At 42.7% G+C, this 72089-nt stretch overlaps 1 protein-coding gene across 5 annotated transcripts; it reads right to left on the reverse strand.

Moving 5' to 3' along the window:
* Window positions 1–4692: 4692 nt before the first annotated feature.
* On the reverse strand, window positions 4693–52878 carry CFH (complement factor H). 5 transcript variants are annotated; one of them, XM_079981166.1, is made up of 23 exons: window positions 52695–52877; window positions 41626–41817; window positions 40450–40555; window positions 39946–40022; window positions 37425–37619; window positions 34012–34182; window positions 32515–32688; window positions 30833–31033; window positions 29221–29403; window positions 28528–28704; window positions 26661–26837; window positions 25464–25637; window positions 24322–24504; window positions 23487–23666; window positions 21941–22105; window positions 20828–20998; window positions 18196–18372; window positions 16282–16458; window positions 13630–13806; window positions 11631–11807; window positions 9522–9704; window positions 6470–6666; window positions 4693–5190 (listed from the first exon to the last, which is right to left on the reverse strand). In XM_079981166.1, exons 1-23 carry the CDS (start codon window positions 52756–52758, stop codon window positions 5188–5190), a joined length of 3681 nt encoding a protein of 1226 aa, XP_079837292.1. In that variant the 5' UTR covers window positions 52759–52877; the 3' UTR covers window positions 4693–5187. The 5 variants fall into 5 exon arrangements, with proteins under 5 accessions (XP_079837292.1, XP_079837295.1, XP_079837294.1 ...); XM_079981169.1 differs by lacking the exon at window positions 11631–11807 and having other exon boundaries at window positions 52695–52878; XM_079981168.1 differs by lacking the exon at window positions 28528–28704.
* Between the last annotated feature and the right edge of the window lie 19211 nt (window positions 52879–72089).

A 72089-nucleotide genomic window follows, 5' to 3' on the forward strand; every position in this document is an offset into this window, starting at 1 on the left:
CGAGATTCTGGAAGGAAGAATTTGGAACCACAGATGTCGAAGGGGACTTTGTGGGTTTTCCTGCCTCCGAAGAGGAGGGAGGGGAGGTGTCAGAGGGAGAAGAATCAGACTGGGAGGTCCACCCTGCGGGAAGAGATCTGAGTGGGTGGGAAGACGGTCTTGAATCCTCAGAGGATGGTGACAGCTCCTTCAGGGGATTCCCCGCATCGTCGGGCGAGGGAAGAGACGAGGTTGAATCAGAAAATCGCGCCGGGGGTGGAGGGGGTCCTGGGGAGGAGGTGGATGTCAGGGAACTGCCATCGGAGCCAGAGGGAGAGGGAGGGCTCCAGAGGGATTTCAGAGAGCGTACCGGGAGGGAGAGAAGCAGCCCATCTTCTGGGGAAGGAAATCAGCGTAACACTAGCGGAGAAGGGGGGCAGATGGGGAGGTGGCTCCATGACTCCTCACCGGAGACCAGCGGGGAGAGCACGGGTCCTCCGCTGCCCACACCCTCCCTGCGCAGAAGGCTTCTGCGCACGGAGAGTAGGTGGAGACTAGGCATCAAAGAGCTTCATTGCTGGAAGAAGTTCAAGAAACGCCCACTGACGGATTTTGCCAGCGATTTAGACAGCCACGGGTGAGTGGCTGTCCGGACAGAAAGGGTTCACCCCGGTAACTCAGCCAAGCGTGGCACCGATTTACGCACGAGCAACCCCTAGAACCATTACACGCAAGTTCAGTCGTCGAGGGCTAACTATTTTTCCGATGATAAAACGCCTTCTGTTTCCCCCGAAAAACCTTTCAGGGGAGCATTCACAACAGCTGGGCACCATTTTTGAGTGAATTGCAGAACGTCAGATTTTTGCTGAAATTGTGACTTAGGGATTTTTTCAAAAAAAAAGTTTTTCCGCAGGTTCAGTCGTCGAGGGCTAATTCTTTTTCTGATGATAAAAACCCTTCTGTTTCCACCGAAAAACCTTTCAGGGGAGCATTTGCAACATCTGGGCACCATTTTTTAGTGAATTGCAGAACGTCAGATTTTTGATGAAATTGTCACTTAGGGTTAGGGACTTCTTCAAAAAAAAGTTTTTCCGCAAGTTCAGTCGTCGTGGCTAATTCTTTTTCCATGATAAAACCAAATCTGTTTCCACTGAAATAGCTTTCACGGGAGCATTTGCAACAGCTGGGCCCCATTTTTTTTAGTGAATTGCAGAATATCAGATTTTTGTTGAAATTGTGACTCCGGGGCTTAGGGATTTTTTCAAAAAAATCTTTTTCCGAAGCTTAAGTTGTGGAGGGTTGATTTCTTGTCCTGTCAGTAAAAGTCTTCTGTTTCCGCCGCCTAACCTTTCAGGGGAGTATTTGCAACCATTTGGCACCATTTGTGAGTGAATTGGAGAAATCCAGATTTTTGCTGAAATTGTGACCCCGGGTGTCAGAATTTCACAAAAAAATTGACCTTATGCAATTCACTCAAAATTGTGCCAAACTGTTGCAAACGCTCCCCTGAAAGGTTTGGCAGTTAAAACAGAAGGGTTTTTATCCTAGGTTAAGAAATCAGGCCTCAACTCCGGATGCTGCTGAAAATCTTTTTTTAAAAAAATCCTTAGCCCGTGGGGTCAGAATTTCACCAAAATTACTGACGCCATCAAAATAACTCAAAAATTGTGCCAAACTGTTGAAACTGCTCCCCTGAAAGGTTTGGCGGGGGAAACTGAACGGTTTTTATGCTAGGCTAATTAATCAAGCATCGACTACTTAACCTGCACAAAATCTTTTTTTGGAAAAATCCCTAACCTGCGGGGTCAGAATTGCACTAAAATTCTGACATCATCCCATTTACTCAAAAATGGTGCCAAACTGTTGAAAATGCTTCCCTGAAAGGTTTGGTGGGGGAAAGAGGAAGTTTTTTATTCTAGGCTTAGAAATCAGGCCTTGATGCCTTATGCTGCGAATTATTTTTTTTTTTTTTAAAAATCCCAAACAATTTCCGCAAGAACCTGACGTTACCCTATTCAGTCAAAAATGGTGCCAAACAGTTTTAAATTCTCCCCTGAGAGGTGTGGCAGTGGAAACAGAAGGGTTTTTATCATAGGCCATGAAATATGCCCTCGACACTTTCACATTCGGAAAAACATTTTTTTGAAAAAAACCCTAACCCGCTGGGGTCACAATTTCAAAAATCTGACATTATCAAATTCACTCAAATATGGTGCCAAACTGTTGCAAATGCTCCCCTGAATGGTTTGGTGATGCAAAAAGCACGTTTTATTATATACCAAAAAAATCAGCCCTCAGTACTTTAACCTGTGGGGAAATGTCAGTATTTTGGCGAAGACCGTGACCCCTCGTTTTGGGCACTGAGGGCTCATTTTTCAGCTTACCTGGAAACGCGGCGTTTGCACCAAAAAGCCTTGCAGGGGGCAATTTGCAGGTTTTTGGCATTTTTGAGAGAATCACACACTTTTGGGATTTTGGCGAAATCTGTGACCTGCGGGCATTGTTTCACTGATGGTTTTACTGTTTTACTGATGGTTTGTTAATTATTTTATTTGTTTTATGTTGTGATGTTGCATTCTGTTATTGTTATTTATTGTTTGTAAGATGCTTTGTGACTTGTGTGAGTGAAAAGTGGCTTTGGAATGTATGAAATGAGCTGTAGTCATTCTTCTGTCTATGGGTGCTTAACATTCCTCTGCCAAACTGATAGGAACAGGGTCACCAAGTTCATTATTAGGAAAAAGGAGACTTGAAATACACTGGCAAATTTTGGATGCAAAATGGTTTGTTTAGCATGAACAGTTTTTTTCATTTTCAAAAAATGTGAAATGGTGTGGACAAGGACTGATATCCTATACTAGTGGTGGCAAACCTATGGCATGAGTCATTGTGCCAGCAGTACTGTTGTTTGGGGTATTCAAATTGGGCAGCCACTTCCCCCCACATTTCCTCGTGCGTAAACTGATCCCTCAAGTGCGCGGCTTCCACAGCAGCTTAGAGACAGTTTATTGGCCGCCAAGCAGGTGTTTTCCTGCCTCCCCCCCCCAAGCGATTGGTGGGATTTTTTGCAGCAAGCAGGAGATAGTCAGCGGCTGTAGTTCGTGTGATTGGTTGCTGCCTGCGATTGTTGAGACTATGTGTTGTGTCTGCTCCGTGTGCCACAGGAAGTATTTATAATGCATGTGAGTGTTCCACCCCCAAAAAACAACATTGATACAAGCCCCCCCCCCAAGTTCTGCAAGTCTTGGCACTCCCCCCCAAAAAATTCTGGGCAATGCCCCCCAAAAGCTCAACAACTCAGGGCAGCCCCCCCACAAAAGCTCGTTTTTTAACAGTATATTAATTATTGTTGTTGTTTAGTCGTTTAGTTGTGTCCGACTCTTCGTGACCCCATGGACCAGAGCACGCCAGGCACTCCTGTCTTCCACTGCCTCTCGCAGTTTGGTCAGACTCATGTTGCTAGCTTCGAGAACACTGTCCAACCATCTCATCCTCTGCCGTCCCCTTCTCCTTGTGCCCTCAATCTTTCCCAACTTCAGGGTCATTTTCAGGGAGTCTTCTCTTCTCATGAGGTGGCCAAAGTATTGGAGCCTCAGTTTCAGGATCCGTCCTTCCAGTGAGCACCCAGGGCTGATTTCTTTCAAAATGGAAGGTTTGATCTTCTTGCAGTCCATGGGACTCTCAAGAGTCTCCTCCAGCACTATAATTCAAAAGCACCAATTCTTCAGCAATCAGCCTTCTTTGTGGTCCAGCTCTCACTTCCATACATCACTACTGGGAAAACCATAGCTTTAACTATACGGACCTTTGTCGGCAAGCTGATGTCTCTGCTTTTTAAGATGCTGTCTAGGTTTGTCATGTTAAATTGCCGTGTTGGCACTTTGCGATAAATTAGTGGGTTTTGGGTTGTAGTTTGGGCACTCTGTCTCCAAAAGGTTCGCTACCACTGTCCTATACCCTTTTAAAATGTGGGGGGTTTTTTTTGGGGGGGGGGGTGTTATTGGGTTGTTGTTTTCATTTTGATTATTATTTATTATTCATTTATAAAACAGCAAAATATATAAAGGGAGCAAGAGAACTTAAGATTGGGAAACAGAGAAGCAAAAGAAACAAAATCTATCCCTAGTTAGGGAACATGCACAAGATAATGTTTTTGCATTATGGGAGTGCCAGAGTGCTTACTGTGGAAAACAGGACTAGAAAGGCTGATCTGACAAATACTTTCATGGTTTGTTAATACTGGGATTTAAGGACATAAGAAACAGATCGTTACTTCCAAATTCCAGTAGCCACCAATGCAGCCACATATCTCGATCTGTGCGGCTGTTAATATGCCAAAGGGTCAATACGCTTGTCTGAGCATATTCACAAGCAATAGTAATAGTCAGGGACATAATTTGGTCTTTCAGATTTCAGCAGTGTCCTATGTGGGGCCCAAATTCAGCAACCCCCCCTTCTGTTCTGTTCAATTCACCATGTCATCGTTGCGATGCCCTGTGATTCCCCAGGCTCAGTGTCCAGTGCAGCAGAACCAGTCACACTGATCTAAATCCGCCTCTGTAATACTACAATCCTATAAACGTTAACCCAGAAGCAAGTTTCAATGTACTCAATGGGGTTTCCTCCCACAGCTATGTAAGTTTGCTACTAGTACATTAAAAAACAATAATTTGTATGCTATGCGTTTTTATTATATACTAACAAAGGACACAATTTTTTTAAAACAAGTGCTTTTATTTTTATTTTTTAATGAACATAATAGCCCTACAAGCTTACAAAAATTCACTGCAGTTTTACACAACTAGTGTATTATTTACAGCTGCTAGCCCTCACTGAGAATTCAAAAGTCCAGAGCTGGAAATGTTTATACAAAACTCTCGGGTTATTGTCTCCTGGTGTATTTCTTTCCTTCCTATAACACTTTCCACGATGCTTTCAAGTAGAATTTATTGTAAGTGAACCAGGCCTACATCTATACTCATTGTATCAATCCTTTAAAGTTACAAGTGTGTCTTCCAGGAAGTAGGCTTCCAATTTTAGGTCCATGATCCTTTGTGAGCAGCTGCATATAATCCATGGGAAAATCTATTGGTGTTTGTGAAGAAGTAGCTTGATTTGATAATATTAAAAATAAATCATCAATGAATTTTGAAGATCAGGTGCTGGTTAAAAATGTCTTCTGTATGCTTCTTCCAATTACTTCTGTTGTCACTGTTAAATAGAAAGAAAGCAATGAAAATGTAAGGTTACATACATACATACATACATACATACATAATTCTTTGTGTAGATACCTACTAAGAGTCTTCAGTTACTTTATTATATTAAACTGGTTCCATATGCAAGCAACACTATGTAATAATTATAAGATGGTTTCAATTTTTTTTGTCTAGAGTCACTCGACAGACACTGATAACCCCATTGCACAATCATTGATGCCATTATTACTTTCCCAATTATCTGTGTTACAATAAAAGGTCAAACATCATTTTCCGTGAGTGATGGCATTAAAAATCACATTCCACATGTACAAAATATGCCTTGTTAGGCAAACATTTCTGATATTGATAGGTAAACTTTAACACCAATTTAAAGGGTTGGACTCAACCCAAGTTAAAAAAAAAAGGTAAAGGACCCCTGACAGTTAAGTCCAGTCATGGATGATTCTGGGGTTGCAGTGCTCATCTTGTTCTATAGGCCGAGGGAGCTGGCGTTTGTCTGCAGACAGTTTTTCTGGGTCATGTGGCCAGCATGACTAAGCCACTTCTGGCGAACCAGAGCAGCGCATGGGAACGTTGTTTACCTTCCCGCTGGAGCGGTACCTATTTATCTACTTGCACTTTGACGTGCTTTCGAACTGCTAGATTGGCAGGAGCAGGGACCGAGAAATGGGAGCTCACCCCATCGCGGGGACTTGAAAAACCAGTCAGAAATCAGGTGCTAATACAGACTCAGTCTTGCACCGCAAAGAAGAAGAAGAAGAAGAAGAAGAAGAAGAAGAAGAGGAGGAGGAGGAGGAGGAGGAGGAGGAGGAGGAGGAGGAGGAGGAGAAGTTTGGATTTGATATCTCACTTTATCACTACCTGAAGGAGTCTCAAAGTGGCTAACATTCTCCTTTCCCTTCCTCCCCCACAACAAACACTCTGTGAGGTGAGTGAGGCTGAGAGACTTCAGAGAAGTGTGACTAGCCCAAGGTCACCCAACAGCTGCATGTGGAGGAGCAGAGACACAAACCCGGTTCACCAGATTATGAGTCTACTGCTCTTAACTACTACACCACACTGCTGCTGTATTTATGATACCAGCTGAGATTACTCTGGGAGATGAGAAAAACGGGTATAGATGGGGGGGAAATCGAAAATCTGCTGTAGACCAAGAAAATTTCAAAGACATTTATTTTGTAATGCACATTGCTTTCTATAGCTTAACAAAAATCACAGCTATGTGTGTTGAATTTTCTGTTATTATGCTTTAACTGCAATGTACCTACAGGTATACATCTTGGGTAGTCCAACTTGCCCTCTCTACACTGGGCTCTGAAGGGAGGCGAGGATGGATCTGGCCAAAAGCCCCTTTTGCAGGCAAACTCTGTCACGTCTCCAGATGTGGAATAGATTTTATTAGCGTATTTCCACTTCAGCTGTATATTGTTTTGATTCATATCTTCTTCAGTTGCTGTACAAGGAGCTGTAGAAAGGCACAAATCATGTCATCTAAGAGATTAATGTGACAACGAGGAATTCACTTGACCAAAACAAAAAAACAACAACTCTTTGGATTGTGTCCAAAGTTAGTCATACTCAGTCAAACCCACTGAAATAAATTGAGATTGATAATGTGGTCCCATCAGTGGGTCTCCTCTGAGGAATAATAAGTAAAGCTTGGGGCCTACTATACCTAAAAGTTCATTGACTTCTGTCAAATGAATAAATAAATAGCAATTTGAATATTTCCCCCATTAAATCCAATTGGGAGTCACAAGCCTTGGATTTTCTGAGTTGAGAATCAGCCAACATGAAGAAAGCATCAGTAGCAGTCCACATTTAATTGGGTGCTTTCTGAATTGGGGTCTAATACCAATATTATTATACATTATATAGCAGTATGTGGTTTACCAAGTTATTCAAGAAGACCTCAACACTTTTTATTCCAACATGACCTTTTTGGTGGGATGACAGAAAGGGCACTTGGTAGTGATTTTATTGACAGTCCTTCCATTGTCCCATCATTCCATAGGGAAGCTAGGGGCTTCACAGCATTGGTAGGGAAATCCCCCAGAGCAAAGGGAATCTCTCATGTTCTATAGGTTTCCATGGGCAGACCATCCCAATGATCCCCTACTCCCCCCTGCAGGGAAAACCTGCTACCACAAAGTCAACTTCACCAGGACATAATCCACCTGTGACAACCGCTCCCACCAATGGGACATTCACAATCTGCTTTACGACAAAGGTCAAATTGAAGGTATGACATAACTTGGGCCCACATTGTACTGATAGACCCCTGCTGTTGTCATGGTAGCTATGAGGTCCTTGAGTCAGTCTAGACTATGCAGCCTCAGCATGTAAATGAAGTCTCCAAGCACAAATATCGCAAGGGCTGTCACATGGGAGAGGGAACAAGCTTGTTTTTTCCTGCTCTGGCTCAAACCAATGGCTTCAAGTTACAAGAAAGGAGATTCTGACTAAACACCAGAAAAAGCTTTCTGACAGTAAGAGCTGTTCCACCTCCCTTGGGAGGTTGTGGACTCTGCTTCCTTGATGTTTTTAAGCAGAGGTTGGATAGCCATCTGCCATGGATGCTGAGATTCCTGCATTGCAGGGGCTTAAACTAGATGACCCTTGGGGTCTCTTTCAACTCTATGATTCTATGAAGTGCTTGGGGATTCTCCAGTCCAACTCCCCAGATCATCTCCACTAGCTTAAACAGAGAGGCTAGTGAACATCAGATCGAAAAGTACACCAACAGGACCCCTGTTTTGTGTCTCTGGCCCAACAGCAGGAACAACTCAAACCTGGCTCCCAGGTGGACTGGCTTCCTGGTGAGGAAGATAGCAGTTCAGCCCCCTCATCCCTGATCAAGTCATGGAGGAATGTTTTATTGTGGCCTATCAGGGCATTCAGTAACAGCAGAACAAGATGTGAGGGTTGCCAGTAATTATTAAGTAGTGGGTTGACAAAGCAGACGATACAAAGATTTCTCCAAGTGGTTCTTTATAGTAAGCTGGAACTGAACTGAACTGAAAAGCTCAGCCGGCCTACTTTTATAGGAAGCCGGCCGTCAACATTGTAACAACAACACCCCAGGGTTTCCCGTCTAAATTAACTGACATGGACCTGAGTGAAAACTATATACACAATACCCCTGGTGGCCAGAGTGAGCACTTCAATACATAACAGTAATGGCAGCCCAAATTTTGTCAGAAGAGGCAACAACCTTAAGATATCTCCTGTCCCTTCTCCTTATCTAGGGTAAAGAACAATATGGTATTCACAAGTGGTTATTGTTAATGTTCTTAAACTATTGATTTTTGTCCAAAACATTACAGTGGTACCTTGGGTTACATACGCTTCAGGTTACAGACTCCGCTAACTCAGAAATAGTACCTCGGGTTAAGAACTTTCCTTCAGGATGAGAACAGAAATCGTGTGGCGACAGCGGGAGGCCCCATTAGCTAAAGTGGTACCTCAGGTTAAGAACAGTTTCAGGTTTAGAACGGACCTCCAGAACGAATTAAGTTCTTAACCTGAGGTACCACTGTACTACAGAAGTTTATAAGTACTCAGTTCCAATCACACACTCTTGCAGGAGATACTTTCCTGCAGACCACATGGGTATACAGTGGTACCTCAGGTTACAGACGCTTCAGGTTACAGACGCTTCAGGTTACAGACTCTGCTAACCCAGAAATAGTACCTCGGGTTAAGAACTTTGCTTCAGGATGAGAACAGAAATCGCGCTGTGGCGGCGCAGCAGCAGCGGGAGACCCCATTAGCTAAAGTGGTGCTTCAGGTTAAGAACAGTTTCAGGTTAAGAATGAACCTCCAGAACGAATTAAGTACGTAACCAGAGGTACCACTGTACAACGTGAAGTTTGAAGGCTTGTTATAGATATGATTAACCTTTGAGGCCCATCTAATAGTTTGTTGATGTCCTAGCTGTTTGCCGGGAGAGGCATTGAGGGAAATTTGAATTCACGGCTGCGAGGAAAGTGGAAAGTCAGTGTCTGAGAGGAAAACCTTGCAAAGGGAAAGAGCTTGTGCATTCTGGGGGACTGTTAGACCACATGGCTGCCTATTATTATTAGTAAAGGCATCCAGAGTTTGGTGGGTGGCTCAATTTGCTTCATGAGAGAACTACCTGTAGTTCGTGGGAGGAGCTGGGATGGAGGGTAACTAAAAGTGTGTAGTAAAGCAAAAACACATATAGAACAATGCCAACTGCTGGCACCACACTGGTGCCACTAGGTCACAGGTTTTTGAATTTATTGAATATCCTTCAATAGAACAGAAAAAGCAAATATTTAGAGAAATTTCCTGTACCTATGCATGTTGGTGTATCTGTCCAATGCCCATTGACACATCGTACATATTGATTTCCTTGCATATTGTGGTAAGCTTGGCACTTATACTGTACTTGCGCCCCTGGCATATATTCCGAAGTTGCCGTGCCCAGAAAATCTCCATTTTCAATAGGAGGTGGAGGACCACATTTTCCCGCAGCATCTGTGATGATGCATTGAAACAGAAAAAGGAATCTATTAGATGGCACTTACTAGGATTACACATATGGCTGCGCACACAAGCATTTCTATAATTCAGCTTCTACATCAGGAAAAAAGAAAAGTATCACGCAAAGATTTAATCCAAAAAGGAAGAAAAGTTTTAATATACATTTTATTGAGCTATGTATATCTGCTGGGTGAAATAATCAGTGAACAAATTGTCTTTCTAATGTCTCTTCAAGTGTGGCTGACATTCCATCAGCACCTCCTTAGCTGGTCAAATAGACCAATCATTAAAACAACTAGAACCTATTTTGACATGGATGGGGGGGGGGGAGCCAGCTGTCCTCTGAATTTTGCTCAGCTCTTCACTATCAAAATTTATCATATTCTGCTGTTTTTGAAAATCTCTTTCAGTATCTTGCAAGTGTCTATTTGTAAAAATTGATTCCGCAGAAGCACAGAAGTTTATAAAATGCTGGTTCCTGAAGGTCTTGTGTTTTCATAAACACCTCTGTTAGTTTCCTCCTTTCTGCCTGCAATGTCTGGAATTCCTGCCCCAAACATGCAACTTGGGGGTAGCCAGTGTGATGCTATCTAGATGTTGCTGGATTACAACTCCAATCAGTCCCAGAATGGTGAATGGTCAGGGGAGTTACAGTCCATCAACATCTTGAAGCACTAAGTTTGTTGCAGTTGAATGGGGGTAATTCCACTGGTTCTAAAACCGCCTTTCCCATGAAGCATTTGGCTTTCTGCTTAGAAATGTCTGAAGTGGGATGGGATGAGGCAGGGTGCACCCCATCATTTTGGGCAGACATATTGAATATGACCTATTCACCTCTCTCTCTTTCTTGCCTTGTCCCCGTCCAGATTTTGTCCTCCATGTGGGTTTTCCAAAGCCATCCTGTTAGGTACTGTGCAAAGCACAGTAGATGAACCTTTAGTCTCATCCAGTATTTATGTTCCTACCTCTCCAATCTACTAAAGTTCAGTTTGTAAGCTCTTTCAGGAACGGACCTGTTCTTATTTTTCTGCATGGTCTCCCCTCCACCCCCACTCTTATGCTTTAAAGCACCTTATGCATTGATGGTGTAAAAAACCATAATATTATTCTTACTTATGAGGTTATAAGGGTTAGCCAAATGGTGGAACGAATGTCTAAATGATCCACAGCACATATAACAACACAACTCTCACCACCTCAAATGGCATACTTCAAGGTACACAAGTAGCTCCCAGTCATCTAGAGCTGAGTAATCCAGCTGAACAATTGACTCAACAATTTCCTAGAGAACAAGAGGGCACGTGTGTGTCTTGAGAATGCATCAAGTACTATAAATTCTACTTGAATTTATTATAGAAAGGTTGAGATATCTCAGTTCTTCTGTACTTATTACAGCTCAAGAGACACTGGCTACTAGTGCTGGAAGAGACAAAAATACTTCTAGTCTATCCTTTGCTATGGCTCACAGTCATCTGGGAGGGAGACAGGAAACAGATCGGCATAGACAGTCTAGATCAACATGTGCCACAAACAGATGATTACATTGCAAATAGCTCAAATTGATTTAAATAAGTATCCCAAGCCACCTTGTGCTGTGGAAGACCAATTTGGTCTGCATGGATTTCTTCCCAACTGAGTGATCCCATAGGATCCCAACTACTGAGTGATCCCATAGGAATCTCCATCAGGCGCATTCTAGATGAAGATTGTTGGTTTTCCCATAGTATACACTTCAGTCTTGACTTCCTCTGGTATATTCCTCATAGCCCAGAGATTAGTAGAAGGTAAATAATAAATGACAGTCCAAGACTATGCAAGAATCCGCACAGTGAAAAATTTAACATACAACTTTATTTTTTTAAAAGGAAGAATGTTATATTCCTCTCTTTTAGACTATTTAAAAAACTGGACATCAAATACCTATGCATCTTGGTGCTTCTGTCCATTTTTTGTTCACACACTTTACTGTAAAAGCTCCAAAAAGGCTGTATCCGTGGCGACAGCGATAGCGCACCTTCTCAAGAGGTAAGTACCTTTGCTTGAGATCAGTCGTAGTCTGACCATTAGAAACCCGGGGTGGGGGAGGGCATGTTACATCTGAAATGATAGAGAAAGCTTCTTCAGTCCTTGAAAATGCATTCTGTTCCCACAAAACAGCACCTACCAGTTTGTCCCAACATTCTGAGAGTGGACAAAAGATGTCATAAGAGAGGATACTGTCCTAATTGAGGGTATAGGCTCAGATCTACTCCTATCTACCATAAACACATGGACTTAGGAAAGAGCCCTGTTTGACGCAGAGTAAACCTGCACTGGGGGAAGCTGAGAAAAGAGCACATGCTTGTGGGGTTGCAACCTCAAGCCTGCTATTTGCAACCCCAGTGCTGTCATTCTTAGCTATAAAAGTTAGAGGTCAAAAGTGTTTGCTTTTTGTTATGTATTCAGTGGTCTGTGTTTGCCTGAGCTTGAGTCTGGACTAAGAATTCTGAGCCCATATGTTCTGATTCAATACATGATATCCAATCACAGAACATTTCAGGACTTGGGCCTCTGCCTTCGGCCCTTAAACTCTGAGTCATAATTCGCAGCTTGGAAGTTTAGGCAGCCAATCACGTTGGGAGTGGGAGTGGCCCAGGCCTTCAGAAATGTACATAAGCAGTTCCTTTGTCCCTGTTGTCCAGTTCCGTTAGTTCAATAAAGGTTCTTGTTGTTATCACTGTGTCTTGCCTCGTGGAAAACCACCTACACTACACTTTTGTAAATGAGTCCAGGAAGAAAAGTCCCTGAAAATGGCAGCTGTTTTGGGTCATTTAAGGGTAAGTCAAGGTGCATATGACAACTCTTCCTCCCTGCTGCCTGGAACACAAAAAGCACTGAGGTCCACCTAGATCAATTTTATCTGTGTCAGGGATTCTGTGGCCCTCCAGATGTTGTTGGACTACATCTCCCATCATCACCAGCCAGCAAGGTTGATGGTCAGAGATGATGGGAAGGTTCCCCATCCCTGGTCCATATGGACTGGTAGAGGCTCTCCAGGAGTTCGGGCAGTGGTTTGTCCTAGCCTCCACCTGGAGATGCCAGTGATTGAACGTGGCGCATTGTGCATACAAAACCCGTCTTCGATCCCTGCTAGTACATTACAATATTGAAATTCTCCTATACAATTCAAGTCTTCTCTGAGCCCAAAATGCACAGTCTGAGAGGCAGTTTCCATGCTCTATTGCTGCCCTTCCCCATCTGAGGCTGACTGGAAAGAGGCATGTCTTAACACTGGGGTACCATTTTTTCATGCAGTATTTCCCAGTGCAGAGGCAGAATTGCCAGCCTTCAGAGGAGGGCACACGGAAAACAGGGACTCACACAGGGGGATAGTTCTCCTTGTTAGGACTTTAAAAATAAACTTCTTTGGCTGTAACAGTAAATCATGCCTCCAGTTTTAACTCAGAAATAAAATATCTGCCTTGGCCATCAGACATTTTGTAATATCTTCTCAGTTTCTTCCACTTCCTTTGTCACATTTATGTTTGGCACACAGAAGGAAGATCAGGAACCCAGTATACCTGAAGGACACTGCTCGGTGTTCTGCTCGGACACTGAGGTCCAGCTCCGAGGGCCTTGTGGCAATTCCCTCATTGCGAGATGTGAGGTTACAGGGAACCAGGCAGAAGGCCTCCTCGGTAGTGGCACCCACCCTGTGGAATGCCCTCCCATCAGATGTCAAGGAAATAAACAACTATCCAACTTTTAGAAGACATCTGAAGACAGCCCTGTTTAGGGAAGTTTTTAAGGATTGATGCTTTTATTTTGTTTTTAGATATCTTGTAAACCGCCCAGAGTAGCTGGGGAAATCCAGCCAGATAGGTGAGGTGAGGTATAAATAATAAAAAATATCATCATCACCTGCAATGCCAGGTCTTACCTACACATGTCGGTGGTTGTGACCACTCTTTATTTTGACATGTTACATTAGGTGATCCAGATATTTCAAAACCTTCATGGCACTGATAATGCACCTCGTGGTCAGGCAGATAGAGCTCTGCTGTCCCCGCCAAAATGTCAGCACTGGCAACTGCAGGGGGCTCTCCGCAGGTTGCATCTAAATGGGGAGAGGAAACCAACAAATAAGCTTTTCCTCCACAAATTGTGCTTTCTGCATAATAGATACCCATCATTCTTTTTTAAAAAAAGAATACCAGAACTTAATGTGAACAAACACAAAGATAAGAGTGCAAGAGCTTAATGCAAGCAAACCTTGCTTACAGACAGAGTTGCCAACTTCTCAAAACCATTGCATGGGCCTGATGCAACGCCCTGACGTCACATGTGCAACATCACAGAGAGCTGAGTGGTGGAGCCAAATGCAGCTGCAGCATGGCCCCAGCAGCAGGTGGACCCCATCCTCCCCAGCTGGCTGCCATGCAAGGGAAAGAGGTAAAGGGACCCCTGACCATTAGGTCCAGTCGCGGACAACTCTGGGGTTGTGGCACTCATCTCGCTTTACTGGCCGAGGGAGCCAGTGTACAGCTTCCGGGTCATGTGGCCAGCATGACTAAGCTGCTTCTGGTGAACCAGACCAGCACACAGAAATGCCGTTTACCTTCCTGCCGGAGTGGTACCTATTTATCTACTTGCACTTTTTGGCATGCTTTTGAACTGCTAGGTTGGCAGGAGCAGAGACCGAGCAGCAGGAGTTCACTCCATCGTGGGGATTTGAACCGCCAACCTTCCAATCGGCAAGCCCTAGGCTCACCCGCGTCCCTGTGCAAGGGAAAGAAGTCCCCCCCAAATGTCTCGGCCCCTAGGAGTTGGTGCCTATGTTTACAGATCATGGTTAAGGAGGACCAAGCTTAACTGCAATCCTGCTGTCCAATGCCTAACTAAAGCCAAACATTGGTTTAATTACCACACCTCCATGCAAAGACCAACAGTGGGTCCAACAGTTAAGAAGGCAGTTTCTGCAAATGCTGTGAAGGGCAGATGGGGCTCACCAACTAGGTAGCACATCTAGGAGAAGGAAAGCTCTGATCCTGAACCTTCACTCCCTTGCGGGATATCTTTAGGAGAAGGGAAGTAAACTCTACACAAATCCAGAGCAGAGTCCCTAAAACAGTTGGAATGCACCTTGTATACCTCATTCCAACAACTGCTACAACCAAGCTGGTGCCAAATGTATTGCTCTGCTTTCCTTCGGACCACATCAGTGAAGCCAAAAGGGGGGTCTTCTTGTCTGGGCAGCCCAGGAAAAATGAGAAGCTGGAAGAACTGAAATTGACAGATCCATCCATACCTCAGACAGATAGTTATTTTAACCCAAGGCCATTTAGTTTAAGTACAGTGGTACCTCGGGTTACATATGCTTCAGGTTACATACGCTTCAGGTTACAGACTCCGCTAACCCAGAAATAGTGCATCAGGTTAAGAACTTTGCTTCAGGATAAGAACAGAAATCGGGCTCCGGCGGTGCGGCAGCAGCAGGAGGCCCCATTAGCTAAAGTGGTGCTTCAGGTTAAGAACAGTTTCAGGTTAAGAGTGGACCTCCGGAATGAATTAAGTACTTAACCTGAGGTACCACTGTATCTCTAAGATACTTGATTTGTTCTGCTATAATATAGGCCAAGTTAAGCTCTATGTCACATAGATTTCAGTGGGAAGAATAACTACATTGAATAACTCGGCTGGATGTTGCCACTGCCCTTTAACTGAATTGTATTAGGCAATATTATTTCTTCAGGGCAGAGTTTAAATTTGACAAAGGGACGTCTACAATTATGACGGCAGCAGAACCTGGGATTCAGCACTAAATTCCTAAATATATTTTTGCCTTTTGGTTTGTGTGGCTTTTACATTTTTTTGACTGTGACTTGTTCTTCGTTTTATAGGACTGACTTGTGACTGTGGCTTGTGACTTTGTTTTTGTGACTGTGGATTGTGCCTTCCTTTTTGTGACTGTGTGGAACCCAGTACAGCTACTGATTGATTGTGTGACTGCAGAAATGGATAAAAGCCCCCCATCCAAACAATGACTATCATCAGTGTACGTAAGGATTTTTTTTAAAAAATTTTTTTTTATCATCTACAATACTGTCTTATTTATTTTATAGTACAGTACATTGATTATTGCCTTCATTTTATGGATCAATGGTCTCGTTAGATAGTAAAATCCATGTTAAATTGCTGTTTTAGGGGTTGTTTTTCATCGTCTGGAACAGATTAATCCATTTTCCATTACATTCTATGGGAAAGCACGCCTTGGTTTAAGAACACTATGGTTTAAGAACGGACTTCCAGAACGGATTAAGTTCGTAAACCGGTGTAGCACTGTATTGCCAATGCTGATCAGCAGAACTCTCCAAGGTATCACCAGAGTTCATTCCAAGCCTTTCTACCCCAGATCATTTTAACTGGAGATGTAAAGGATTTAAGCAGAATCACATTTGTGAGCCTAAACATCTACAGAGATGTACTTGCTTGTTCACTATGCCCCTTGCTGTTCAAACCAGTGCTTGAATTGCTCTGTTCCCAGAAGCAAACTACCTTTAGAATTGTTACCCAGGCAAAACATGCAACATACCTTCACAGGCTGAAGCTTCCGACCATTTTCCTTTGTGGCATGTAATATTCCGTGGTCCTTCTGTAGCATAACCTGGTGCACAGCTGAAAGGTATCAGGTCCCCAGGCTCATAGCGATTTTTTATTAATCCTTCATATGCAGCATCAGTGAGTCTGGGGGGCGTCCCACATGACTTTTCTGAGAAGATAATACAAATGAAAATATGATTCTCAAAAAATATCACCATACCTGTGTCTGGATTTCCCTACTAAAATACTGAACAAAGCTGCATTTCAAAGGCTGAAGGGAGTTGTATGTTGTTTGTTGTTTTCCCCCAAGAGTGAGATATGAAAGCAGGCAGAAAGTGAGCAGAGGGATCAGTAATCAGAGAACTTCACAATGGGTTAAATGTTGAAGAACATAAATATTACCGGGAAAGAAAACAGATGGTTTAGTAATTGAATATGTCTGCTATGACCAATCTACAGAATTTAGATACATGTTTAAGTCGGGCCAGGTCCTTCATCTAGTGGTTTTCAAACTGTTATACCACCTTCCTAATTGCCTGCTCTCAAGTTTCAATTTGACTCCCAAAGAAATCCTAAATATTGAGGGATTCTGGAGTCACAACCTAAAGCACATTCTCAGTTTAAGCAGGGCAGTGGTTATACCCAGTGCTTTTTTCCCTGGGGGTATGCAGGGGTACGCATACCCCTAAACATTTTGTGAATCTTTGTACTTTTGTCCATTTACTCTATTCCCCCCAATTTGAACTATAAAATGGTGATTTTCTTGAGTCAAAATGAGAGTACCCCTAAACATTTTCTTAGAAAATAAGCACTGGCTATACCTGTTGGGTTTTGCCGCTGCCCCATATAATCTTACAGTGCAGCCCATAATACACATTATGCCTTTTGCTGCTGTGCATTACAGGGGAAAACCAGTAAATGTGGATCAGGTTCTATCAATCAAGTTTTTTTTTCACAGACGCTTGTCTGTTCTGACTAGGGATGGTAAGCCAGTAAACCAGCGTCTCACTGAGAAGCCCTGAAAAGTTTCTGAGACATTCATGTGCTGCCCCAAACCAAAAGGAAGGTCATGGTTGAAATATTAAAGCAACAAAATGTTAGACTGCAAGTTGAATTACCCTCAATTCTGCAAGGGGGAGAATTTTTCAAAACTCTGAATGTTTGCTGGTTGGCAGGACACTTCAAGTGAGACAGTATCACAATTTCTATAGGTTTGTGTCAAAGATGAGTTGTGAATGCTAGCAGAGATAAAAGTCCGGGAATCCAGCCATATTTACAGAGATTTATTGGTTGCTTCAAAGTATTTACAAGAGTTCAAAAGAATGACACCATCACAATCAGCCAGTTGCCGCGAATGGCTCTTTCTGCTTTTCCCCCCAGCAGATCCACCTCCTAAGCCCAGCCCCCCTTCTTCCTCTGTTCTGAGAGTGGCTGGATCCCGGAAATGGCTCCCCCCTCTCAGTTTCATTGTCTCCCGACAGCCCTTTGTCTCCTTCCTCGTCCGAAGAGGAGCAACTGCTAATTAAAGGCACAGGATCTCTGTAAGTGCCCGTTCTCTCCCCCTTCTCCTCCTTCTCTGCCTCCAATTCCCTGACAGTTTGGCAAAATGTCTTCCATGCATACTCTTGACGGAATAAGACTGAAGTCTCATTGAAAGCTCTGCATTGGATATATAGTTACCCTCCACTTTTGAATGGAAGCTGAGGTCCAGCTCTGAGGGTCTAGGAAATAAACAACTATCTGACTTTTAGAAGACATCTGAAGGCAGCTCTGTTTAGGGAAGTTTGATGTTTCATCGTGTTTTTAATATTCCGTTGAGAGCTGCCCAGAGTGGCTGGGGAAAAACAGCCAGATGGGTGGAGTGTAAATAATAAATTATTATTATATCATAAATGTATTTTCTTACCTCTGCAAGTTGGCGGTGGGGACCACTCCCTATTTTCGCATGTTGAAGTACTTGATTCCCCAAGTTCAAAACCTTCATGGCAATGATACTCCACACTTTCACCAGAAAGATACTTTCTCTGGGAACTATTATTTACCTCACCATGGGCAATTGCAGGGGGATCTCCACATCTTGTATCTGGAAAGGGAGTTATATAGCATGTGGTCTTCATGAATACAATTAAATGGCATAAAAAGATTTCCAGAGTGTTTTATATGCAGAACTGCTCTCTCCTTTTTCATCTGGTAGAAAGTTTCAGAGGCAGCCAATTCAAAGTCGCTTTACAAAGTGAGGCAGGGAAGAAAGAAATTTAGAGGCTTATAGTATTGCTGTGATATCTGTTATTTTATTAATATGTGCACTGCAGATGGGGGAGTGGTTAAGTACCTAGGCACCCTAAGTAGGTTTACAAAGAAGTTTTTTCCAGTTAAGTGAGTCAGCGGGGGTTATTCTCATAAAAATGCACTTAAGATTTCAGCTACACTTTCCATTCCGTAGTTCAGGGGTTGTCAACCTGGTCCCTACTGCCCACTAGTGGGCGTTTCAGGATTCTAGGTGGGCGGTAGGGGGTTCCACGGCACAAACTGAATCCTCCTCCCATCGAGCACTGGTGGGCGGTAAGGGAATTTTACCATCAGGAAAGATGCATTAGCGGGCGGTAGGTATAAAAAGGTTGACTACCCCTGCCTTAGTTAATTCAAACCACAGCAAGTCATAAGACTGCTTAGCTCAGTACCATGCATAGTATCTTTCATGGAATGCAGGATTTTATCTTCTACTTTTATGCCAATTATAGGTTGCCAATGAAATATGCAGGGTTCAATGCCATTGTCTTGAAAGTTGGAGAATGGAGGAGTTATTTGCAGCCAAGCGGTCTCCTTCAGGCATTCAAGTTGGTCTCTTCCAACTCTATGATTCTATGATTCTATGATTCTAAGTTCTGTATGCAAAATGAAGGCGTGTGTAAGGAGGGGAGTGGCAACTCCCTCCTTCCTCTATGCATGTTCACAGAATGCCTGAACAGAGTTTGTCCGCCCGAAACAGCTTCAGCCCAGTATACCTGAAGGAGTGTCTCCACCCAACTGAGGTCCTCCTCCGAGGGCCTTCTGGCGGTTCCCTCACTGCGAGAAGTGAGATTACAGGGAACCAGGCAGAGGGCCTTCTCGGTAGTGGCATCCATGCTATGGAAGGCCCTCCCATCAGATGCCAAGGAAACAAACAGCTATCTGACTTTTAGAAGACATCTGAAGGCAGCCCTGTTTAGGCAAGTTTTTAATGTTTGATATTTTATCTTGTTTTTAATATTCTGTTGGGAGTTGCCTAGAGTGGCTAGGGAAACCCGGCCAGATGGGCAGGGTAAAAACAAGAATTTATTTATTTATTTATTTATTTATTTATTTATTTATTTATTTATTATTCCACCTGGGTATGCAAAGAAGAGTGGGATATGCAGTCAGTCAGTCAATCAATCAATCAATCAATCAGATACATCATATATTTTGCTTCATCAGCTGTGTAGGGGACAACAGGGGAAGAGTGTAAGACACATGGTTGCTACTTATGGCATCAGCTGACATTCGTGTTACATCTAATTCCTGCCATTCTATTGCAGCGGCTCCCAAACTTCTTGGAGAGAAATTTATCATGGAGCACTATCTCCACCCTTATACCAAAGAAACATATTTATTTATTTTCCTTTCCAATCTCTTCGCAGAGCACTTGGATGCTTTGTGAAGCACCGAGTGCTCCATGGAGCAGAGTTTGGGAACCACTGATCTACTGAATAAGCATCTTTATTACCTCACAAGTGCATTACTATTTATAAAAAAAGGTAAAGGACCCCTAGATGGGTTGCGGCGCTCATCTCGCTTTCAGGCCAAGGGAGCCAGTGTTTGCCCACAGACAGCTTTCCGGGTCATGTGGCCAGCATGATTAAACCGCTTCTGGAACAATGGAATGCCGTGACGAAAACCAGAGCGCACAGAAACACCTTTTACCTTCCCTCCACAGCAGTACCTATTTATCTACTTACCCTGGCATGCTTTTGAACTGCTAGGTTGGCAGGAGCTGGGCAGAGCAACGGGAGCTCACCCCATTGCAGCAAGCCCAAGAGGCTCAGTGGTTTAGACCACAGCAGCACCCACATCCCTGGTTTGAATCCCCATTATTAAATAAGAACATAAGAAGAGCCTGATGGGTCAATGGCCCTTCTAGGCCAGCGTTCTGTTCCTCAAGTGGGCAGCCAAATGTCTGTTGGAGACCCACAAGCCTGATCTGAGCATAAGAGCAGTCTCCCTTCCTGTGATTTGCAGCAACTGGTATATGCAAAGCATAGACATCAATGGCTTTCTCCAGTCCTCTTTTCAAGCCATCTAACTTGGTGGCTGTCACTGTCTTCTGTATGAGTAGGTTCCAAAATTTCACTGTGTCCTTAGAATAATTTTTTAGGCCACATTGTCATTTATATTTTCTAGTTTCCTTTCGTTTTTTAAAAAGTTATGCTTCTTTAGTTTATAAATCACACACCACCACCCTCAATTCTCTGACTTCTTGAAAACAAAAAAGGGAAATATGAAAGGAAGGTCATACTAACCTAAGCAGCGCGGTGGGGTTTGCCACTTTCCATTGTCACATTTTATTTTTTGTGGCCCTTGAAGAAAGAAGTTCTCCTGACATCTGAAGCTTATCTCCTCACCACTCTTATAGTTTCTCGTATCGGTTATGTCAATGGCATTGGGAAGCTGAGGTGGTGGTGGACAGAATGCTTTAATAAATAAATAAAAGTCCATTAGAATTCAATGATATAAAGTTATGCAAGGAAACGATGAAAGAGAAGAGCATCTAGTCAAACCTCCTTATCCCTTGAATGGATTCAATGTTGCAATGAGTTAGTTGCATTGGTCTTGAACCAAAGAGCTGCCTGGTAAAACCTGCAAGAGAAGCGGAACTTCTCCAGTTTAGTTCCAGTGAGACCCCCATGTTGCCTCATCAGGCTCTCCAAAACTCAGTGCAGGTGAGGTGTCTGTCTACAGAAGTGTGGAGAGTTTCTGCCACTCCTGAAATTTATATTTGCATGCTACCCTTCCTCTATTGCAGAGTTTAAACCTGCATATGGTTCAGTTCAGCTTTGCATGCTTCTTGTGGTGCATCAGATCATACCAAAAAGGTTCTTGCTGGCAACCTAAATCTGACATGTGAACTCAACCCAGATTTTACTATTATAAAGCTACCGGAAGGCCACTGTTGAGAAAGTAGCAAGATAGGCCACCCAATCCAGTTTTATGTGTTTCTGAATCCTGGGCACCACAGTTGAGTTGACCTCCAGGGATGGTGCTCTCCGACAGGGATGCAGAAGGGAAAATGCACTCTGTGCCTCTGTTTGCAAGAACCAACAGCCTGTAGTGACTGCTTTGCAAGCTGCTAATTCTGTCCTTGGGTCGATTGATTGCCTTTCCCATGTGGCAGCAATGCTTCTGCTCCTGAAGTGGATAAAGTAATATCCTGATCTCACACCAGCCGAGTACATAAGGCATGCAGAATTCATGCAATCTTAAAGGAAGCTTTATGTGATCTTTCCAAAGGAGCTGAGTCTAGCCTACCCAGGAAGTCACTCCTGAACAGGTCTGTCCCACTCTTGCTTCCACTGGCCACATCTGTCACTCAAGTTGAGAAACCATGCATTTGTATATAGCATGCAAAACTGTACCTGTGCATTCTGGCTCAGGTGACCATTTTCCATTAACACATTTTGTTTTATGTTGATTGGAACCACAGATGTAGGTTACAACGTTGTTGTGCATAAACATTTTCTCCAGAGAAGCAAATGGTACAAACTCTGCATTCTGTGGACGTCTACATTTTGCTGCAACATCTAACAATTCAAATATTGTTCAAGTAAAGTTGTTTGTTAGCAAATCACAATCAAATGGAGTTAATCAACTAGAAAATCTCACTGGTATTTTTCATGCACATCTATTTTCCAATACGCCTTTCAGTCTTTATTGCAGTCAATCCTTGCAGCAGTTTTGGAGGAGAAACCATAATTATTGCCATTTTTTATAGGGCAGCTGAGGTGAAGAAGTAGTAACAGACTTGATTAAGACCACAAAGTATGTCTGTGGCAGAGGTCTCCTGGCAGTAGGTCTAATTTCCCGTCCAATGGATCACAAGCATATAATTGCTTATGTTAATAAATTGTAATTAAATATGAAAAGTGTCTATATAAATATGAGTTGCATTTATTTGTAATGGTATAGCTTGACACTCAGCTCTATTTCTCCTTTACATCTCCAGGTGAGGCGGTGGAAGTGTTGGACCAGTGTCTTGCCTTGGTAATGGACTGGATGAGAACCAACAAACTGAAGCTCAATCCAGATAAGACTGAGCTACTGTTAGTGGGTGGTTTCCTAGACCAGATAGGTGGGAGGTCGCCTGCTCTTGATGGGGTTACACTTCCTCTGAAGGAGCAGGGTCGTAGCTTGGGGATGCTCCTGGATCCTTTGCTGTCGCTCGAGGCTCAGGTAGCCCAGAGTGCCTTCCATCAGCTTCGGCTGGTGGCCCAGCTACTCCCCTATCTGGACAGGGATAGCCTAACTGCTCTTGTTTATGCTCTGGTAACCTCAAGGTTAGATTACGGCAATGCGTTATATGTAGGGCTGCCTCTGAAGACGATTTGGAAACATCAGCTGGTGCAGAATTCAGTGGCCAGGCTGCTCACTGGAGCAAGACTGTTTGAGCATATTACACCGATCCTGGTCCGACTGCACTGGCTACCAATTAGTTTCCGGGCTCGATTCAAAGTGCTGGTTTTGACCTATAAAGCCTTAAACGGCTCAGGACCACAACACCTCAAGGACCGCCTCTTTCCCTATGAACCTACCTAAGATCATCTTCTGAGGCCCTCCTTTATGTGCCTCCTCCTCGAGAGGTCCAGAGGGTGACAACATGACAATGGGCCTTCTCTGCAGCGGCTCCCTGTCTGTGGAATGCTCTCCCCAGGGAAGTTCGCCTGGCACCTTCATTAGACACTGTTAAGGCGCCAGGCAAAAACGTTCCTTTTTAACCAGGCCTTTGGTTGATTTGATTTACCCTTTTAAATTTTTTTTTTTTTGGGGGGGGAGGCTATTGGCTTGTTGTTTCTGTTTTTATTATGTATTTTGTGGTTTTATATCTTGATTTTATTCTGCGAACCGCCCTGAGACCCCTGGGTGTAGGGTGGTATATAAATTCAATAAACAATAATAATAGCTTACCAACACATAATGGTAACTCCCACTGCCCATGCAGACACACAGCTTCTTTAGTTCCAACAATGAAAAATCTTTCATTACATTCATATGCCACAGTTTCGCCATGCAGATATCTATCTGAGTCAACACTGACAGGGCGTCCATTTCTAATATTTGGAGGTACTTCACAAGCTCTGGGTTCCTCTGTTGAAAACAGAAGGAAATGATGTGAAACAAAATATGAGTTCTTAATTTTCTTAAAACTATAATCTCAGTCCCCAGTTGTTTTGGCTGCTCATTCTCTTCAGCCTCTCCTACACGCCAGATAAAAAATGCCAAGGGCAGCTCTTCATTTTTCAGCTCATCAGGATATATTGCAGAAGTAGAATGAAGAGGCAGACTTTGATATTATTATGGCTTGTATGATTTTAACTTCATTCTTAATAACTGAGCATTGATTTGTTGTTACTTTTCTCTGTTCAGTTTTGATCTTATTCCCAGTCCCAAGCATTGGAAACTTAAGACTGGAATTTAGAAATGTATTCTTTTATGCCACATTTGGGAGCTTTAGTTTAAACATAGCATTTCAATGATAAAGCACAGCATGAAGACACTTAAGATGGTCTGATTCTGCTTCAAATGGAGACATCAAATGTTATGCTCCACTTTCCCTTCAGCAGACCTTTTTCTTCTCCAGCTACTTGGGAAACTTCTGGGACAGAAAATTCCAGCATGTAAATAGAAAAGAAATCCTAGTGGAATATATGCACATGGTGGACTTTGCTGAGTTAACAAAAACAGTTTTATCTGCACATAGCATTTGCCCTGTGAACATGCCTTAGATGCACCTGTAATTTACCTTTGCAGAGTGGTAAAGATGTCCACTGTCCATCCAAACACTCAATCAACTTTGATCCAGTCATTGCAAATCTGAAATTACACTTGTATTCCACCTTTTCTCCATGTTCATATCCTTCCTTAAGGTCACCGCTAATACTGCCATCCGAAATGCTGGGGGGTGGCTGACAAGGATCGACTTGTGCTGGAAGTAAGAGAGCATCACTTCAGTCTTGTATCTGTTGACCCAAAATAAGTCTAGACAGCACACCCTTCCACATAGAATTTTCACAATTATGAAATGATGTTGGATGCGCTGAGTTCCAGCCAGTTGTGTGGAATGGATGGTGTCATTGATGTGGGAAAGACTCAAATGATCAGCACTACTCATGTAGCTCCTAGTTTCACCCATTACCAATAACTGCGTAGAGGAAGCCAGGGGGAAATGGTTGCCATGTTGCTGAATGAACCCCCCCAGCTACAAATAGGTAGGGATGCTCACACAGGGCCATTCTGGGGTTACTCCTGCTTTACATAATTTTGCTTATACACATGGTAGCAAGGAATGTAACCCCTGCATATGATGAAATTTACCTGTATCAAATGGGACTATATAATGGGGTATATTGTGTGCATAACATACCATATAATTTTGTGTTTCATTTCATTTCAGGCATTTTCTTTCTCTTTCAAAACTCAGCAATGCAGAGACAGCTTGGACATAACTGGCTGGTTCAATGCAATAGGCAGTGTAATGTGAGCAGATCTCAATCAGGTTGGAACCAGCAAATTCCCTACATAAATCTGTTTAAAACAGATTCTTCCTCCATTGCTATACATGGAGCTGCCTTTATTTATATGTAATCCAAACTCCAGCAGCTAATTTGCTCACCCCATTGCGCGGATTCGAACCCCTGACCTTCCAATTGGCAAGCCCAAGAGGCTTAGTGGTTGAGACCACAGCGCCATCGGCGTCACCTCCTTCCCATACTCCATTGACCACACAACACTAAACAAAATGCATATATGTATACACTAGCCAGTGAAATCTTCCCCAGTAAGACTTGGGAGAAACATTACTAAAAAAGGCTGCCAGGAAATTTTTAAGAGTAACAAGCGCACTGATATTTACTTTTTGTATAAGCTATGAAAAAAAATGGATACCTTTACATGTTGGGGGCTGTGGAGACCATCCAAAATGATAACACTGGGCAGAGTCAGGCCCAACTCTTTTGTGGTTTCCACGGCAGGAAAATTTCACCACGTCTCCGTGCTGATATTGGTTCTTTCTAGGGTCAAGTAGCCCTTTCTCCAGAAGGAAACCATCACAATGTATTGCTAAAGGAAATGTTGAGCAAAGCAGATTGCATTTCAAAACAAACATGCCTGAAATTAAACTGCTGAGCAAAATGTTTGCAAATGTTCATCAAACTTATTGCAGGCTTGCATAACCTCTGACCCCCTAGGAGTGAAGACCAATAAATCTTTAACAAAACAGCATGCCATGTTTCTCAGCTATTGGGTGAGTCCACCCTCCGCATACCTTCAAAATTTCCCTGCCTAAAAATTTCTCTAGAAGAAGTCAAATTCTATTTTCTCACAACAACAGCAACAACTGGCACACTCAGGTGAGTTGCTGATGCTATGCTTAATCTAGAAGATGGTGTGAATTCTTTGAACAATCTGGGCTTGGATATATTCCATTAACTTTTTGCTTTCCTGTTTTTGTTTTCTTCTTCATTGAATTCCTTTACCTTCCAGGTGAAGGTTTCTTATCAGTCTGCCTGGATGGAGGAACCACTGCAAAAAAGGTGCTTCAGTTGGGGTATTGTATTCTCAGATCTTTTCTATGAACTCTGAGCAAGCCAGACACATTGTTAAACACAGAGCAAGTTGCCTGACTCCTATATGTAGCAATTTCATCTACAGAATCAGATTGCTAAAAATCCAGCTTCATATCTTACTTTATTACATCCAAGATGAGTACATATATTCTTACTGATTATTATTAATTAGATCACTGATGTATGCCAACTTGAGGTATTTTAGTTATGTAAAATCGTTAGGAATCACTGGGAGAAAATTACTTGAAGAAAATAAAGGATATTGCTGGTTATAGCAATATCTGAAGAGAAACCAGAGTATTGCTGGTTATGACATACTAGATAATCCTAAAGTCTATATCTAGGATAATTGGAGGCCTTGCTTCTGAAAGATTATAAACTAGTGGCCTGTGTATGTAACCACATAGAAAACATCAGTGAAACAAACCTTGTTTGATTGACAAAGGCTGTGTTATATAATTATATCAAGGCTGTGTTATGTAATTATATAATTAAACAATGATAAATTATAACTTACGTAGACATTCAGGATTTGGACTCCACCCATTCTCTGTGCATACTACATGGTCACCTGTGGCCTTTTTAATGGTTTCAAACCCATCTTTACATTTGTAGTGAAGTATTTCTTCAAACAAGAAAACCGACTGACTTGTGTTAAAGATTACATTATTTTGAGTTGGTACTTGGCATGTCTCTGAGGAAATAAAGAATGAATTATATTTATGATTGGTTTTATATCATCAGTTTACATGCTCTAAAATCTTGCTAGTTCAGACTCCATGAACATACGTGTGAAATTAAGATTTTTTTGCCCCAATATGCATCACTTTACAGTTGTTTAAATTGAATTGCCTTTGCCATTCTACCACCAATTCACTCAGTTTGGAGAGTCCCTTTTGGAGCTCTTCACTGTCTCTTTTTGTTACAATGACCATGAACAATTTAGTATCACCAGCTTCCCTGGCCATTTCACTGCTCACCTCTAACTCTAGATTGTCTATGAGCTAGTTAAAAGGAACAGGTCCCATTACTGATTCTTAGGGACTTCACTTTCTGAATCCCTTCATTCAGAGAACTGTCCACTTCTTTCTTCCTGCTGGTTAACCAATTCCTGGTTCATAAAGGAACTTCACCTCTTATTTCATGACTGCTAAGCTTATTTAGGAGTCTTTGGTGAGATACCTTGTCAAAAGCTTTTTCAAAGTCCAATGGGTCAACCAGATCACCACCATTCATATGTGCCTGCTAACACACTCAAAGAACTCTACTAAGTGGGTGAGACAGGATTTGCCCTTACAGCAGCCAGCCTGTTTCGACTTCAGCAAGATTTCTTTTTCTATATGGTTGGTTATTTTATTTTTCACAATACTTTCCACAAATTTCCCCAGAACAGGCATTAAGCAAGCAGAATAGAAATTAAGCAACTGTAACCTCATACCTACGGGACCACCTCTCCTGGTATGCCCCGCAGAAGACCTTAAGGTCCACAAATAACAACACTTTGGAGGTCCCAAGCCGCAAGATGGTTAGATTGGTCTCAACTAGGGCCAGGGCCTTTTCAGTACTGGCCCCGACTTGGTGGAACGCTCTCTCACAAGAGACTAGGGCCCTGAAGGACTTGACATCTTTCTGCAGGGCCTGCAAGACAGAACTGTTCCACCTGGCTTTTAGTTTGGACTCAGTCTGACCCTTATATTTCCCTCCCCTTGTGTTTTCGATTTATGGGCTACTATTAAAATAATGCTGCATTATAAATTGTATTTTAACTTGTATTTTAATAAACTGGTTTTTTGTTTGTTTGTTTGTTTGTTTGTTCCCCCCCTTATGTTTTATTGTAATTTTATTGATGTTAGCCACCCTGAGCCCGGCTCTGGCCGGGGAGGGCGGGGTATAAATTATTATTATTATTATTATTATTATTACTACTACTACTACTACTATAACTTCCAGGCTCTCCCTGGATCCCATTTTAAAAACTGGAGATACATTAGCTATTTTCCAGGCCTCATTATGAAGGCTAATCTGAGGGACAAGTTACATATTGTAGCTAAATGGATAGCAATTTCACATTTGAGTTCCTTGACTACTCTAAGATGGATTTGCCAGTTTGCATTTCATGAATGAGGCCTAGAACTTTGTCTCTCATCAATTGATTGCCAAGAAAACAACTTCTTGTTGTTAGTTTGAGTCTCCTGCTGTAATACGTTCCTCAATATTTTGCTTTCGAAATTACTACCACTGAAAGAAGATGGAGGAAACAGACAGAAGAAGTCCATATTGTGTAGAGCAGACTGCTTTTTAAGCTTAAGTTAATGACTTTTCCAATGTGTGATCTAAACCAACCCATTTTTCATTCACAATACATGATTCTTTAAACTGCTTACTGATACACTTTGGTTCAGGCTTCCACCCTCCTTCATGGCATTGTATATCTCCCGTTTCAAGTCCTTGTGGAGTTGTGAAGCCAGGCTGACAGCGATATGATATTTTGTCATTCAAATTATATCGGGTTTTTCTTTCAGTGAAAAAGCCATCTGGTGGTTCCTCGAGTTGACATATTTCTAATGAGGAAAAGGAACATATTATATACATGAACCCATAAATTATGATGGGCTTTGTTAGGTAAGAATCAGCTTCTTTTGAAGTCCACTACAATGTTTCATAAATTTCTCAACTGAGATCTAGTCTGGTTAAGTTATGTAGCTCAGGTTTTAGAGAGACTTTAAGGTTCATTCCACAGCCTGTCAGAAGTCCCACCCTTTGAGTACAAATATTAAACAAGTTCTTCCAGGCTCAGCTCCATCTACCACATGTTTGGTAAGTACCCAGACTGCTTGTGATTGCTTCACCCAGTGAAGAGGAGATGTTCAGAAGAGATAGGTGCTGCAAAGGCCTATTTCCTCTGCTACTCATTACAAATCAACATGAGATTTGCAAACATGCACATCCTTAAGCTTTCCTATAACTGTGAGAAGTCCAAAAAAAATATAGAGTACTGGTTGTTCACAGTAGGACAGGGCAGGCTCCAGGTTCTCAGGTTCTATATTGTCAAATTGGATTCCATAAATAACACTTACTTTTTACATTACAACGTGGAGTAGGTGACCAGCCATTTTTGGTGCACACGGCCTTAGCTTGTTGATTTATAGGATCATATCCAACCTCACAAGAATACGAAATTTCATCACCTTCTATGAACTTCTGCCAAGTATGGGCATTGAATGTACCATGTGCAAGCTGTCTAGGAATATCACATTTCTCTAAAAGGGGGGGAGAAGGTTACATCATTGATTGACACATATTTTGGCAATTGAAATCTTATTTTCAAGATAGATGGTGCATTACTCAAGAGACTTGGTTTAAAGTTCTCCTATATGCTTTTGCAACATATAGATGTAGAAAATAGACACATAATATGATTCATAAAATAGGTCTTTTATGGACCCCTTCATGTGTTGAAATAATCTTTAGGTGTCATAGTGTCACATCACTTTTTTCTCTTTTAACAACCTTTCCTAGCTGCTTAAATATGAATTGATCCGATTCATATTTGAAGGTGAATCTGTATTTGAACGTGAATGTTATTTGCCTTCGCAAAACAATTCAGAAACCAAAACACAGACATCCTTCGAAAAAATACTGCTCTGAATTTTGCAATGCAGTTCTCTGTTCAACCGATGTGTAGAAAGGTGCATATGCTAGGGTACTGTGTGGATTAAAATACATACATATTTGGAAAGTAGCATACAAAAATGCATTGTGTAGGGGGAAATGGCTTTGCAAAAATGTGTATGTTAGGCAAACTGCCATACAATGTTAGCCAGCATTTACTGACAATTTGTCACTACACACACACACACACACACACACACACACACCACATACTCAAACCAATAAACTGATGTGGAAATGTGGAGAAATGAACTTAAGATTGGAAAAATTAGAAACCCAAAGAAACTAAAACTAACAGATTTATCCATCACTAACAAGAGGCCCCTGGAAGCGGGGGGACGGGACACATTGTGATGTGTGACATATAGAGAAAAAGAGAGGTGACTCCATAGGTATCGGAGGGCAACCATTTTTCTCTCCATACAATTACCCAGGAAGGGGTGTCACATCATAAAGCACTATGGCACCAGGTACTTATTACACCAAACTTGAGCAGTTACATTTTTTGTTAAAGGAAAAAGTGTACATGGAACCCCTTCAAATACCATTATAACTATTATTTTTTATACTTAAAGAATAGGCGTATATTTAGGATTTTGTCTTAAAATATTACACAGGCATTTGACAGAAGGGACTTACAATGTACTTGTGTGACAATCACAAGGATGAGAGATTAAGATGATCCAACCCACCCCTACGTCCATAGCCACCTGCCCAAATGCCAAGATCTTCCACTCATATCAGGGGGTGGTGATCACACAGAAATCTTTTCCATCAGCCCCTCCCCACACATATGGAACACAATCGCCACTACCAAATGGGTCAACCTGGTACTCCGCTTATTATATTTTTGGTGCCATATGAAGACATTTTCATATTAAATTTTAAAGTTTTCCACTCTGATTACTCACTGTTTAACCACGTTACACATTTTCCTTCCACATCCTTCGGAAGAGGCATATTTTGTCGTTTCCATTTCTGATCAAAGTTGAGAATGCAAGGGAAATGTTAACTTACTGAAGCATTTTGGTTCTGGATTCCAGCCAAATTTGGTGCATGAACTTCTACCCCATGTTTCTTTATTTCTTGGTAGAAAACCATAACTGCAACGATAGTCAACTGTTTGTCCCACCCTTCTTGGAAAATAGTAGTCTTTCCAGTGTTCATAGCTATCAGACAGTTGTCCATTCTCAATCCGAATATAGTCACAGTTCTTTGCTTTGGAGAAGATGAGAAAAATGTTAAGCCAAACATAAATAAATCAGGATGTTCCACTTGCTATTTTCCTTGGCTGGCTGGTTTAATGGAGGCTGCACATTTGGCTCAAGTGTATCAGTGTCTGAATATTATCTGGGTTTCCCTCTTTGGTCTGTGTATGAAAACAGAAATAGATGACTGTGGCAGAAGATGCAGGTGGCCCCCAGACCCACGTTTGCTGCCAGGAACAGTCAGAGCTGGGGAAAGACAGTTTGCTGGGGCTTGAAGACCACAGTCTTCTCCAGCCCAGAGACAAGCTTTTGACCCTTAGAACAAGGACATAGGGTAATGGTGCGAGGAACTCCGATATTTTTGCAAGCATTGAAATCAAATCTTTGCAAAAAGCTTGAGCCTATGCAGACATTCAGTCGGAACACCCTCCCTTCAGATGTGAAGGAAATAAGTAGCTATCCTATCTCTAAAAGACATCTGAAGGCTGCCCTGTTCAGGGAAGTTTTTAATATTTCATAGAATCATAGAATCATAGAATTGGAAGAGACCACAAGGGCCATCGAGTCCAACCCCCTGCCAAGCAGGAAACACCATCAGAGCACTCCTGACATATGGTTGTCAAGCCTCTGCTTAAAGACCTCCAAAGAAGGAGACTCCACCACACTCCTTGGCAGCAAATTCCACAGTCAAACAGCTCTTACTGTCAGGAAGTTCTTCCTAATGTTTAGGTGGAATCTTTTTTCTTGTAGTTTGGAACCATTGCTCCGTGTCCGCTTCTCTGGAGCAGCAGAAAACAACCTTTCTCCCTCCTCTATGTGACATCCTTTTATATATTTGAACATGGCTATCATATCACCCCTTAACCTCCTCTTCTCCAGGCTAAACATGCCCAGCTCCCTTAGCCATTCCTCATAAGGCATCGTTTCCAGGCCTTTGACCATTTTGGTTGCCCTCCTCTGAACACGTACCAGTTTGTCAGTGTCCTTCTTGAACTGTGGTGCCCAGAACTGGACACAGTACTCCAGGTGAGGTCTGACCAGAGCAGAATACAGAATACAGAATACAGTTAACGCTGTATTGTTTTTAATACTTGATTGGGAGCCGCCCAGAGTGGCTGGGGAAACCCAGCCAGATGGGTGGGGTATAAATTAATAATAATAATAATAATAATAATAATAATAATAATAATAATTTCTTCCGATATATTTGTGAATGACGGCAATAAAACTTTGTACTTGGGAACAACATTTCAGTGGGCAAAAATCTGAGCCCTTACTCTGACTGTGAATAACCCAGCCTCCATCCAAGGGACCCCATGTGTCTCCATGCACAGCCCGTGACCTCCAGTAATAGAGCAATAGGTTCATGGCTCTCCCTGCACACACACCTCAACTATCATCGTGATGGGCATATAATTCATAAACTACAAAGTTGGATGCATTGAATGCTAGTTGTGCATGTTTTGAAACTGCAAAGAGAAAGCTACTTACGAATACATATCGGAGGAGGAGACCACCCCGTCTCTGTACACATGGAAGGGGATTGGCGGTTCTGAAGCTGATAGCCAGACTCACATTGTGTTTCGATTGTGTCTTGATAGTCATAGTGACTCTGCTTAGGATGGAAGTCGCCATTTTCTACTTGGGGTGGGGAGCAGACAATTTCTATGGAGGGATACAAGGAGGACACTTGGTCAACAACAGATCAAGCAACAAACTCTTTCCCTGGCTAGATATAATTCAGTACATCAGTATGAGAACGCATTTATTATTTGTTAAAAACAAACTTCAAAGTGATTTATGAAATATTAATAAATTTTTCAATAAGATAGAAAAGCAATAATTTCAAATACCAAAGTCTTAATAAGGAAAGGGGGAAATTTATATCTTAAAAACCATTGTAAACACTTAAAATTGTTAGTCAGGTTGGAATAACACTTGCAGTTTAATGGTGAATTTTGGACATAATGGAGATGCAAAAAATCTGGATTATTATAAAAGATGCAGGAGGAAAGGACTAGCAATAGGACCCACAAAAGTGATGAGGGAAGTCCAGGAGATTCTATGGAATCTTGTTTCTATATTGTATGTTGATATGCTATTGTAAAATTTAATTTGAAAAACCCAAATAAATTTACAAAAAAGAAAGTAAACAATCATAATAATAACTTTCAAAAAGATAAAATAACAGTAGAATAAGAACAGATTAAAATTCACATCTAAACATCTTAGCAAAAGATTGCAAAACCAGAATCAGCGGAACTTGCTAAAGAAAATTTACTTGATTAGCAATATGTATTTTGTTGAAAAGGAACAAAAGTTGAAAAGGAACAAAAGCACATGTATTCTGTTCTTGGATCACCGAATTATTAGTCCCTTTAAAATAATATAAGCACAGTGCTGCAACATGCCACTGCCATCCTAGATGTTCCTCTCTTCCCTTTCTGCTGTCATAGATCTTTTTTGTGAACCACCCTGAAACCTCTGGATTATTGGGTGGTATAATAATAATAATAATAATAATAATAATAATAATATTAATAATAGGTGCCTTTCCAGACACCACTGTAGGAGCATTCCCTCCTATATGCAAGATGTAAGTGAGGAATAAATAAATACCGGTATAAAACACAAAATGGCATAGTTTTAAAGGTGTAAAAATCATTGTCCAGATTCAACAAGGACAACGTTCTGATCTATTTTAAATTATCTAATCCAATTTAATGTGAAGGAGATTATGCGTTGAAATATTTTAGTTGATATTTTAGATTGTAAAATGCTATTTTATTTATTGAATTGTTTTACCTTGTGGGCTTATAGCCGAATAAAGTATTATCAATCTATCTAATCCAATCCACTTGACTAAAATTGCAGTCTTTTGCACAATTCCCTCAGAGAGTTGTGCAACAGAGTGGGCTTACTTCAAAGTAAGCATGCACAGGGTTACACTGAAACACCGACAGCTCTAGGAACTGGAAACATACAAACCTATGCACGCAAGTCTTGAACTCCACCCATTCCGAGTGCATGTAGCATCCGATCTCTCAGCATGCTTGTACCCATTAAAACATGAGAAGTGCACTCGGTCCCCCTCTTTGTAAAGGTTCTTTGGGTTTAGTATATATCCATGATCAATGTTTTCTTCTTGGCAAGTAATTTCTATCGCGAAATACAAACAAAATTTCCGTATTAGGAAACGAGGTGTTAACTTGTAACAAAAAGAAACGTAATGCAATGTTTCTAAAAAGTTTCTTCCATGAACAATTCACTGTATTCCCATTTCTAAGGTGCCAGAACTCAGAAGGAGTCACGTAATCATGCACGAGAGCAAGCTAAATGCAGAACTGAAGTCATAATTCTCATTCAGGAGTGAACTAGATTCAAGTCCAGTGACATAAAATATTCTCAACAGCTTCCATATGTTTCCTAGGTGTTGAAAGAATCTTTAGGAGTCACAGTGACACACCACTTTTTTCTCTTTTAACAACCTTTCCTAGTGGCTTAAATATGAATTGATCCCATCAATATTTGAAGGTGAATCTGTATTTGAACATGAATGTTATTTGCCTTCGCAAAACAATTCAGAAACCAAAACACAGACATCCTTCGAAATTCTCACTGCTCTGAATTTTGCAGTTCTCTGGCCAACTAATGTGTAGAAAGGTGCATATGCTAGGGTACTGTGTGGATTAAAATACATACATATTTGGAAAATAGCATACAAAAATGCATTGTGTAGGGGGAAATGGCTTTGCAAAAATGTGTATGTTAGGCAAATTGCCATACAATATTAGCCAACATTTGCTGATGGTTTGTCACTATGTATATATATATATATATATTCACTCACACACACACACACACACACAGAGAGAGAGAGAGAGAGAGAGAGAGAGAGTTGTGGCTGGCTGGCTGGCTGGCTGGTGTGGGTGGTTTGGCACTGCTCACCTGGGCTACCCAACATTGTACATTGCTGCCAACTACCAAGAGTGGGGGGCAAGGCAGTGGGGAGTTGCGACACAGGTGCAGTGGCAGAGTCAATTCAGCACTGTCACTGTCACTGCCACTGCACTGTGCTGAGCTCCTCACTGCCTTGACCTTCCCCTTTCTCTAACTGGCAGTGATGCCAGGAGAGTAATGCTCCCCTGAAACCCGCACTGCAACAAGGGTTATTCTCTATCATGCTGAGCATTTCCCTTGAGCATCTTGACTCGTTTACTCAAAAAGTGAATGCCTGTGTCATAGAAGCACAATGAAGGAAGTGAGCTGTGGCAACCTTGCCTCTCCTCCCCTGCTGGAATTGTGCTTGGCCTCATTGCCTAAGGATTCTGGATGCGTGAAAATGCCTTGCTCTACACTGGATTGCTTCTGTGCCTGGCCACAATCCATTATTTGGCCATTCATTAGCCCTGGTGAGAACAAAAATGGCCTTTCCCAAAGCACTGTCTCTACAAGCTGGCATCTGGAAAGGCTAGTTGCCCAGGTTTGAACATGATACTCTGGATGGCAGAGGTACTCTATCCAATTTGCACAAAGTACTCATCTCTTACTTTTTCACTCAGCACCAATGGCTGAGAACAATGTGCTCAAGCAGCTTCTTAAACTACCTGTGACAGGAAGCTAAAAATACCCTACCTCATTTTTGTAGATGGCTTGCCTGTTGTGTCAAGTAACATCCCCCCACCTTTTAAGGAAATAAAGCATTTAAGAGCGTCCCCATTGTTCAATCTTCATTCAGTCTTTATGGGACCTCATCAAAATTGCTCCAGCCCGGTTCAGCTTTCCCCTCACCTCTTTCTCTACCTTTTACCCTTGCCTCTCCTCCATCTTTGTCATTTACTTCCATTCTAGTCAGGTACCTAGAGAGGACAGGAAGCCTCACACCTCCCCTTTAAAGCTATTTTTCAATGAACTGAGAAGGTTCAGGAGAATCCAAGCTGCTTGCTTTGGGAATCACACCATGTCGGGCTCAAAGGAACCTATGCATGTACAAAATCCTTTTAATTTACATGTCAGGGTTGTTCCATGAAATCTAGGCCTCTGTTACAGTGTGCCAGATTCCTAGCAACCTCTTCTTGCTTTATAATATGACAGTAGCTTTCCCCACCTCCCTCTCTTTCTCTCCAGGCTCCACTCTGTGGTCATAGTTATAGGCAGTTGCACATTTACTGCTTATTCTTCTGTGATAAATATGTACAATCCTTGGTTTTGTACCTATACTGCTGATCTCCCCCTGTTACTGTAAAAAAGAAAGTGTCCCCATGGTGAACCATCTTCTGACCCCCAAGTATCACAAGACATGCTTCCATTGATGGCACATGTACACATGAACATCACATGTGATAAGGCACACATGTTAACACACCATCAATAAATTCAAAGACTCATTAAATCATTGATTTAGTTAGGTAAAGCTAATGGGAACTGCAGACCCTATTTCCCAGGGATGTTCCTATTTTCCAGGGATGTCCCTGATTTAGAGAAGCTGTCCTGGTATATGAGTTGATCCTGGAATGTCCCACTTTCCCATTTTTGTTGTTGTTTAGTCGTTTACTTGTGTCCGACTCTTCGTGACCCCATGGACCAGAGCACGCCAGGCACTCCTGTCTTCCACTGCCTCACGCCGTTTGGTCAGACTCATGCTGGTAGCTTCGAGAACACTGTCCAACCATCTCATCCTCTGTCATCCCCTTCTCCTTGTGCCCTCCATCTTTCCCAACATCAGGGTCTTTTCCAGGGAGTGTTCTCTTCTCATGAGGTGGCCAAAGTATTGGAGCCTCAGCTTCAGGATCTGTCCTTCCAGTTAGCAGTCAGGGCTGATTTCCTTAAGAATGGATCAGTTTGATCTTCTTGCAGTCCATGGGACTCTTAAGAGTCTCCTCCAGCACCATAATTCAAAAGCATCAATTCTTTTGCGATCAGCCTTCTTTATGATCCAGCTCTCACTTCCATACATCACTACTGGGAAAACCATGGCTTTAACTATACGGACCTTTGTTGGCACTTTTCCTTAGGATGTCCTTATTTTCATCAGAGAAATGTTGGAGGGTATGGAGTTATCTGACCCCCCGAGCCATCTTTAGGTAATTCTGTATAGTTTTAAAAATGTTATTATGTTTTTATATATGTTGGAAGCTGCCCAGAGTGTCTGGGGCAACCCAATAATATATGTGGGGTATAAATAGTAAAATTAACATTATGCAACGGAACATCCCTATTTTCATCAGAGAAATGTTGGAGGGTATGGAATTGATGGATCTAATTTTAAATGAACAGCCCTATTATTTTATACAAACTCTTTGGTGATAATTTTTGGCATGCAAAAGGGGCTTTAAGCACTGAGCTTTAACATATCTTCTGCTGCTTTTGATTGTTTGTTTTATCCCCTCCTCCCAACTAACCTACACATCTTGGTACATCGTCACTCCAGTTTCCATGCGCTGTGCAAAAGATTTGTTCGGACCCCTGGATTTTGAAACTTCTGGAGCATTCAAACCGTAACACCTGGCCAAACAGAAATTCCTGGTCTAAGTCTTGTATTCCAGTCATAAGGATTCTTCCATTTTCTGGTGCTTTTACTGGGAAACACTTTGTCACTATAAAACAAATAACAACGTCATGCAAAGTTTAGCAATATATTTTTTGAAGGTGATCAAGAAAAACAGTAGCAAATGAGTAGCATAATTACTACAACCATAATACAGTTGTACCTTGGAAGTCAAATGGGATCCATTCCGGAAGGCCATTCAACTTCCAAAACATTCAAAAACCAAATTGCAGCTTCTGATTGGCTGCAGGAAGTTCCTGCAGCCAATCAGAAGCCCTGGAAGCCCCGTCAGACATTCAGGTTCCAAAAGAACGTTCGCAAACTGGAACAAACACTTCCGGGTTTGTGATGTTCGGAAGTGTTCCAGGGCATTTGGGATCCAAGGTACGAATGTACTCAACAGAAGACATTCAAGTGTACTATTTATCAACCAAAGAGGAATGCAGAAAATGCAATTCCCCCATCATTTTCTGATTATTTCCGTCTGTCTCTCTCCACTGTGTTGGGAGAAGCATCTACCCCTTGGCACACAGGAAACAGGAAGCCTGGCCCAGACTGAATTATTGAGCAGATCTATCAAAATGAAACCTGGCTGTGTGTGGATTTAATACACACAAGATTGTCTGTTCAGTTTTTCTTATCTTTGCCATTGGCCATAACATACAATCTATAGCCTAAAGCGTTGGCTATCACAGCAGCCAAACATTCCTTTTAAAACCAGTAAATCTTCAATATCTACAGTATGAATCACTAGCTATATCAATGTTTCCATTAGCAAAGAAGAAACTATTCCTCCACAAAAAAAGTAGACCTATATTAGTAGGTAAAGGTAAAGGTACCCCTGCCCGTACGGGCCAGTCTTGACAGACTCTGGGGTTGTGCGCCCATCTCACTTAAGAGGCCAGGGGCCAGCGCTGTCCGGAGACACTTCCGGGTCACGTGGCCAGCGTGACATCGCTGCTCTGGCCAGAGCCAGAGCCAGAGCCGCACACGGAAACGCCGTTTACCTTCCCGCTGGTAAGCGGTCCCTATTTATCTACTTGCACCCAGAGGTGCTTTCGAACTGCTAGGTTGGCAGGCGCTGGGACCGAGCAGCGGGAGCGCACCCCGCCGCAGGGATTCGAACCGCCGACGTTTCGATCGGCAAGTCCTAGGCGCTGAGGCTTTAACCCACAGTGCCACCTGCGTCCCAGACCAATATTAATAGATTCTCACAATTTGGGAATGAGACACAGGGGTGACTGCGCTGTTTTGTGATATATGGTTTATTTGCACATACATAGAACCTGAGTCTATGATGGAGGGATTCACAGCATCAACACCCAAATGGCTCTTGCGTCTCCCATAGACACAACTTTAGATTCAAACAGGCATCAAACATTGTGCTCTTCCTCCTGCTCTTCTGCTTCTCTGTCACATAACACCTAACTCTAACCTTTCTAAGCTAAGCTCTGTGGCTTTGTCTTTTGAGGGAGAGGTCCCAACCAATTGCCATCTCACAATGAGTTCCTTTGACCTTTGTTGTCTTAATGGCCCATCTCAACACAGGAGGTTAGCTGAATTTAACTAGCTTTGAACACTTGCTGATTCCAGGGGATTAGAAGTGCCTAGCATACAGCCTAATACACATGGGTCTGGCACCCAGTTTCAACATCCCAAGCCTTCATTGAATTCTAACACTTGCTCAGCCTGGAGATTATGGTGGTCTGGCACCCACAAACTGATAACACTATGGAATCCTGGGAGCTGTGCGAACAAAAGAGAAATGCTTCTTGCTCCAAGTAAAACAATTAAAGGACAAAGGCTCAGAATCAGTCCCCCTGCACACATAGAAAGAACATCCAGATATACACAGAGGATTGCAGCACCCTGGAAAGCTCCTCTGAGTTCCCCAGCCTTCAAAACAAAGGAGAAAGAAAATAAAAGAATTGGTGGAAGCTACCTTAGAGAACGGGGACGCGGGTGGCACTGTGGGTTAAACCACAGAGCCTAGGACTTGCCGATCAGAAGGTTGGCGGTTTGAATCTCCGCGACGGGGTGAGCTGCCGTTGCTCGGTCCCTGCTCCTGCCCACCTAGCAGTTCGAAAGCACGTCAAAGTGCAAGTAGATAAATAGGTACTGCTCTGGCGGGAAGGTAAATGGCGTTTCTGTGCGGTGCTCTGGTTCACCAGAAGTGGCTTAGTCATGCTGGCCACATGACCCGGAAGCTGTATGCCGGCTCCCTCGGCCAATAAAGTGAGATGAGCACCGCAACCCCAGAGTCGGTCACGACTGGACCTAATGGTCAGGGGTCCCTTTACCTCTTTACCTTATAGAACCTTAGACAATTCCAATGTACTCTGAATTTCAGTCAAGATCTCTGAAGGTTCACTTACCTTCACAGTGAGGGACATCATTGCTCCATCCATCTGCACGGCAATCACGGTAATTTGTATGACTAAGCATCTTGTACCTGGAAGATTTTTTAAAAAATAAACTGAAATTTTTTAAAACTATAGAATTACATGAGTGGATCAGCTTCTGTAACAATACTTCGAAACATGACGAGGCTTTTGGAAAAGAAAGAGCATTTTCTAGTTGTTTCTAGGGATGACACGAATATTCAGGAACAGCTGTAGCTTGCACACCAGGCAAAGTTGACAAAACTAATTTGCAGCCACTTGTTTTCTTCTGACTGAAATACTTTGCGGTGAAATGGGTGCCTTAGCCCAAGAGCAGTCAGGCACCCAAGTACAACCACCCATTTAAGCATATAATATACACCTGGTGTTCTATTTTTTTTAATGAGTTTTTTTAATCAGTAGAGTTTTTAATCATAAAGCACCTGTCCTTAAAATAATACCATGATTAAATATCTGAAGGAGGGGGGGGTAACTTACCCATCATCACATCGATACACAACACGAGCTCCAAAGACAAATTCATTTTCATTAACAATATCAAAAGAGCCAGACTGAATATCTCCAGGATGTCCACATGGCTTTTCTGGAAATTAAAAAAAGTGAAATGTAATGCATTATAACACTTCTGGTTAGAAAAACATGGCATTTGAGAACCATGCAATGTTAGGAGGAATATATGAGGTTGTGAAGAAGAGCCTTGCATCTCCTTCTCTCTCCATGAAGAAATAAAAGACATGCAACATCACTGAGCTCAAAATTCCCCCACTCCTGCTCTGATTCACCAGGTACCTCTTGTAGAAAAATTGGGGTGGAAGTCTTAAGTTGCTTCAAGCACCTTCTTTTAGAAGTCATAACCAGGGAGATACGGAGCTGTTTGTGGTGGCAAACAACTTTTCTTCATAACATTGTATTTGGCCCTCAGTTTCCATGTGTGTCCGTGTTTGTGTGTGCAATGATTCTTCAACATCGACTTTGTTGGACTGGTCATGTTGTGCGGGTGCCTGAATAACATCTTCCAAAGCAACTACTCTATTCCGAACTTCAAAATGGAAAGCGTAATACTGGTGGTCAACAAAAGAGGTTCAAAGACTCTCTCAAGGCAAATCTTTAAAAATGTAGTATAAACACCGACAGCTGGGAAACACTGGCCTGCAAGCGCTCCAATTGGAGAACAGCCTTTCCCAAAGGTGTCATTGGCTTTGAAGACACTCAAACTCAGGACGAAAGAGTGAAACGCACTAAGAGGAAGGCACACTTGGCAAACCCTCACTGTGATCAACTCCCACCCAGAAACCTATGTCCCCACTGTGGAAGGACATGTGGACCCAGAATTTATGGAAGACAATCTTACTTGGCTATGAGTGATCAACAAAGGAGAAGGAGAAGTAGTGTAGGCAGTATTCAGCTTTCAGTTAAAAAGGAAAATGATAATATTTCTCCACCTCTCTGAGTGGAAACAAATAATGGAATCCAAATGTCAAACAAAAAAGAGAGATAGTGCCTACAAACTGAAATAGAACCTTGTGGTCTCTGTTAGAATGCTAAAAAAAGTGAGTCATCCCAATGATTATCACAAAGAGAAAAAAAATTAACTGCTCAAAATATTTCAATTGCCTGTGATTCTGAATTCTGCAAAGTTATGCTTTTACTTACTTCTGCATTCTACATGTGGTACAGATTGCACCCATTCTCCATCATTGCACTGAAATCTAAGGCGCCCAAGTTTTATATATCCAGGCCGGCAGTTGTAGATTACTTCTTCCCCATGGGAATAGGATGGTTTGCCTGGTAATTTTGCAAGTTCTTCACGGTCTCTTCTTGGGGGTGGTCCACAGTCATTTCCACCTAGATACGAGGGGGGGGGGAAGCATCAGTCAAGTATGACTTCCAGGTCCTGTACACTAACATTTAAAGTATCTGAAGAAAAAAGAGCAAGAACTGAGGATTCCAATGAATTAAGCAATTAACAACGCTGGCTTCATAACTGTGATTGCTACCTAATCTCCCTTCATTGTACTATAAATCAGGTTTGAGCAGAAAGTGTGTTGCTGTCCATCAGTGGAAAGTGTTCAGAATACCCTGTTGCTGGGATTCTCACAAAATACTGGTCTTATCCAGCAACACACTAATTTGGCAAGGACACTAATCACTTGAATCACCCAGGAAGGTGACAGTGATAAAACAAAATAATTTTTTTTTCCTTCCAGTAGCACCTTAAAGACCAACTAAGTTAGTTCTTGGTATGAGCTTTCGTGTGCATGCACACTTCTTCAGATATACTGAAACAGAAGTCACCAGACCCTTCTATATAGTACTGGCCCCAACAACATCACACATACCATCTCGGGACTATTTAATTGCTCATCGTCTAACATTGTGTATGCCATCAAATGCCAACAGTGTCCTTCAGCTCTCTATATTGGACAAACAGGCCAAACCTTACACCAAAGAATAAACGGACATAAATCTGACATCAGGAACCACAAGACAGAGAAACCAGTAGGAGAACACTTCAGTCTCCCAGGACATTCTATACAAGATCTCAAAGTATCTGTTCTATTACAAAGGAATTTCAGAAATAGTCTGGAAAGAGAAGCTGCTGAATTGCAACTTATTACCAAACTTAAAACCATGGAGAGACCTTGTCTGAACAAAGACATTGGATTCTTATCTCATTATACATGACAAAGCCATTTTTCACCTTCTCACCCCTTGCTTTTTCCTGTAAGACCTATTGCAGTCGTTAAGAGTCGTCAACAGGCTCATCATAGCTATCTGCCAATCACCCAATCCCACCACCCTTCTGAGTAATACCCCTCCCCACCTTCTCACTATATAGAAGGTTCTGGTGACTTCTGTTTCAGTGTATCTGAAGAAGTGTGCATGCACACGAAAGCTCATACCAAGAACTAACTTAGTTGGTCTTTAAGGTGCTACTGGAAGGAAAAATTTTTTATTTTATTTTGACTATGGCAGACAAACATGGCTACCTATCTGTAACTGGTGACAGTGATAACAGGCTAATATTGATCAAGATAATTTGAGTCTAAAAAGGTTGTTCCAGGAGTGTTCTTCAGGGAGGTTTAGTGAAGAATTAAGTTTCTTAGACCCCACCCAGTTAGATGCAATGCAATAGACAAGAGTTTATTTTCTTCTTCTAGTTTAGGCCTAACCAGCTGGGATTAACATGTGAAACAGATTGAGGAAAGGCTGTTAGACATCTCGAGTGATGTTCAACTGAAGAGCTGCTGTTAATGGCTGTGAAGTCAAGAGGTGTGGGTGTTTCTTCATCAGATTTAAGCCATTAAATTAGATTAGTTTACTTGTATTGTTTTATGCAATATTGTTTCATTGAAGCAATCGTTTGCATTGTTTTACACAATGTTGTACAGATTGATCTTTTTATTATTGATGTTAGCATTATTTCTAATTGTTTCTCTTTAGCTATCTGTTTTGAATGGTGATTGTTCATCTGATATGTTGTAAGCCATTTGGGGCACAATTCTGTGGAAATGTGGCACAGAAAGAAGGAGAAATAGTAATAGAAGAATGATTAAAAGCTTTAAATTCAGGTTAGAGGTATTGCTTTTAGAAGCCTGAAACTTTCCCTCTAAACTCTATATAAAAGTAATCAAGAACTGAGATAACACCGACAAGTACATTTTGTTTGTTTGGATTCAAGTTTCAAGTTCAATACATTCTCTTTAATGACTTGATGAATAGTGAACTTTATGGAATGAATACATTAGTGAATTAACATTTGGTTAATGATGACAGGTGGAAGGAGGAGGTCTGTACTCATGAAGTGATACTGGTGTTATTTTAAAGGGGGTGGCCCATGTACAACCAGATGGTTGTTGGCATCCATCTGTCTCGAGAGACAATGGAGTCTGCTTCTGGGGGGTGAAGTTAGATTGCTACATTAGCAGCACTGAAGTGACCTCTGTGGTGTACAAGCCTGGGCTGCTGAGACTAGCCATGCTGATGTGGTCCAAAGGAAAACAGAGCAATACTTTTAGCACCTACTTGGCTGCAGGAGTTGCCGGAAGGAGGTGTACAAGGTGCCATTCAACCAAATTAGGGACTCTACTCCGGATTTGTGTAGTGTTTACTGCTTAGCCTTTTCCTCTCCTGAAGATATCCCACAAGGCAGTGGAGGTTTAGGATCAGAGACTTCCTTCTCCTAGACCAGCGGTTCTCAACCTGTGGGTCCCCAGATGTTGTTGAACTACAACTCCCATCATCCCTGAGCTCTGGCCTTGCTACCTATGGAAGATGGGAGTTGTAGTCCAACAACATCTGGGGACCCACAGGTTGAGAACCGCTGTCCTAGACAAACTTCATTGCCCCTCACTTCTTTCTACAGGATGTGCAGAAATCACCTTCATGACCATTGGACCCACGGTTGGCCTCATCCACTCAATCCATTAGAGCTTGTCTTATTCTAGGAGCCACAGGCGAGAGCTGAGTGCAGGGTGGAGACCAACTATGGTCAAACTACCCCAAAACAGGCACGATTGCCCCCTACCAGAGGTACTCTTCCTCCCCTAACATCCCATACAAAACCAGACTAGTGCAAGGCAATTCAGATTGCTCTGCCAATCAATTAACTGAATGGCATGATCCTACACAAGGCTACATGAGCTCAGTGGTTTAGGAATGAAACTGATTCATCTGACTTAATACTACATTTGTAGTCACTGGAACATAGCCTCAGACTATTATTGAAAAAAGATTCAGCTCTCTCTTTTTCAAGTGTGCAGTTGGATTTTATATAGTACTGTGGCTCCCACTAGAGGGTGCAGTCATACTATCCAAAGGATGCACTGTCTGATTAAAGACTATGAAAGACCCATTCAAACTTGTTTTCTCCTGCAGCCAAGTTGGTGCTAAAAGTATTGCTCTGTTTTGCTTTGGACCACATCAGCATGGCTTGATGTCTCAGCAGCCCAGGCTTGTACACCACAGAGGTCACTTCAGTGCTGCTAATGTAGCAATCTAACTTCACCCCCCAGAAGCAGACTCCATTGTCTCTCGAGACAGATGGATGCCAACAACCATCTGGTTGTACATGGGCCACCCCCTTTAAAATAACACCAGTATCACTTCATGAGCACAGACCTCTTCCTTCCACCTGTCATCATTAACCAAATGTTAATTCACTAATGTATTAATTCCATAAAGTTCACTATTCATCAAGTCATTAAAGAGAATGTATTGAACTTGAAACTTGAATCCAAACAAACAAAATGTACTTGTCGGTGTTATCTCAGTTCTTGATTACTTTTATATAGAGTTTAGAGGGAAAGTTTCAGGCTTCTAAAAGCAATACCTCTAACCTGAATTTAAAGCTTTTAATCATTCTTCTATTACTATTTCTCCTTCTTTCTGTGCCACATTTCCACAGAATTGTGCCCCAAATGGCTTACAACATATCAGATGAACAATCACCATTCAAAACAGATAGCTAAAGAGAAACAATTAGAAATAATACTAACATCAATAATAAAAAGATCAATCTGTACAACATTGTGTAAAACAATGCAAACGATTGCTTCAATGAAATAATATTGCATAAAACAATACAAGTAAACTAATCTAATTTAATGGCTTAAATCTGATGAAGAAACACCCACACCTCTTGACTTCACAGCCATTAACAGCAGCTCTTCAGTTGAACATCACTCAAGATGTCTAACAGCCTTTCCTCAATCTGTTTCACATGTTAATCCCAGCTGGTTAGGCCTAAACTAGAAGAAGAAAATAAACTCTTGTCTATTGCATTGCATCTAACTGGGTGGGGTCTAAGAAACTTAATTCTTCACTAAACCTCCTGTAGAAAGAAGTGAGGGGCAATGAAGTTTGTCTAGGACAGCGGTTCTCAACCTGTGGGTCCCCAGATGTTTCTTCTACTTATTTTTCAAGATTTGTTTCTTTTGTTTGATATGCGGATATTTCTCTGTAAAAAAAAAAGTCTCCAACTTTTTCATGATTTGAGAAATCATGTGAGTAATTATTTTTTGCAAATTGTCCTGCCCGATAGCATCATCATCACCATTTTGCCTCCAACCTCACTATTTACAGGTCCACCTCTCCCCAACAAACCATGCAACTCAATGACACTTCATGAATTTGATGGACTTCAGTCTGCAAAGGTACATGGCATTATAAATGCTATACTTTAAGTTAGAGTCATAGAATAGTAGAGATGGAAGGGACTCCACACTTAATCCACACTTTGAGGATTAAGTCACTCAACTTTGGAGTGATCTTGACTCTGCACTTGCTGAAGCTCCGGCTGAAATATCATATTATGGCCCAAATATAAGCCACACTATTTGTTTCCAAATTCCGACTGTGAAAAGTTCAATTGTGGCTTATATTCGGAAGTGAGTGCGCCTGCCTCCTAGCACTGCCACCCTGAAGCTGGTCTTATATTTGGGCCAATACAGTATGCAGTGCTGTTATCGAGGATGTTTTGCAGGGTCAGTTTCACCTTATGCAATCAGCTGATGTAGTCAAGGCAATGTGTCCGACAACTTGCCCCCTAGACCCCTGTCCATAGAACCATAGAACTGTAGAGTTTGAAGGGACCCCATGGTCATCTAGTCTAACCCCCTGCAATGCAGTTGGCCCATCATCATCATCATCATCATTTTTAATTTGTATACCGTCTTTCTATTTTACAATACTCAAGGCGGTTTACAAGCTGAAGAAACAAAAAATGTGCATCTTATAACAATCTAATGCAATACAAAAATGTGGTAATAAAACAACTTTAAAATAGGCAACCTACATCAAAAAAGTAACATTCAACAATCTTTAGAATAGTATAAAATAATAATATCAACATATAAAAGTTAAGCAGAAATCCACTCAGCAGTTACAATAAATATCTAAACTATAATCAATAAAATAATGGCAAGCCACACTATATAAGGTAAAGGTAAAGGTACCCTGCCCATACGGGCCAGTCTTGTCAGACTCTGGGGTTGTGCGCCCATCTCACTCAAGAGGCCAGGGGCCAGCGCTGTCCGGAGACACTTCCGGGTCACGTGGCCAGCGTGACATCGCTGCTCTGGTGAGCCAGAGCCGCACACGGAAACGCCGTTTACCTTCCCGCTGGTAAGCGGTCCCTATTTATCTACTTGCACCTGGAGGTGCTTTCGAACTGCTAGGTTGGCAGGCGCTGGGACCGAGCAGCGGGAGCGCACCCCGCCGCAGGGATTCGAACCGCCGACCTTTCGATCAGCAAGTCCTAGGCGCTGAGGCTTTAACCCACAGCGCCACCTGCGTCCCCTATATAAAATAAAATACACTATATAAAATAATACTATATACTATATAAAATAATACAATACACATTGAGAAGCAGATACTAGAGGGTAGAGCAAGGCAGGTGGAAGGAGGCCCTTACAGTTCTTCCTTCAGGGACAGCTCCTTCATGAGGAGTCCCAGGAACAGGGGGTGGGGCAAGGCAGGTGGGGGCAGGTGGTGTAGCAACCAACTGCCACAAGCCCCTTTTAGGGCTGGGGGTGGAGAGGACCATGGTGGGGCAGCCCCAAGCATTCTTGGAGAACAAAGATTATTTAGATCCATTCCAATCTGGGTTCAGACCTGGCCACCGTTTCGGTCAAACTGATGCATGACCTTTTTGCAGAGAGTGGGACAAGGGGATTATGACCTTGTTCCAGCTTCTGGATCAGTCATCAGTGTTTGAGACCATAGACCATGACATCCTCTTGAACCAACTCTGGGGAATGGGAATTGGGGTATGACAGTGCTTCCAATACTACCTTTAGGACCAAGTCTAGAGTGTAGCATAGCTTTTGGGCCCCTGGTGGCTACTTTAAGGGGTGCCACAGGGGAAATAATAATAATAATAATAATAATAATAATAATAATAATAATAATTTATTACTTATATGGCTCCCAACAGATTATTAAAAACACAATAACACATCAAACATAAAAAACTTCCCTAAACAGGACTGCCTTCAGATGTCTTCTAAAAGTCAGATAGTTGTTTGTTTCCTTGATATCTGAAGGGAGGGCATTCCACAGGGAGGGTGCCACCACTGAGAAGGCCCTCTGCTTGGTCCCCTGTGACCTCACATCTCACAGTGAGGGAACCGCCAGAAGGCCCTCGGCGCTGGACCTCAGTGTCTGGGCTGAATGATGGCGGTGGAGACACCCCTTCAGGTATACTGGGCCAAGGCTATTTAGGGCTTTAAAGGTCAGCACCAACACTTTGAATTGTGCTTGGAACCATACTGAGAGCCAATGTAGGTCTTTCAGGACTGGTGTTTTATGGAACTATTACACTCCAGTGCTATTTAATATCTACATGAAGCCATTGGGAGCAGTCATTAGGAGTTTTGGGGTTAGATGCCCTCAGTATGCAGATGCCACTCAGTTCTATTTCTCCATAACATCTGAATCAGGAGAGGCTGCAAAGTCCCTGGACTACTGCCGGGACGCAGTGGTGAAATGGATGCAGGAAAACAAGCTGAGCTTGAATCCTGGCACTGTGGGTGAGTTGTTCCTATGTCTGAGAAATTGGTCAGTTGCCTACCTTGAATGGGGTCACACTCCCTGTGAAGGGACTTGCAGTTTGTGGGGGGTGCTTCTGCATCCAGTTCTGCCACTGGAGGCTCAGGTAGCCTTGGGGGCTAGAAATGCCTTTTTACCAACAGCAGCTGGTTCAACAGCTCTCTCCCACTCCCCTCAGGGCAAACACTTCCTTTGCCTACAGCAGCTCTTAAGAGCCAAAGGGACTGGGCTTCGGGGCATGTACACATGAGAAGTGTTCCCATACTTGCACCACAGCCTTAATGATGTGATAGCAGGGGAGTAGTGGAGAGAAGGAAGAGGCAATTTTATACAGTGACATACAGAGAGAGAGAGAGAGAGAGAGAGAGAGAGAGAGAGAGAGAGACCCCTAGTTTACTGGGCCTCACAGGCTCACATTATAATTTAGAGCCCTGTACAAATTGTCTCTTGGAAATCTCCACTTCAGTTGTGGCTGAAGAAGATGGAAGGGCAACTTCAGCAAATTTCTTCACAGGGAGAAGACATTTTCCAACAGGAGTCAGCTCTAATAGGAGTGAGACTCACTGCTAGCAGTAGCACAATGTTTTCCTTCCTTTCTATCTTAGGCTTCTCATTGTGGTCACTTTAAACTACAGAGGCGCAGGTTAATTCTGTGTCCAGGGTGGCTGTCTACCAGCTCCACTTGGTAAGCAGGCTAAGACTCTACCTGCCCGCAGACTGTCTCGCCAGAGTGGTGCATGCTCTAGTTATCTCCCGCTTGGACTACTGCAATGTGCTCCACGTGGGGCTACCTTTGAAGGTGACTCGGAAACTGCAATTAATCCAGAATGCGGCAGCTAGACTGGTGACTGGGACTGGCCACCGGGACTACATAACACTGGTCCTGAGAGATCTGCATTGGCTCCCAGTACGTTTCCGAGCACAATTCAAAGTGTTGGTGCTGACCTTTAAAGCCCTAAACGGCCTCGGTCCTGTATATCTGAAGGAGTGTCTCCATCCCCATCATTCAGCCTGTTATGTACTGAGTCTGATTGGTCCTAGAACAATAGGATCCAAATTGCAGCAGTCTGATTGCTCCTAGAACAATAGGATTCAGAATGCAGCAGTCTGATTGGTCCTAGAACAATGCAGCAGTATGATTGGGTGGCAGGAACCACCCAATCATGCTCCAGATTGAAGTGAATCCACAACCTGATTGGCTTACAGTAGAATTCCGGAATTAGCCAATCATGTACAGCCCATTGTGTAAATAACGTATATAAAGCAGATACTTGAGGGGACATTCATTCCTCCTCACCACTATGAGCTGAATAAAGAGCATGAAATCACTTTGCGACTCTGAGTATATTTCACAGCCCCACTGAGATCCAGCGCCGAGGGCCTTCTGGCGGTTCCCTCATTGCGAGAAGTGAGGTTACAGGGAACCAGACAGAGGGCCTTCTCGGTAGTGGCACCCACCCTGTGGAACACCCTCCCTTCAGATGTGGAAATAAGCAGCTATTCTATCTTTAAAAGACATCTGAAGGCAGCCCTGTTCAGGGAAGTTTTTAATATTTAATGCTGTACTGTTTTTAACATTTGATTGGGAGCTGCGCAGAGTGGCTGGGGACACTCAGCCAGATGGGCGGGGTATAAATAAATTATTATTATTATTATTATTATTATTATTATTATTATTATTATTAAACAGGAGCAGAGGCAATGGTGTCGACAACCCACCCACTATTTTTGCCTTCTCCACAATGCCCAGTGCCATGCCAGAGCTTTGGGTTGGGGGGAGGTGTGAAAGTTGCCACAAAAATAGGGTGAAGAATATTCAGAGGAAATTTGGCTGTGGGGGTGCCTTCTTTTTCTGCCAGGAGTTGAGGAGGGGAAAGGGGGGGGGGAATCTCAGAAATTTCTCTCAGAAAAAAGTGTCCTAAGGAATTTCAGCTTAGCTCCTGCTAAGTGCTCTTGCATAGCACGCAGCCCTGCTGGCTAATAGCATTAGAAGCATAACAGCCATGGGCTTTCAGCTTCTTTTCAGATTTTAAATGTATGAATTTTGCTTTTCAAAAAGATCCCCAAACATGCATGCCTTCCTTTGCTTTTATATAATGGAAACATTTCAGAACATGTTAGAAAACATTCTGGGTGAAGAGTGGTTTTCAAAACAGTTATCAGCAACAACTCTTTGTGATTTGACAGCATGGAAAAGATTGCTGTTCCTGGTTATTTTAATCTAAACAGGAATCCTGATCAACACTGCAGACGAAGAATTCTTATCTCATAAATACTCACTTATTTCCCCATTACCACCCACAAGAATATCCGATGAGCAACAGATATAAACGGAAGTCTACTATATTATTTGTTCTATTATACCTGGGAGCACAGCATGAAGAATTGGACTTGAGCACTAACAAAAAGGAGCATAGCCTGACTCTCTCGTAACTAATGATTAACTACACTCTTGCCCAATGTCGACTTCCAATTGAGGTTTGCAGTTCATGGCAATATAAGGGTATTTACAAGGCAAGACCTGAATATTCTAGCTGCTGGTGTGTGTGTGTGTGTGTGTGTGTGTGTGTGAGAGAGAGAGAGAGAGAGAGAGAGAGAGAGAGAGGTTGGAGGCAGAGTGCACAAATTAGGACTGGTTCACACATTACAGTTGCCATGGGAATGCTGTCAAAAATGGCTACCCAGTGATGCTCATAAGGTTTCAAGCACTGACTATGCAACAGCCACATAATACTTGCAAAAGTGGCCCTCTATGCCCACAGTAACCACCGTTGTCTGGCACAGTGTGCTGGCTAATACTGGGCATGATGAAAAGGTAGCAAATGGTTAGTTATTTAATTTATTGTTGTTCCATTTTCCTTCCCAGAGTAGAGGAGAATGTTTATGGGTTTTTTTCTATGTAAGATGCTAAAATAACTTTACTGGCCTTAGGTACTATGGAGAGATGCCATTTTCTGCTGTACCTTAGGCAATAACTTGAGTGGGCCCCAACTGTGGGGGCAGTGAAAAACCACAGTGTAGTGTGTGTGTGTGTGTGTGAGTGAGGGGTCACATTGTATGAGAAATACTTCCAAACATTAGTGACCAGCTGGAATTTGCTTGCCAAAACAATATTTTTTCTAAGGTTATCCCCCATCCTAACCATATCCCCTGCTTTGGGACATACATGTTCATTGCATAGTGCATAATACCAAGATACATACATTATAGGCTGCTGATGTAAAGCCACATTTCCAACATGTTGTAGCATTTGCTTCTCCACCTTTCAGCAAATGCAGTCCCCAACCATAACAAGCTTCACCTACAAGCTACACCTACCTTCTTTGATACAACCATTAAAGGTACAGAAATGCTGCCCTATGTCATCATACCCATACAGACAAAACCTCAGCAATGACATCAAATGCACCTCTTCTTCTTCTTTTTTGCAAAGCAAATGAATATGCAAAACCCTCTCCCCTTCTATGTTTATGCAAAATGTCTTGGATCCATATACCTGCTTTTAGCCTCCTTGTTTTCTATTCACACTTCAGTTGTGCATAACAACACACACTCTCAAAGTTCAGTGAGATGGAAAAATGGTTTCTACTTAATACGGAGTATTTTCAGCTGGGTGGTTCTACCATCTCGTACATACTAACAATGTAGAATTTGCAGTCTACTCAGAAGTTGCAGCTGCAATCCAGAGTGTTCAATGGAACTTATTCCTAACTGGTTTAGAGCTGAGGCTCAAGCATCACTAAGCATGCACACAAAAGTGCCTCTTAATATGGTCCAAGTCTTCATTTCTGATGCTCTGGAGGCAGGGTGGGTTACAATGCTAGTAGAACTCCCACCTTGATAAGATGGTAAGAACAATTACATGAGAGAAAAACCCATTGAAATTAGTGGGACATACTTCTGAATAAACGTGTTTAGGGTCACACTGCACAGCTCTCTTCTCAAGCATCCCTGAAACTACAGCTGAGTCAAACCACACACATCTTTAACTGCACAATGGAAATCTGAAAGGAATGACTCTGGAATTTGTACAACTCTTATAGCCAAATCCCAATGAATTAGGAGTATTTAGGATTGCAGCCTTAGAGAAGTAAAATACAGACGTATCAACCACATCGTTCGAACACTGAGATCTATTTTCTGCATCGGTTTAAAATTCAACTACTTACCCTTCTGTGCAGAGCAACATATCCATAGCAGAAGCAGAGCAGTATAGCTCGGCAAATGTGGCATCGTTACCGAGCCTTGCAAAGGGTTGACACCCTTTGCAAACGGATTCTGCCTGGTTGCCTCTTAGTCTCTGCTACATCCACTTAGCCTCTCCTGATTGTGCCAAGGAATGGCCTTGCTTAAGCTTTTTCTTCTCACTTCACCAATCACTTCCCCCTCTAACCCTGTTGCAACATGCACACAATCAGCCTTTTCTTTTGGCAGAGAATTATGCAAACAAAGTAGAAAATACTTCCCCAATTTCTCAACTGCCTCTGTCCTTCCTGCTCTGTTTGCTTTCACTCTTTCACGCTTCACATATGTGGCTATTTTCATTGGGAATTTCCCAGAAAACTCAAACAGAGTTGCAATGGGCTACAAGCTGCCCAAAGGATTCCAGATTTTACAGAGGTTCCAGAATTTTACCATATGGGCTGCAAACGTTTACACCTATTCCTTGCTCTTCACCAACACTAACCCCAAACATGGTTCATGACATCTTATTCAGTTCTTCTGAGAATATTATTGGGGGAAGGGACCTGCATCATTTACATAAGGTCAACAAGGTACAGTGGTACCTCGGGTTAAGTACTTAATTCGTTCCGGAGGTCCGTTCTTAACCTGAAACTGTTCTTAACCTTTAGCTAATGGGGCCTCCTGCTGCCGCTGTGCCGCCAGAGCACGATTTCTGTTCTCATCCTGAAGCAAAGTTCTTAACCTGAGGTACTATTTCTGGGTTAGCAGAGTCTGTAACCTGAAGCGTATGTAACCTGAAGCGTATGTATCCCGAGGTACCACTGTATTGGGTGCTGCACGTTAATGTACGGTACTTATTTATTTGAAACATTTCAACTCAAGGCAGCTGGCTGCAAGGATAAAAACGTGTATTTACAATTTAAAATAAAGTAATCTAAAATAAATCTTAAAGTATAACACTGAAACAGTAAAGGAGCAGCAAAAAATTACAGAAGACAGCAGGTAGGAATGGGTAAATCTGTCAGTCTTTCAGTTTATCATTTCCCCACAAAAGTTCAGTTCTCCACATTTACATATCAGTTTGCAACTTTCCTTTTTAAAAGTTCTCAGAAAGTTCATCAGAATGTTAGTGTGGATTTATTCTCTCCCCCCCCCCCCCCGAATTTTTGCCTAGCATACTTTTTTTTTTGCAAAGCAGTTTTCCCTAATAAAATGTATTTTTATATGCTATTTTCACTAATATATGAATGTTATATACATTTTACACCAGTATATGTATTTTGTGCACACATGACTTGAATGGGCAATTGATTGCAAAATTCAGGGAGTGGTCTCAATACGTGGGAGAACAAAGTAGAGACCTTTGCAATAGAAAAACAAGGCAAGGAGCCTGCTTTTATGGATGAATTATAATGGAAGTTGAATGTCTTTGGAAAAATTGGGTGCAATTCCACCTCTGACAGCATTTGGATGTCACAGCAAAGAATGGTTACAGTGCAGTGATAAGCTATAAGACTATGCAAGCCTCAGTATAACACACACAGCCATGCAGAATGTCTGAGGATGAAATCAGCAGCTTTTGTTTACATTTTACTGACAGCAGTGTAGTGTTACATTTGAACTCAGACAAACTGTGGTTAGTTAGAACTATGGTTTACTAAAACAAGCCGATTTCAAACCATGGTTTATGAAGCTGGCTTGTTTCAGGAAACTTAATATTAACCACAGGTTTTTTAATATTAACCACAGGTTTTTTTAAAAATTGTTGCCTAGGCTCATATCTGTAATTAAAAGCCACCGTTTACATTGTTCCCGAACACCTTTAAAAGTAACTGTGTTAAAGCAATCTAAACAAATCAATGGTGTAGGCTTCCTTGGAAAAATACATTGAAAAATAATCTCAATGAAGTATGCACAAGATTGCAGCAACTACCTATTGCTAGGTGTGCTTATTCATAAATGAGTTCTACAGAATTCAGTAGGACTTATTTCCTGGTCAACGAACTTAACATTTAAGTCTTAGAGTCAATTGTTGCCCTTTGGTTCAGGCAGCAAAACGAACATCATTGTGCTTTCAATTTGGCATGAAGGAACCCTGTACACACAGGGATGCACAAAAGGCCTATAGAAGATATCCAGTTACTTCTCTTGCATCTCAGATTTTGATGTACCAACAGCTCAGAACTTGCCAAGGAATTCGACAAGGACTAGAACGCCCATGAACATTTTTATGTGATTTGGCATTCCTTTATTCCTTTATACAGTGGAAGCATCATTTTCAAGACTAGCCTTCGTCATTCACAAGCCTCGTGAATCTGGGGCTATGTCTGATGATCTGAAAATGCTGATAATCTTTACCTGGACTTTATTTTAACCCATGAGGCAAGTACTCATTCTGCGTGCCTATTTTATGGTTTCGTATTTCATCTTCCAATTTTTGTCTGTTATAATCGTTCTGTTTTATATACATTATAAAATGAAATAATAACTTTTACCCCCTCCCCCCCAATTCTGCCACCATCTATAGATGTTCTATATTTTCAGAATAGTAGATTTGGTGTACAAAAGCAAGGCTCAGGATCACTCTTCTAATGAGAAGATTGAATTATCTGCTTTCCCCAAAATATTCCTACCATCTCTGTATGATTCTTTTGGGGGAAGAGAGATGCAAAGGTATAATACATCTCAATGAGAACAAATGAGAAAAAAGTAGTAATTCTGTTTGTTTTTTTTAAAGGCCTCTTAACAGCAACCCAGTCTTGAATAAGTTTACCCAAAGTTTGAGATCCATGAAACTGAATGGGTGCACTGGATTGAAGTCTTAGAAGCTGAAATATCCCATTCTTTCCCCTTTGAAGTTTTTGAGTCTTCTATCCTCTTACTCTGTTCTTTGCTCTCCCCTCCCCATTCAATTCATTTTTCATCAATATCCAGCCCCTCATTCCAGCTGGCTTTATGGTTAACTTCTTCAGCGTCCTCTAAACTTTGGCCAGCCGAAATAAAGTTTATCGTTAGTTTTGGCCTAAGAATTATCCAAGGGAGTTCCTTCTCGGAACATGAAAACAAACGGTCCTTCTGCAATGTTTGCTAACTAGACATGTCAGTATGGTAGGGAGGCAGAAGATCAGACAGATATTTGTGGTACCATAAATGGCTGGGGAAATTGCTTTCTTAACCTTTTTTTACTTCCTTTAGTATGTTACTGTTGTTACAATGAAGATTTTCTAAACCCAGATATATTTCTTTAACAATAGGGAAAGGTAGAAATTTTAAGCCTAGAGTTTTCTTTTTAAATGTTTTGAGAAACCTGATTTTTTTACAGATCAACAAACAGAGTAAAAGAAAAACTTTAAAAAGGGGAAGAGAAAGAATAGCAGTCCATTTTAAGTTAATAGATATGTAACTATTTACCTTCCATTTATATAGATAATTTTATTGTCAGTCCAAGCACTTGTGGTTTTCCCCCCCCCCTAAATTGCTCAATTGCAATCTAGAACCATTGCATATTTTCTGAAACTGAAACGTGCTTTTTGAGCAATTGGTTGCATTCTGAAAACAAAGGCTCATTGCAGATTGACTCTGCAGCACCCCACAGTATGCCCATTTGAAAACAGATGATAGCACAGGTAAGTGGACCTGGCAATGCGGGCTGCATCTGTACATCCCCGTTGATATGTGTGGCCAATGTACCACGATGTTATTTATTAGGTACATTTCTATATCACCCTTCATCCAAAGATCACACAGTGGCTTACAATATAAAAACACAAATAATAGCAAATAATAGCAAAACCAAGAAACCCTCCCATTACTAGTACAGGAATAATCATAAGTTCATTTATCATTGTTGACCTGCAGTCAACTGCAGACAAAGCACAATCTCCACTTCCTTCTTCATTCACCCGAGGCAAGTAATTCTTTGCATATATCATAGTATCTTTGGCCTTAACTGATGGACTTTACACCCAGTTCAAAAGAATGTAAGATAATATGGAGATAGCACAATATGGTTCTGAACAGAGTACACAGAAGTCTAGTGGGGCATTTATTAAAGTAGTTCCAGCAGTTCAAGCATTTCTACTTGCACAATGGAATGTCCACTCCCTCTCCTTTACCCACGAGTCCTCTGTGCCCACCCCAAATTTGCCCAGAACTGATTTAGGTTAGCACATGGGAAGAGCAGAGGGAGGGATGCAAAACCTTCTTACATAGCAAAAGGTCACCACTGTACAGTGGTACCTCAGGTTTCAGGCGCGTCAGGTTACAGACGCTTCAGGTTACATACTCTGCTAACCCAGAAATAGTACCTCAGGTTAAGAACTTTGCTTCAGGATGAGAACAGAAATCATGCTGCAGCAGCAGCAGGAGGCCCCATTAGCTAAAGTGGTACCTCAGGTTACGAACAGTTTCAGGTTAAGAACGGACCTCCAGAACGAATTAAGTTCTTAACCCGAGGTACCACTGTACTAGACATACTTTGTGGGATGAAGCAACAGCCTAATTTTTGACTGTGGTGCATGTTTAGTACTACTGATGACATCCACAACAGCAGAGGGAATAAAAATGGGAACACATGATGCGCTGTGTTTCCTGTTGCTCTCTTTGAGCGCCTGGAACATTTAAGGAACACCCTTGGCATTAAAATAAAGCATATCCTGCAATTAATATAACAACCCACAATATGCCTGCCTGTCGATCATTACATTTGCTTAGCCCTTTTTAAAATTAGATATCCAGTTCGTTGGGTTGCCAACCTGACCACAGCCAAGGTTGAATGATTCAACAGCTCAGCTCTGCCAGTTTTTCAAAACAAGTCCCTGGCTTACTGGTTTATTTACATTTTAAATCCTGCTGCTAGAAGATGTATGACGAACACTCTTGCAGAGACCCACAGTGATGTTTTAAACATTGGTTCTTATGGCAAAATGCATCTGTGGATTCAGTTTCTGAAGAATGGTTGCAGATAGTTCATTCCTGAATTTTGCAAATTTTATCCCATGCCTGAAATTCTCTGCTCCCAGGAGTTGAGTCCACCAAACTGTTTGCAGTGCCCGTTATTATCAATCTTCCTCCATCAGCATATATTTCGTACCCTGTCCTAACTAGAACAAGCTAAAACAATCTTTGTGCCATACATTATCTGTTCTCTTCCCTGCCCATTTAAATTTGTTGCCGTCATTTCACGATTTACCGGTATTGAAAGACAAGGCCAGCTTCTACAATGTTCAGTATTTGGTAGGTTATAACAACAAAGAAGGACAGTCTTAAATGTTTGTTTTAAATAACCTCCTCAGTGAACTTTTGGAACTAACATATTTCTTCTCCCCCTCCCCCCAAAATAGATATTTTAAATTTATTTTCCTCTTGATTGTAATGATTGTTTAAAGGTAACAAAGCAATGCAAGTGAATTGCTTAAAACATGTTAATGCATCTATTCAGCTGCTGTCTTTTCTACTGAGAAGTCCCAGTGACTATAATGTGACATTTCCCATAGTATTCATGGGAAAGATAGCAGTCCTTCATTAATCTAATCTATTTATCACTTGTGTTAGACCACAGACTCCATGCAAGGTTTGGAGATGGCTCTTTTTGGGAGCACTACACAATAAAGGTAAAGGTAAAGGTACCCCTGCCTGTACGGGCCAGTCTTGACAGACTCTGGGGTTGTGCGCCCATCTCACTTAAGAGGCCAGGGGCCAGCGCTGTCCGGAGACACTTCCGGGTCACGTGGCCAGCGTGACGTCGCTGCTCTGGCGAGCCAGAGCCGCACACGGAAATGCCGTTTACCTTCCCGCTGGTAAGTGGTCCCTATTTATCTACTTGCACCCGGAGGTGCTTTCGAACTGCTAGGTTGGCAGGCGCTGGGACCGAGCAGCGGGAGCGCACCCCGCCGCAGGGATTCGAACCGCCGACCTTTCGACCGGCAAGCCCTAGGCGCTGAGGCTTTAACCCACAGCGCCACCTGACGCACTACACAATACACACTAGCATATACCCAGATAACAAGCCAACACAAGATAAGACAATAACTTTTTAATGTGACTCAGAGAAACATGAAATGTGGGCCATGAACAATGAAGGGGACAGGGAATCTAGAAAGCATAGAAATAGATTCATTCATTGTTAGTCAGACTAAACAAACACAATGGGTGTGTCAAGCAGTAATGGAATTTGGAAAGTCTGGAAAAACACACACATGGAAACCCACTTTGTGGGTAATGCAGATTCATACAAGCACAGTGACACTGGACGTCATAATCAACTTATTAGGCGATTGAGCCTTTGGCATTAAGAATCTCCTGCTCCAAGGTTTGAAACTGGCTGCTTCTTATAAGCCCCTTTTGAGTCAGTTTGGGTTTTGACATGATGCACATAGTGGTTAGACAAAAACAGTAACAAAAGTTTCCAATCTCCTCACCCCCATGTCAGAAAAGGAAAAGAAGGCATGGAAGAAGCTCATAAGCCTGGGGATTTGCCCAGGCTCCTACACTGAACAATAAATCATAGTTTATAATCATTGATGAAAGCAACCACTAGATATGTTTGGACCATTCTCCTGTGCTCCCTTTCTCTTCTTTTTCCTAAAGTGTTTTATTAAATGTTTTTAGTTTTCCATGGACACAGCAAACACAAACTAAAGTAAAATGAAATAAGTTGGTAGCAGGAGAAGAGGGTAGGGGAGAGATGTGGATCAAGGTTTGCTCACCTTCAGTGTATGGTCAAACAAAATACCTGAGTTCAGCACAGGCCTGCCATACAGTTTAGTAAAAATCTGTGATATGCAGGTAGTTCATGTATGGTGAGCAAGGATATCTCTTTGGCTTGTTGGTGGATTATTGTGCTTTGTTAACTTTTTCATTTTTGTAAAAGGATAGGAAAAGCAACTAACAGAGCTCAGCTAATCCATTTCTACCGTAATGTTGCAAGAATCCATACAACCGGGGGCCACTAGGGGGTGCATCAGAAGATGGCTGACAATAACATCTCTCCAACCCACACAAGGTAATTTGGAGGCTATGATGGGAGTAATTAGCCTCCCTACCCCCCCCCCAGGATGGTGGGGGGGGGACTGCCCTTGCTTGCTGTGCCCTATACCACCCCCGAATTTGTGGGGATGGGGGCACTAGGCCCAATGCCCTCCTGTGGGATTTCGGCGCTCCTGGACGCCATCTCTGATCCACGCCACTAGCTGCAAGAACTTCAAAAGAAACAATTTGGATGAAGGAATGCACATATTTCAAGGAAGGAGGGGGAGTAAAGACTGCTAACAGAAGAGATCTCTGATAAAACAAGACGAGTCGGAGGAACAAGAATAAATCATGAGAAGATACACCAAGACTCGGTATGGCAAATGACTGATGGGGGAGGGAAAAAAAACAACTTCCCTTTCTTTCCTTATGTGATTAAACAAGAATCCCCTCCCCTTACAAGTCAGAAATGTTGTATTAAGGACTTAAGCTGTGGATTTAAGGCTGTGTGGAGATAAACTTTCGAACCAAAGCATGTTTTAAGAAGAGCGTCGAATGTATAAGAGCTTTGGAATGACGCAGTTTAAAATGCCGTCACCATATTGGGAAGTTCTGTCGGAGGTCTTGAGTCTGGGAGGAGAAATAGAGAAATAGAGCTGTTTTTATATTGTGGGTGAAGCTCCTCAGAGGGACTTAAGAGCGACAGTTTTGCGAGATTAATGATGGAAAGAGTGATGTTATCTATGAAGGCGATGATATATGGAAACCATCTTGATTTGAGGATTGGAAGAACGGAAAAATTCACACAGGATTATTATTGGTGTTTATCAGCTTAAGGAGACTATCAGAAGAGATCATAAAGAAAAAAGAGAAAATATATGAACAAGATGTGATGTGGAAACAGCAAGAAAAGACTGGATAGAATGATGAACTCTGTTTGGATTGATTCGGACTGATTTGGACATTAACGCAGTAGCAAGAAGATGATCAGAATCCCCCTTCGGATCTTGAAATATGGGTCCCCCCAACAAAAAATTTAAAATTCGGCTTTGTAATTTGGAATTTATGTGATGTGATTTAATTTGATTTGATTGGCCTGTTAATAAAAATTATTTTTTTAAAAAAAGAATCCATACAACCGAGAGGCATCTTATCAATATGACTTTATGCATAAATGTTATTTCTGCTTCTTTTTTGTTTGTTTAGTCATGTCTGACTCTTCGTGACTCCATGGACCAGAGCACGCCAGGCACTCCTGTCTTCCATGGCCTCCCGCAGTTTGGTCAGACTCATGTTGATAGCTTCGAGAACACTGTCCAACCATCTTATCCTCTGTCGTCTCCTTCTCCTTGTGCCCTCCATCTTTCCCAACATCAGAGTCTTTTCCAGGGAGTCTTCTCTTCTCATGAGGTGGCCAAAGTATTGGAGCCTCAGCTTCAGGATCTGTCCTTCCAGTGAGCACTAAGGGCTGATTTCCTTCAGAATGGATAGGTTTGATCTTCTTTCAGTCCATGGGACTCTCAAGAGTCTCCTCCAGCACCATAATGCAAAAGCATCAATTCTTCGGCGATCAGCCTTCTTTATGGTCCAGCTCTCACATACATACATCACTACTGGGAAAACCATAGCTTTAACTATATGGGCCTTTGTTGGCTAGGTGATGTCTCTGCTTTTTAAGATGCTGTCTAGGTTTATCATTGCTTTTCACCCCAGAAGCAGGCGTCTTTTATTTCGTGACTGCTGTTACCATCTATAGTGATCATGACCAAGCTAATATGAAAAAACCCTCTGTCCAGTATTAAATAGTTCAGTAATGTATCATGTGTGGCCAGTGTCACTGGGGATCAAACAATCCCAACATATCACACTGTTTCTGCTCTGGCTGCACAAGCAACCAATATGAGCCTGGTTTTATGTGCCGATTTTAAACAATAAACTCTTACATGACTTGGGACCCCAAACCTCATGCACCTGGCTCTTACAGTAACATGTAGTCTGCCTTTAAATTCTGAAACCAGCAAGCAAATCCCTCCCAAAAGCCTTTTTAGGGGTTAATGTGTAATTAAAAAAGGGTAAAGGTAAAGGACCCCTGGATGGTTAAGTCCAGTCACAGGAGACTAATGGGGTTGTGGCGCTCATCTCGCTTTCAGGCCGAGGGAGCTGGTGTATGTCCACAGACAGCTTTCCAAGTCATGTGGCCAGCATGACTTAACCGCTTCTGGTGCAATGGAACACCATGATGGAAACCAGAGCACACGGAAACGCTGTTTACTTTCCCGTCACAGCGGTACCTATTTATCTACTTGCACTGGCATGCTTTCAAATTGCTAGGTTGGCAGAAACTGGGACCAAGCAACGGGAGCTCACTCCATCGTGGGGATTCGAACCGCTGACCTTCTGATCAGCAAGCCCAAGAGGCTCAGTGGTTTAGAGCACAGTGCCACACCTGCCTGGTTCTGTCTTATTGGTGCAAGGGGACTCCCTCGGTTTGTGTGCCTGACATCCTTGCTGTTTTTTCCCTTTGGCTAACATTTGACATTAACAAACTGGTTGCATCCGTGCCCGGTCACCAGTTCAAGATCTGCTATGAGCTGTAATGCTGACATCGGTATTACATTGTTCCAGAGATCTTTGCTGCCATTTTTAGCGTCATCGGATACAGACCTCATTCTTTGCAGGATCTGTTTTCCTTCTCTTCCAGTAAGTGCAGCAAATGGATGAAATGCGGGCAAGGAGCATATCAATTTTTTTAAATGGAGATGCACTATTTTCTTGGAAGTTGTTGATGTTTTCCTTAACCAAGTTTGTTTTAGCTGGAACTTAGGAGTTGTTTTGATTATTGTGAAGGCGCTGTGCCAGTAGGCAAATCAGCTTTTATGCACATTGCCATAATAAGCTTGGTTAAAAAAACAAAAATGCAAGCCTTGGTTATGCTTCAGTATTTTTAATGAGATAATACTTTCCCCCGCTAGCCACTAAAAGCTATCCATAAACTCTATTTGAACCACTATGTTGTTCCTCTGTTGCTTTTACAAGAAGTTATCGCTCCACCCTTCCTTAATGATGCAATCCTTGGATTCCTTTTGCCCACCAACAGTTTGCTACCAATTCATATTTATTGATGCTTTCCAAAGAGCTAAAACAGGCCAGGATGTCAACAATTTGAGTTCTGGGTCCAGCAAATTACTCAGTTACCTCATCTAAGAGATCTTAGTTCCAGCCCTGTAAAAATACTAAAATTATGAATGAGGATCTCATTTCTAGATGGCATATTCCAAAGTTGCCTAGATCCGCTTGTACCTAAGAGACTATTATAACAAGCAATACACAAATCAGGGCAAACATCACTTTGAATAACTTTGCAAAGGTTGTATTCTGAACACTTGCTGCTGAGCACCCCTTAGTAGTAAGGCAATCACACCAAGCCTTTAAGTATGGAAAACAAAAAGTTATGTTTATTACAATAAATACATACAATGGTACCTTGGGTTAAGAATTCGTTCTGGAGGTCCATTCTTAACCTGAAACTGTTCTTAACCTGAGGTACCACTTTAGCTAATGGGGCCTGCCGCTGCACCGCCACCGCACAATTTCTGTTCTCGCCCTGAAGGAAAGTTCTTAACCCGAGGTACTATTTCTGGGTTAGCGGAGTCTGTAACCTGAAGCGTCTGTAACCCGAGGTACCATTGTATTGGATAGTAAAGAATTCCAAGTTTTAGCAACGTTGAGGATACAAAGCAGCCATCTTTGCTGTTTGATCTCTGCAAGAGAGGAACAAAAGCAAGATGCAGCCTCTCCTCTCTGCTTCAGAAGTAAGAGTGTGAGAAAGCAGGGAGGGGAAGCAGGAAGTCAGATCAACAACCCTGAGAATAGTCTAGCAATTTAGAAGAGGTCAGTGGTTAGGTTAGAAAAACAGTCTAGGAAGGATTAAGGTTCCTCTTTCCATCTCGTTTCTCCCTGGGCAAACTCTTCAGCTTTAATATAAGTTGACACACCTTGTGTCATTTCCCGACACACAGTCCTGACCATTTGTCTAATTGACAAAATGTACCATTTGTGTATTGGCCTCAGACTCAGGCTCGGACTCGGAACCAGAGGAGTCTCAGTCCGCACCGGATCCTTTGCCTCAGGCAGCATCTGAACCTAGTCTGGAGCCTGATTCTGAAGAGCCCCAGTATGCACAGGTTCCCCTGCAACAAGCACCAGCTGGGCCGAGTCAGGGGCCTGAGCCTGCCCTGGCTCCAGATGCGGGGATTACTTCATTGCTTTCAGCTGGGCAATCACTTACAGCTGCTCCCTATCAGTTGGGTCCAGAGAGGCTGAGGTGGCCTCCAAATCTAGTAACCCACAGACATCTCCCGAGCTGCAGAGACTAAGATCTGGGAGAAGGAGAGACCTGAGTACTCGCAGGAGGAGTGCTTGCCTTCGGGCAAGACAGGGAGGTGAGTCACTGGGGAATCAGGACTGGTCGTTACCCTGACGAAGATAAAAGGCTGTCAGACCCCACCCCAAGTTGCGGGAGCAACATTGCTGTTTGCCAGAACCTGCCTGAGACCCTGTGCCTGGTTTCCTGCCTTGGCCCTGTTGGACTGACTCCTCACGGAACCCTTGGATTTGGGACCGGACCTGGACTGCGTTGCTTGGGTTACCCCCTGGGCCCAGCACAGTACATAAAAAACTAAGAGCATTTCCTCTTTTTAGTGTATTACTACAGAGCGGGTGGCAAGGAAGAGCAAGGAGACATGAAAGATCATTCAGAATATATGCATATTGGCAGCAAGTCAGTATGCCAAGACCCCAGTCCAGGATCAAGCAGTGTGTCCAAAGTCCAAAGCGAAGCACAGTCCTTCAGAGATCCTGGAGCAGCCAAGCTGAGGTTCACCAACGTGGACAGTTGAGCAGACCCAGCACCTCAGCTCAGCTCCCCTTTTATACTTTGCCTGCTAATTGCAGGGCTGGATGAGGCAGGTGACCCTCACCTGCTCCAAGCCTACTCCAGCTGAGGTATCACATCCCTACATCCCAGAGCTAGCAAGCTCCACCTGGCCAGCTAGGGAGCTGGGCTGTAGGCCCTTGCCTGCCTCAGCCTCCTACTGTGCCATTCCTGCTGCTCCCTATGCCTTAGAACTTGCCGTGTTCATGGGGACAGGGGCTCCTCTGGCTCTGGTGATGTGAACTGACCTCTATCCCCTTGCCACCTTCCGTCACCCTGTGACTACTTCCTACACCAGCCTCTTCTTCCCCAGGTGTATCTCAGTTTCAGCTACACCCTTCGCCGGGATCCTCTTCCTCCTCTTCCCCATTGTCCTGCCAGTTCATGATATCCCTGTTTAGGGAAGTTTTTAATATTTGAAGTTTTGTTCTGTTTAATATTCTGTTGGGATCAGCCCAGAGTGGCTGGGGAAACCCAGACAGATGGGCGGGGTATAAATAAATCATCATCATCATCTTCATCCTCATGCTCATGAATTTGCCCACATTCAAGGGCACCTCCGACCACTGAACTATGCAAAAGCTGATCAAAAATTTGTGTCTGAATTTTATTTTTTATTTCCCCTCCACTCCCTGCCTCTTTGTGTTTTTTTCAAAGAAAGAAAGAATTATTTATACCCCACCCATCTGGGTGGCTTCCAACCGAATGTTAAAAACACAATACAGCATTAAACAGTAAAAACTTCCCTAAACAGGGCTGCCTTCAGATGTCTTTTAAAAGTAAGATAGTTGCTTATTTCCTTGACATCTGAAGGGAGAGTGTTCCAGGGTGTGAGATTAGCGTGGAATCCCACAGCTAATTCTCCCCTGGTCTCCTCGCTGGCCCAAATAGGACTACCGTAATTTAGCCAGCTAGCCCTGGTGATCATCTAATGTTTATTGGATGGATTTTCCCCCTAAATTGATTTTTGATTTTATTGTTATTCACGTTTTATACCGTATTTTATGCTGTTTTTTGTAGCATCAATTAAGTGTTTTAAATTTGTTGTTAGCCGCCCGGTTTTCTGAACCAGGAAGGGTGGGGTATAAATAAAAAATTATTATTATTATAAGCCTGTGGTGTCTAGTTTTAATTGATTGTATCTGGTCTTTGGCCTGTTCTGGCAGGGGTTTTCTTAACGGTTCTCAAAGTTTCTCAAAGTTTCTTGTTAACTGATTTAAGCTTGGAGATGCAAGCAGCAGTTACAGCTTATGAGGATAATCAAGCTTGCAGTAACACGGCTGAGTCAGAAAAATCAAGTAAGAGAACAAAACATATGGATGTTCGATACCACTATATTAAAAATTTATTTGAGGAAAAAGTAATTAAAATTGTGCATAGTGCAACTGAAAATGTAGTAGCTGCTGTTCTCACAAGATGTTGCATGCAGAAAATGGGTTATGCGAATTGAAAAAAGCTTCAATGTAAAACTGTATAAGGTGTCATTTTTAATGTGAATTAAAAGGAGGGGTGTTAAATTATTTGATACTACATAAGGAAGATTGGGACGCGGGTGGCGCGGTGGTCTAAACCACACAGCCTAGGGCTTGCCGATCAGAAGGTCGGCGGTTTGAATCCCCGTGACAGGGGGAGCTCCCGTTGCCCGGTCCCAGCTCCTGCCAACCTAGCAGTCCGAAAGCATGTCAAAGTGCAAGTAGATAAACAGGTACCACTCCAGTGGGAAGGTAAACGGCGTTTCTGTGCACTGCTCTGGTTAGCCAGAAGCGGCTTAGTCATGCTGGCCACATGACCCAGAAGCTGTATGCCGGCTCCCTTGGCCAGTAAAGTGAGATGAGCGCCGCAACCCCAGAGTCGTCCGCGACTGGACCTAACGGTCAGAGGTCCCTTTACCTTTTTACTAAGGCAGATAGGCTAGAAATGGGGGAGAAGGTGCTATGGTTTTTAGCTCAATAGCTTAATTTTAGCTAAGTCTTTAATCCTATACAGTGGTACCTCGGGTTGCAAATGCTTCAGGTTACAGACTCCGCTAACCCAGAAATAGTACCTCGGGTGAAGAACTTATCGGGATAAGGACAGAAATCATGTGAAGAACTTATCAGGATAAGGACAGAAATCATGTGCCAGTGGCACGGCAGCAATGGGAGACCCCATTAGCTAATGTGGTACCTCATTAAGAACAGTCTCAGGTTAAGAACAGACCTTCAGAACGAATTAAGTTCTTAAACCGAGGTACCACTGTACTTGGAGTAGCATGTGTTTATCTATATGTGCGACAATACATTGTAGCATTTGAAGCCAAGTTCTGCTAGTAAACATCTAATGCCCTTTTAAGATGTTGTGGGAGGGGGCATAATTGGGTTGTCTTTGTTTTTGTTTTTATTATGTATTTTGAGGATTTTATGTTGTGAACTGTCCTGAAATCTACGGTTCTAGGGTGGCATACAAAATAAATAATTGAAAGCTTGTGGATATGCTAGTACAGTGGTACCTTGGGTTAAGTACTTAATACGTTCTGGAGGTCCATTCTTAACCTGAAACTGTTCTTAACCTGAAGCACCACTTTAGCTAATGGGGCCTTCTGCTGCCACCGCGCTGCCAGAGCAAGATTTCTGTTCACATCCTGAAGCAAAGTTCTCAACCCGAGGTACTATTTCTGGGTTAGCGGAGTCTGTAACCTGAAGCGTATGTAACCTGAAGCATATGTAAACTGAAGCGTATGTAACCTGAGGTACCACTGTACTATGGATGTGGATGGGTCAATGTATGATTTAGGGGTTTATGGGTTGTTGTTTTTACCTCTTTTGACCTTTTATGAAAAATATGAAAAAGCAACATTTTTATTTCTTACAAACACTTCATTGTTTTGCCATCCCAAGGAAGCCAGGGGACACCAAGCTGTTATTCTAAAGCAGCAATGCTGCAGCAAGCAAAGGCCCCAGCAGCTCAGTCAGCTGCTTGTGGCTGCAAAGCCAGACAGGATGTTTGTGACTGTTGCCATGGAAACAAAGGGGCAGTCCATTCTGTACTGAGCACCGGATGTTAGCTCAGTGTGTGTCATATGACCTGTACAGGATGTACATGGGTGGAGTTTGGGGTTTCTCTCTGTTTGTTGAAGAGAGCAGACATGTTTTCTCTGTATTGAAGTGAAAGACAGGAGTAAAGGCATGTAAGATACATTTCTGTCTGTGTCTGATTCCCCTCCCTGGGGATATGCAGGGAGCAGGGAGGAAGAGAAGCAGTTGGTGTGTTTTTCTCACAGCCTGAGGAAAATCGCCGGAACGGACCTCGTGTGTTTTTCCTGCCGGGAGTCGCCGGAGGGAGGTCAAAAGAATTCAGCCGGTGCCTGGAGAGATAGGCACATACCTCTGACCGGCACTGAATTCTGACATTGGTAGCAGAGCTGATGGTTTCTACGATTCATGGAGGTCTGCAGAAATAGGAGCAGAGCTGCTATTTTCATCCCTCTCCATGGAAGCCTGAGATGGAGGCTGATTCTCTGCAGCTAGAAGCTGACCAGAAGAAGCTGAAAGCCAAGCTACGGAGCCCAGGTATGAGATTTTCGGGCTTAAAAGTGTGAATGCAGATTGATTCATTCTCTGCTTCATGGGAGCAACGTTTGGGAAAAACAGCTCCGAGAGAGAAGAGTCTGCATTCCAAACATTCCTGTGGTTTTTCCTGTCCAAGGAAAGGAATGTGGTTGCTTAGCAACGCAGGCCAGTTTCAAGATAAGGGCTGGAAGTCAGGCTGTGCCCAGAGTAAAAAAAACAGCTCGTGTTTTGACTAGGCCCTTACAAAGGAACTGTTGGAAAGGGACTTTCCAAGCAGCCAGTGTTATTGCTGCCAGGTGCACAGAGTGTAAACAAGCCAGCTATTGGATTTTAGAGGCTTGTGTTTGAGAGTCAATGCAAGGACTCAAAATGGATGCCAAGAAGGGGGGAGGCCTGCCTTCTCCACCCCTTTTGACCAGTGACAATTATGCATCTTGGTCTATTAAGATGAAGGCCTTGCTGCAGAATCAGAGACTGTTTGAGGTGATTGAGAACCCCATCCCTGCAGCACCAACGCGTGCTTGGGAGTCACAGGATGTGAAGGCCAGAACCGCTATAATTCTGTGCGTGTCGGACTCTCAGCTTATTCATATACAAGATTTACCGCACGCGAAAGATGTTTGGGACACGCTGAGAAGGACACATCAGAGAGATGCAGGTTCTTCAGCGTTGCTGTATTTTGAAAAGCTGACTAACCTGAGGCTTGCGCCTGATGGAGATGTTCAAGCGCACCTGACGGAAATGAAATTTCTGCGTCAGCAGATGGTGGAACGCAATTTCCGTCTGGATGAGGAAGTGTTTTGCTTCATGGTGATCAACAGCCTGAATCGGACTTACAAAACGGTTGCCAGTCAGCTGGGGTCTCTCCCAGCGCAAGATCTAACGTCGGACAGGGTCTTTGCCGTGGTTCTGAACGAACATGACAGACTTGCCGCCCTGGAGGTCAAGGACAGGGGGAGACAAGAACGGAGTTCAGACACCCCCACTGCTGTAGCTACTGGAGGAGACGCCGTAGCTTTGAACGTTGTCCAGTGCCACAATTGTGGACAGACTGGGCATCTTCAGCGGAACTGCAGGAAGCCACGTCAGAACAAAGGAGCCAAGGGAAGCTCCACGAAGTCTGAGGCGTCAGGCAGAAGTCATGCCAAGTCACAGGAGAAGCCTGCAAAGGCTTTGATGTCCCTAAAAGCCACACCACAAGTGTGGAATTCCTTCGTTTTAGACACGGGAGCGACGGTTCACATGACCCATCGCAGGGATTTGTTTTCGTCGTTTAAGAAGCAAAGCTTCGTTGTACAACAAGCCAACGGTCGAGAGCTGGAAGCCACCGGAATTGGGACTGTGTATCTTAAAAGTCTGAACTTGACTATAAACGATGTTTATTTGGTTCCAGAGTTGAAGTACAATCTGCTCAGCGTTTCGCAGATTGCCAAGAAGGGACTAAAACTGTCCTATGATGATCAACACTGCGAGATCTACAAAGATGGAGAGTTGTATCTTTCTGCAAAAGAGAAAGATGGACTGTATTTGTTGACTTTTGATCAAAGTGATTACATGGAATGTAATTCTTGTGTTTCTAACATGATTTCTTTTGCAGGTGTAGCCAAGAAGAACGCCAAGCAGGTCACCTCGAGGGTCGACAAGGCATTTCAGCGGGTGTATGCTGATGTGATTGGTCCTCTAGCACCTTCTAGAGGCAATGCAAAGTATTACCTAATATGTGTTGATTATTTTACAGGTTTTGTCTGGATTTATCTTTTGGAAAGACCGAAAGAAGCCTTAGAAAGGTTTAAAGAGTTTTGTGACAAGGTTAAAAATATGCATGATGCTGACATAGATTGTCTTTGCACAGATGAGAAGCCAATTTTTCTCTTACAGGATTTCCAGAGGTTCCTGAAGAAGAAAGGGATAAGACACAAAATTGCAGCTTCCGAAGAAGCTTGGAACAGATGTGTCTGTGTTAGGGTGAACAAAGAATTGCAAAAGGGAATGCATGCGCAATTGCTTAGTTCGCATCTGCCACATGAGTACTGGGCTGAGTCGCTAATGTCATATTGTTACACGTGGTTGAGAAAGTTTTCAAAAGAGTTGGGAAGTTCTCCTTTTGAGAAACTGTTCCATAGAAAACCTTCTGTTGCCCATTTCAAGGTTTTTAGGTCTCATGTGAGGACAGAAGCTCCGGGTGGAGTAAAGAATGCCAGAGGCATTTTTGTGGGTTATGAAAAGGGTCTCTACAGAGTAATTTTGTCTGAATCTGGTAAGGTGATTCTCACAAAATTTCTAGAGAGTGCTCCTGAACAGGAGCGAGTGATTGTTCACACATTTCCCACAGGTGATGATGATTCTGATTCTGATGATGATGAGTTTGATCTTATTGAGTTCAGTAGTACTGATGATGACAGCGATAGCTCAGACAGCTCAGTTGTCACAGTCATTGAGAGGAAATCTCACATAATGACTAGACCCTCAGAAGAGGAGGATGAACCACTGATTAAGCTTAGTACTGGTTCTTCAGAGAGTTCAGAGGCTGAACCAGAAAGCAAGGGAGAGCAGCACCTCTTACGTAGGTCTGAGAGAGCAACGAAGGGTGTACCACCCAAGAGGTATTCAAAAGAGTTTGCCAACCAAGCTATTGCATGTGTTGCTGTTGTAAACGACCAAGGTCAAATTGAAGCTGTGTCTGAGTCAGAGACAAAGGCACAACAGAGAGTTGTCAACCAAGGTAATGCAGAAGCACTCATTCCTTGGAAGCCACACAACCAGAGAGGTACATTGGTAAAACCAGTGGCGGGTAGTTCCAAGGGTGGAACTGAAACAACAGGGGAGTGTTATAAGTATAACAACTGTTTGTTTTCTTCTCTGGATGACGCTTTGCTCGCAGCACGCATTGATGCTTTAGGGGGAGTATGTTATTCTAAAGCAGCAATGCTGCAGCAAGCAAAGGCCCCAGCAGCTCAGTCAGCTGCTTGTGGCTGCAAAGCCAGACAGGATGTTTGTGACTGTTGCCATGGAAACAAAGGGGCAGTCCATTCTGTACTGAGCACCGGATGTTAGCTCAGTGTGTGTCATATGACCTGTACAGGATGTACATGGGTGGAGTTTGGGGTTTCTCTCTGTTTGTTGAAGAGAGCAGACATGTTTTCTCTGTATTGAAGTGAAAGACAGGAGTAAAGGCATGTAAGATACATTTCTGTCTGTGTCTGATTCCCCTCCCTGGGGATATGCAGGGAGCAGGGAGGAAGAGAAGCAGTTGGTGTGTTTTTCTCACAGCCTGAGGAAAATCGCCGGAACGGACCTCGTGTGTTTTTCCTGCCGGGAGTCGCCGGAGGGAGGTCAAAAGAATTCAGCCGGTGCCTGGAGAGATAGGCACATACCTCTGACCGGCACTGAATTCTTAACACAAGCTAGATCCAGAAAGGTCTAAAATGTGGACCTACATGGTCCCTGGAGGGCCTAGGCAAAGAGAAGGGTGAGGAACACTCAGTGCTATTTTTTATATATATAAAAAGAGGTGCCCAAAGAACCATGAATGCTTCCCTCATTCTCTTAGAATGACAATGGTGCCCACCTGAGAAGTGACAGAACTGAGTTCTGGTGAGTTTTGGCTGAGACTCTTGAGAGTCCCAGGGACTGCAAGAAGATCAAACCTCTCCATTCTTAAGGAAATCAGCCCTTAGTGCTCACTGGAAGGACAGATCCTAAAGCTGAGGCTCCAATACTTTGGCCACCTCATGAGAAGAGAAGACTCCCTGGAAAAGACCCTGATGTTGGGAAAGATGGAGGGCACAAGGAGAAGGGGACGACAGAGGATGAGATGGTTGGATAGTGTTCTCGAAGCTACGAAGATGAGTTTGGCCAAACTGCGGGAGGCAATGGAAGACAGGAGTGCCCGGCGTCCTCTGGTCCATGGGGTCACGAAGAGTCGGACA

This window comes from Podarcis cretensis (assembly GCF_951804945.1).
Source record: "Podarcis cretensis genome assembly, chromosome: 6".
In the NCBI taxonomy this organism is placed as follows: Eukaryota; Metazoa; Chordata; class Lepidosauria; order Squamata; family Lacertidae; genus Podarcis; species Podarcis cretensis.

Coding starts and splice junctions, on each gene's coding strand:
- CFH (XM_079981166.1), bottom strand. CDS start 52,758: ATGCCACATTTGCCGAGCTATACTGCTCTGCTTCTGCTATGGATATGT. Junction 40,023..40,449: donor GTGTATCGATGTGATGATGG/GTAAGTTACCCC, acceptor AAAATCTTCCAG/GTACAAGATGCTTAGTCATA. Junction 25,638..26,660: donor TCCAAATCCTGAATGTCTAC/GTAAGTTATAAT, acceptor CATTTCCTTTAG/CAATACATTGTGATGGTTTC.